Source organism: Pteronotus mesoamericanus, unplaced genomic scaffold (assembly GCF_021234165.1).
Source record: "Pteronotus mesoamericanus isolate MK-2021 breed Mesoamerican mustached bat unplaced genomic scaffold, CSHL_Meso_final contig_168, whole genome shotgun sequence".
Taxonomy (NCBI): domain Eukaryota; kingdom Metazoa; phylum Chordata; class Mammalia; order Chiroptera; family Mormoopidae; genus Pteronotus; species Pteronotus mesoamericanus.
In genome coordinates, this window is record NW_026555067.1 from 38,392 (window position 1) to 110,480 (window position 72,089).

Below are 72,089 nucleotides of genomic sequence, written 5' to 3' on the forward strand. Positions count from 1 at the left end.
CTATGAGTCTGTCCCCATTTTCCTTGTCAGTTCAGTTTGTTCATTAGATTCCACATATGAGTGAAATCATACGGTATTTGTCTTCCTCTGAAAGGCTTATTTCACTTAGCATAATGTTCTCCAGGTCCATCCATTCTGTTACAAAGGGTAAAACTTTCTTCTTCTTTACAGCCGAGGATTATTCCATTCTGTAAATATCCCATAGTTGTTTTATCCACTCATTTACTGATGGATACTTGGGCTGCTTCCATGTCTTGGTGATTGTAAATAAGGCTGCAATAAACATAGGGGTGTCTATATTCTTTCAAATTAGTGTTTAGAGTTCCTTCGGATAGATTCCCAGAAGTGGGATCACTGGGTCAAAAGGCGGATGCATTTTTAATTTTTCTTTTTTAAAGAGATTTTATTTAATTATTTTTAGACAGGAGAAGAGAGCGAGAAAGAGAGGGACAGAGACATCAACGTGTGGTTGCCTCTCACGCGCCCCCAAACGGGGACCTGGCCTGCAACCCAGGCAATGTGCCCTGACTGGGAATGGAATTGGGGGCCCTTCGGTTCGCAGGCTGGCACTCAATCCACTGAGCCGCATCAGCTAGGACTCTGTATGGGCTCTTTTGGTGCAGGTTATGCCTTATGAAACATGGGAGACCTCAAACTCGACGGAAACAATCGACCAGATGGAAGTATTAAATTATTACAATGTCTCAAAAATTAAATAGTTACCACGTAAAGCAGCAATTTCACTCCCCAGTACAGGTACAAGACAACTCAAGCCCTATGTCCCCACAAGCAATCGCACACGAATATTCATGGCACCGTTATTCATAAAAGCCTCTTTGTAGAGGAAAGAACACGTATGTCCATCCATTGATTATTGGATAAACGAAGTGGTATATCTGTGCAATGGGAGAGTATTTAGCCATATAAAAGGATGAAGTAGTGATGCGTTCTACGCCAAGGATGGACTGTGAAGACATTTCGCTACCCAAAAGAAGCCGGTCACAAAGTGCTATACGCTGTGAGACCCCATGTTTAGGAAAAGCAGGGACTAGGCAAACCCATAGAGCGAAAACTGAGATTGGCGGTTGCCAAGGCTGCTCATGCTGGGGATAATGATGATGATTGCTGATGGGTATCTTCTTTTTTTTTTTGCCTGGGGGGGGAATGATGAAAAGTTTCTGGAATGTGTGGTGATGTTGTTTGCAGATGAATATACTTTATGAATACACTGAAAACAATTTTTTTTTACCTTTTAGAGGGTAATATTCATGGTATTTTAATTTTGTCTCTAAATGAATGGACAGAGTACCCTCAATCTTAATTGACCTTGTTTCAAAAAGTATCTCTGGTATTTCAACATATCCTGCTTTTTAATTTTTTAAATTTATTTTTCATTTAAGTATAGTTGGTACGATCTTACATCGGTTATATGAGTTTGAGGGGCACACAGTATAGATAGTCAACATGTTTATACCTTGCAATGTGACCACCCCACTAATTCTAGTAATCATCCGTCACTGTGTAAACTTATCACAATCGTATTGGCTGTACTCCCCTTCTCCTGTCACCTGTTCCCCCATCCCTGCCCTTCCCGTTAACCGTCCTTTTGGTCTGTGTTTCTATGAGTTTGGTTTTGTTTGTTTAGATTCCACATAAGGTATTGGTCTTTCTCTGCCTGAATTATTTCACTTAGCGTAAAACACTCTAGGTCCACCTATGCTGTTGCAAATGACAGGATTTCATCCTTTTTTATTGATGCATAATATTCCTCTGTGTGCGTGCGTGCGTGCATGCGTGCATGTGTGTGACATCTTCTTTATCCATTCATCTACTGATGGAAACCTACGGTGCTTCCATGCCTTGGCTATTGTAAATAATGCTGCAATGAACACAGATTTTTGAGGAATCTCCGTACTGTTTTCCAAACAGGCTGAACCAGTATGCAGTCCCACCAACAGCATGCCAGTGTTCCCTTTTCTTCACACCCTCTCCAACAGGTTATTTGTTGACTTTTTGATGACAGCCATTCCGACCGGTGTGAGGCGGTATCTCGTTGCGGTTTTCAATGGCATTTTCTTGGTGATTAGTCATGTTGAGCAGCTTTACCTATGTCTGTTGGCCACCTGCATATCCTCTCTGGAGGTATGTATTTTCATGTCCTCTGACCAGTGTTGCATTGGATTGTTCTTTTTGTTTTGGTCATTGAGTTGTATGAGTCTCTTATATATTTTGAATACCAACCCCTTATCAGATATATCATCAGTGAAAATATCCTCCCACTCAGTGAGTCATTTTTCTCTCTTGTTGAAGGTTTTCTCCACAGGGCAGAAGCCTCTCAGTTTGATGAAGTCCCATTTATTTATTTTTCCTTCTGTTTTTCATACTCAAGGGACTTATCAAATGAGATACTAACTCAGAGTGCCCTGACTGGTGTGGCTGGTTGGTTGGGCGTAAACGGTTGCCGGTTCGATCCCCGGTCAGGGCACATGCCTGGGTTTCAGGTTCGGTCCCTCTCTTTCTCCCTCCCTTCCCCTCCTGCGGAAAATAAATAAATAAAATCTTTTTTTAAAAAAAGATAGTACTCAAACTGATGTCAAGGAGTTTACATCCTACGTTTTCTTCTAGGAGTGTTATGTTTCCAGGGTTCACATTTAAGTCTTTAGCCCAATTGGAGCTCATTTTTGTATATAGAATAAGAGGTTTGTCCAGTTTCTTTTTTTGCATGTAGCTGTCCAGTTTTCCCAGCACCACTTGTTGAAGAGACTGTCATTAATCCAGTGTATATTTTTACCTCCTTTGTCATAGATTAGTTGACCAAATAAGCTAGGGCTTATTTCTGGGCTCTCTATTCTGTTCCATTGATCTTGGGTCTGCTTTTGTGCCAGTGCCATGTGTTTGGATTATTGTAGCTTTGTACTATAGTTTGAGGTCAGAGAGTGTGATACCTCCAACTTTATTCTTCTTTGTCAAGATCGCTTTGGCCAGTCAGGGTCTTTTTTGGTTCCATATGAATTTTAGGATTATTTGGTTTAGGCCTGAGAAGAATGACATTGGTATTTCGATAGGAATTTCCTCGAATCTATAAATTATTGTGGGTAATATGGTCATTTCAACAATATTAACACTTCCAATCCATGAGCACAGTATATCCTTCCATTTACTCATGTCCACTTTAATTTCTTTCTTCAGTGTCTTATAGCTTTTAGAGTACAGGTCTTTCACCTCCTCGGTTAAGTTTATTCCCAGGTATTTCACTCTTTTTGATGCAATCGTCAGCACATCCTGCTTTAACTGAAAAATTCCCCCTTCCTCCTGGTCATCTGACAGTATCTTATAGGTGCTTTAGACCCTTCTCAGAAGACTTGCCTGGCCTGTTAATAGGAAGTCTGCAGCTCCAGGAGCCCGCAGCTTTCTGCGTGTAACTTTTGTTACGCGGTCCCATCGTTGCTGCGCATGTTTGTTTGTCGCAGACACCAGCGATTGACTGTGAGCCAGCTACCTTCAGGGTCCCGGCAGTGTCCGTTGGTCCTGGAGAGAGCCCAGGACGTATCTTTCTGGTTCAACCGGAGAATTTCACACTTCTGCTACTTGTGCTCTCGGTACCCTTAGGGGTTCATCCCTTTTCAGGAAATATATTGGGCTGGGTGTTATTGTACCACCGAGGTCCAGTGAACTCGGTATTGAAGCTACTGGGGGAAACAAAAACAAAAACAAAGAAGATCGTATCCTCGAGGAAACAAAAAACGCATGTGCTTACTGAACAGTTGATGAATTCACCCAACCAGAACTCATGGAAACCTTGATTCCTAGGCAGTCACTCACGGGGCTTTTGCCCATCCAGGCATCAGAACTTTATAACTGACCTGTAAGAGTGGTCAGCATGGCCCATTCTGAGAGTCAGATATCAGCAGAAAAAATGACATCCATAGTTCATGACTAATAAAATAGTGTTCCTCTCCCAGGGAGAGAACATGGTCTAACGGTGATAGAAAAATGGCTGAGGAACTTGACTTACCTGGGTTTGAATTCTTGCTCTGGTCAAGGGGCTCAATCTACTAAACTCAGGTTTCTGACTGCAATGTGGGGATGATAACCTTTTGCTTGTAGGAGAACCACAGAGGTGTGAGGAAGAGAATGACTACCATGCAAACAGTGCCTGGCATAAGCATTCATGAAAGAGTGGTTGTTATGTTAAACAACATATATAAGTGTTTTAGAGCCATGCTGGTCGGGTGGTTTGGGGAAGGAACTGATGCATGGGGACAGGTAGGTGAGTTGTGCTAGGCGATTTAGTACCCTTCAGCTGCATGCTGTAAACTACCTGTAGGTGAAAGGTCTGGATTGTTTCCTGACTGCATCTGTGGCATCCATTTAAGATGTGGTCTGGATTCAACCTGGCTACTGGAATTCTGGTAGTTAAAGTGAAATGATCAACGCTCTTCAGCACAGAGCATGGCTACACAAAACGAGTTTAAGAAAAGCCCTCTTAACTATGTGAAACTAAAAACTTTTTGTTCAACAAAGAACACAAGAAACAAAATGAAAACACAACCTACTGAATGGGAGTAGATATGCACCAATGATGTATCTGATAAGCAGTTAATATGTAAAATCTATTTAACCCTGGCTGATGTGGCTCAGTGGATTCAGCAATGGCCTGTCAACTGAAGGATTACTGGTTTGATTTCTGGTTGGGGCACATGCCTTGGTTTTGGGCCATGTCCCCAGTTGGGGGGCCTGAGAGAGGTAACTGATCACTGTTTCTCCCACAAGTCATGTTTCTCCCCCTCTCTTTCTCTCTCCTTTCCCCTCTCTCTAAAAAATTAAATAAAATCTTTTTAAAAATCTATGTAAAGAAAAAAACTTAATACAATTTAACACCAAAAAAATTTCCAATTTAAAAATGGGCAGATGACCTGAATAGACACTTTTCCAAAGGGGATATACAGATGGCTATCATCATTTCAACTATCAATATATGCAAACCTGGCTTTTGAAGTCATATGAATTTTATTGATTGTATTGTCATTATTTTCAAATATAAAAAGTAAATATAAACAATGTAAACAGTATATGATAATCATTTCACAATATATGTTTGTATCAAATCGTCACATTATATATCTTAAACGTACACAATCATATATGTGTATTATTTGTCAGTTAAGCTAGGGGAAAAAGAATGAGGAAAGAAGCGATAGAAGGGGAGAGAGAAAGGCAAAGAGGAGAGAGGGTGGGAGGGAGGAAGGAAAAGAGATAAAAAATGAATCCTCTGGAGGAGATCAAAATCTTATACTTCTATTTCACAAAAACTTAGCCATAACAGAGAGGCTTATGGTAAGTATTGAACCTAGGGAAATCACACCACAAGGAAACCACCACCTTTGCTGTCTTGAGCAGCAGAAGAAAAAAAAAACAGAGTTATTGTTCTTGCCTCTAATTCCCTCTTCACCTCTTGCGAATTATACCCAGCTCCTGTCCCTACTCCAAGCTTTCAATATGCATTTCTGACCTTAGCAATTTACTTTTGGTCATAAAGCTTAATAGTTTTTGTGTGGCTTCCCCTCCCTTTTTCCTCTGTTGTTTGGATTCCCTATTGTCCATGGAGAGTGTTATCTCACTTTTAGGTGGGGATATATGTGTTACTTCTTTACAAAATATAACTCCTCTATCACTTCTGTGGACTCTGGGGAGATAGAGGATTTTTTTCCCCATGTAAGATTGTCATGTTGTTATGTACTGACTTTTTCTTTCCTTTTCTAAAAAAAAAGAATCAATTAATAAAGTTTTATTGTAGAAACAACAGAAATTACAGAAAGATTCAAACAAATTTTTTGAGTCCCAAGTATCTCCTGTGAAGCAATTAAGGTCTATATTTGACATTGAGGAGAAATGGCTCCTGAGACCTTTACAAATGCAAGCTTTGTGAAATTCCTGCTAGCATAAATCTCATAAAATGCAGAATATAGAGTTGAGACTGGGTAAACGGTCATGGCATTCATTGAGATAGACACCACAGAAAGAAAAGAGAGTTTCATGGATGAAGAAGATGTGTGAAGTTCTGGGCTGAAACAGTTGGTGTTGAAATCTGAGATTCTTCTTTTTTAAAGTATATTTTATTGATTATGCTATTACAGTTGTCTAATTATTTTCTCCCCTTTACCCCCTCCATCCTACACCTCCCTTCCCGCCAGCATTCCCTTAGTTCATGTCCATGGGTCATACATGTAAGTTCTTTGGCTTCTCCATTTCCTATACTACTCTTAACCTCCCCCTGTCTATTTTGTACATACCAATTATGCTTCGTATTCCCTGTACCTTTTCCCCATTCTCCCCACTCCTGCTCTCCACTGATAGCCCTCCATGTGATCTCCATTTCTGTGATTCTGTTCCTGTTCTGGTTTGCTTAGTTTGTTTTTGTTTTTGTTTTTTTAGGTTCAGTTGTTGATAGTTGGGAGTTTGCTGTCATTTTACTGTTCATAGTTTTGATCTTCTTTTTCTTAGATAAGTCCTTTTAACATTTCCTATAATAGGGCTTGGTGATGATGAACTCCTTTAACCTTACCTTGCTTGGGAAGCACTTTATCTGACCTTCCATTCTAAATGACAGCTTTTCTGGATAGAGTAATCTTGGATGTAGGTCCTTGCCTTTCATGACTTTGAATACTTCTTTCCAGCCCCTTCTTGCCTGTAAGGTTTCTTTTGTGAAATCAGCTGACAGTCTTATGGGAACTCCTTTGTAGGTAACTGTCTCCTTTTCTCTTGCCGCTTTTAATATTCTCTCCTTTTCTTTAATCTTGGGTAATTTAATTATGATGTGTCTTGGTGTGTTCCTCCTTGGGTCCAACTTCTTTGGGATTCTCTGAGCTTCCTGGACTTGCACGTCTATTTCCTTGGCCAGATTGGGGAAGTTCTCCTTCATTATTTTTTTCAAATAAGTTTTCAGTTTCTTGCTCTTCCTCTTCTCCTTCTGGCACCCCTATGATTCAGATGTTGGAACCTTTGAAGTTGTCCTGGAAGTTCCTAAGCCTCTCCTCATTTTTTTGAATTCTTGTTTCTTCACTCTGTTCCAGTTGAATGTTTATTTCTTCTTTCTGCTCCAAATCATTGACCTGAGTCCCAGTTTCCTTTCCTTCGCTGTTGGTTCCCTGTATATTTTTTCTTTATTTCACTTTGTATAGCCTTCACTTCTGCCTTTATTTTGCATCTGTACCCAACCATTTCCGTGACCATCCTGATTACCCGTGTTTTGAACTCTGCATCTGATAGGTTGTCTATCTCCTCGGTGCTTAGTTCTTTTTCTGGAGTTTTGATCTGTTCTTTCATTTGGGCCACATTTCTTTGTCGCAGCACACCCGTTATGTTGCAAGGGGCAGAGCCTTAAGTATTCACCAGGGTGGGGGAACCCACGTCTCTGCGTTGTGATGCTGTGTGCGGGGGAGGGGTCCGAGAGGGAACAATGCCACTTGCTTGCCTCTCAGATGGCTTTCAGGCACTTTCCCCGCTACCCACAAGCAAATTGGGCCCTTCTGGTGCTGATTCTTGGGTGGGTGCGTTTCTGTACATTCTAGGACCCCATGGGTCCCTCCAACGGGCTCTCCTGTGGGACTGGGACTTTCTCCCACCCTCACAACCCCCACAGATTTTTACAGCCAGAGGTTTTGAGGCTTTCATTTCCCACACTGGAACCCTGGGTTGCGTGGTCTGTCTTGCTCCCTAGTTGTTCCTCCCAGTTTATCCTCATGTGAATGTGGGACCTCCCAATCCGCCAGTTGCTGCCTCGCCCACCCGGTCTGTCAGGTACTGCCTTGCCGCACGTCCTCTCTGCCCTGCTGCCCATCTCTGCCCTCCTACCAGTCTGGATGAATATTTCTTCTTTAACTCCTTGGTTGTCGGACTTCCATACAGTTCGATTTTATGGCACTTCTGGTTGGGTTTTGTTCTTAAATTTGTTGTTGTCCTTTTTTTGGATGTCCAAGGAGGCAAAGTGTATCTACCTATGCCTCCAACTTGCCTGGAAGAGAGCTGCACTTTTTCTTTCCTCATGTAACATATTTGAAATTGGAATTTGTATTATGATTGGTGACATTTTAGAAAAAAATGTAGGATAGAATTGTACAGTTTGTTAATATTTGACACTATTTTTTGTAATGGTTTTATTCATCTACTTTTAGAGAGAGGGAAAGGGAGGGGGAAAGAAACATCAGTGTGTGAGAGACACACTGATCGGTTGCCTCTTGTATCTCCCTAACTGGGGACCTGGCCCATAACCCAGGTATGTGCTCTTACTGGGAATCAAACCAGTGACCTTTTGGTTTTCATGCCAGCACTCAATCCACTGAGCCACACCAGCCAGGACTGATTTACACTATTATATGAAAAAATTATTGGCCAGATTTATAACATTCTATCTATGATCTCTTGGTTTTGTTCTGCTTCAAAGGCAGGGAAGTCAAAATTCTTTAACAGAACATTGATCTGATGATACAAAGGTTGGATGTATAGAGGAGTTTCAAGGGCAAAAATATTTGGTTACCATCATTTCAAGTATATGCATACCTGGTTTTAGTAGGGATAAACACTGGGTTTTGACAGCAGGATACAAAGTCAACATTCAGAAATCAAAGGCGTTTTTGTACACCAGCAATGCAATAGAAGAAGAAGAAATCAGGAAAAATATACCATTCGATATAGCACGAAAAAAGATAAAGTACCTAGGGATAAATTTAACCAAAGACACAAAAGACCTGTATGCAGAAAACTATACAACATTGAAAAAAGAAATTAAGGAAGACACAAATAAATGGAAGCATATACCGTGCACATGGATTGGAAGAATTAATATCCTTAAAATGTCCATACTACCAAAAGCAATTTATAGATTCAGCGCAATCCCTATTAAGATACCAATGACGTATTTCACAGAAATAGAACAGACATTTCAAAAATTTATATGGAACCATAAACGACCTCGAATAGCCGCAGCAATTCTGAGAAAGAAACACAAAGTAGGAGGGATCACAATACCGGACATCAAACTCTACTACAAAGCCACTATACTCAAAACAATCTGGTACTGGCACAAGAACAGACCCATAGACCAGTGGAACAGAATAGAAAGCCCAGAAATAAGCCCAGGTCTCTATGGACATCTAATATTCGACAAAGGGGGCAGAAGCATAAAATGGAGCAATAACAGCCTCTTCAACAAATGGTGTTGGGAGAGCTGGATGGCTACATGCAAAAAATTGAAATTGGATCATCAGCTGACACCATACACAAAAATAAACTCAAGATGGATAAAAGACTTAAATATAAGTCGCAACACCATCAAAGTCCTAGAGGAGAACATTGGCAGGAAACTCTCAGATATCCCATGCAGCGATTTTTTCACTGATATGTCTCCTAAAGCAAGGGACATAAAGGAAAGAATAAACAAGTGGGACCTCATCAAAATAAGAAGCTTCTGCACGGCAAAAGAAAACATCAGCCAACTGAAAAGGGAGCCAACCATTTGGGAAAATATATTTGCTAATGATACATCAGATAGAGGTTTGATCTCCAAGATATACAAAGAACTCACTCGACTTTACTCCAAGAAGACAAACAATCCAATCAAAAAATGGGCAAAGGACCTGGGCAGATGCTTTTCTAAGGAGGAGATACAGAGGGCCCAGAGGCATTTGAAAGGATGCTCTGCATCACTAGCCATCAGAGAAATGCAGATCAAAACCACCATGAGGTACCACCTCACACCGGTCAGAATGGCCATCATAAACACATCCACAAACAACAGGTGCTGGCGAGGCTGTTGAGAAAAAGGAACCCTAGTCCACTGTTGGTGGTAATGCAGACTGGTGCAGCCACTATGGAAAGCAGTGTGGAATTTCCTCAGAAAGCTGAAAATGGAACTGCCTTTTGATCCAGCGATTCCCCTGCTGGGACTATACCCTGAGAACACCAAAACGCCAATACAAAAGAACCTATGCACCCCAATGTTGGAAGAATTAATATCCTTAAAATGTCCATACTACCAAAAGCAATTTATAGATTCAGCGCAATCCCTATTAAGATACCAATGACGTATTTCACAGAAATAGAACAGACATTTCAAAAATTTATATGGAACCATAAACGACCTCGAATAGCACAATTTACAATAGCCAAGTGTTGGAAGCAACCTAAATGCCCATCAGTAGATGACTGGATCAAAAAATTATGGTACATATACACAGTGGAATACTACGCAGCAGAAAGAAAAAAAGAAGTACTAAACTTTGCGACAGCATGGATGGAACTGGAGAGCATCACGCTAAGCGAAATAAGCCAGGGGGCGAAAGACAAATACCATATGATCTCACCTATAAGCGGAACCTAACCAACAATGCAAAGAAGCAAGGAAAATATGACCAGCAACACTGAAAGGAAAAGAAATCAACAGAGACAAGAGGGAAGGGGGGGCAGGGAAAGGGAAGGGAAGGGGAAAGTCAAGGAACATATAGCAAGGACTCATGGACAAAACCAAAGGGGAAGAGCTGAGGGAGGGAAGGTGGGAAGGGGCAAGGGAAAGAGGTGGGGGGAAGGCAGAGACAAATGTATTTAAAAAGTAAATAAATTAATTAAAAAAAACCCACTGGGTTTTGAATTTAATTGATTGTATTGTCATTATTTTCAAATACATAAATCAGAGAGTAAATGTAAAATAAGAAAAAAAAATATACCTTAGTCTCTGCCCTCAGTTCCTGGCACAGAGCTCCTAAAACCCCTATAATGGCCTTTAAAAATAGGTGTCCATTAGGAGCATCTTTTTTTCTAATATTTGGTCTTTGACCCCAGTTTTTGACATGGAGTTTCTAAATCTTTTGGAATTTCCTGGTAATACGAGTGTCTTTTGTTCTATTGAGGTGATTCTTTGTGGCCTCCTCAATAGCTTCAGGATGGGAGCTGATTACCAGAAAGACCAAGCCATAGTTAGAAGCTTGGAACATTCAGCTTCACCCCCCACTCTCTGTGGAGAGAGGGGCTGGAAATGAACTGAATGATCAATCATGCCTACGTGATAAAGCCTCCATATTAATGAGGTCCTTACACTCCTGTCCCTGACAGTTAAATGGGGTACAAGGTGATGCAAAACCAGAATAATTCCCTTCAGGGAAGCTGAGGGTCTCCCTAAGGGAGGCTTGGAGATAGGCAAATACATGGCTACCACCTGAAAAGAACTCTCTCAGGCCTGAGATCTTATGCTACCAAGGTTGTCTTCTTCTGAGGTATCTGCAGCCCTTGTGGTGGAGCCAGTTCCTTTTTGCCACTGTAAGTCTTACTCAGACAAATGTAGCCTGAGAGGTGAAGAAGAAATCTTTCTTGGCATTTCCTAGGTCTTCTTTTCTACTTCATCCCTAAATCCCAGCCCTAGAGCAGAACTGCTTCCCAAAGCTGGTCTGGCCACCTTCCCTCCCTCTTCTGTCTGGGCTGTCCAGATCTGAAGGTGATAGGGCACTCACCACTAATCCGCTTAACCTTGGCTATTGCACTCTCCCCTCATATTCATGATTGCTGATCTTCGGGAGTTCCCCTCCCTCCTTGTTGCTTCTTCCATAGCTGTGTTCCTTGCCTGAATCCACATGGTAATATGGAACCAGCAGCACAAAAGAAGAGGAATGAGAATAGAAAATAGAAGAATGAGAATAGAAGGGCTTAGCAGCAACTGTGTAAAGCTGTTGAGCCAAAGACAATACTTTTGTAGGGGGTACCCACCTTTAAATTGGAAACAGCCCCCCCCACAGCCATTCTGTTATTGTGTCTATTCCTTTGGGAAGAGCGGAACACAGTAACTTTTACTAGGTCACATACCTGGGCACCTCTCCCATACTATGGGAATGGAATTGGCAAAATGTCAGGAGCAGAGCTGGCCTGTGACAGGGAGAGTAAGACGGTGAAAAGAAACCTGAACAGGATTTTGGTTAGAAGCCATCCTTGTTTGCTGGGAAGAATGCAAAGACCTGGTGTCACTAACATGCTCTTGTGCCTCAGCCACAGCAGGCAGCAGCTCTCTGCTTGCTGAGCCCATGACTTCCAACCCCAGGCCTTACAAATGCAGACCTGAGTGGAAAAGGACTGCTGTCATCTGCTCCCTCGGCTCCTTTCTCATCCTCTTTACCCAATCTTTTCCCTGGTGTCCTTCACTTCCTTAAGACAGGAGCACAAGACACTGGGATGTGAACCTGCACCTCTCACACCTGGTTCAGGTCAGCTTGTTCCCTGTGGAATCTGAAGTTGGAACATTCTGGAACTTCATTCTGTCCCCTGAAGAAATAATCAGCCTGCTTCTCCAGTCCCTGAGCTTTCATACGCTGTCTTCCTGTTGTGTCTTCAGAAAGGCAGTGGAAAGGCAGCGGAGTTCCCCTCTCTTAGCCAAATACTATGGAGGTAGTGGGGAAGTAAAAAGCAGAGTAACACCTCTCTCCTTTATTCCACTCTGCCATTTTTTTCCTTAGTGTCCAATGTGTGTTTTTGAGATTGTGAGGGCTGATACAAGTGGTTAGAATGCATGGGAAATGATGCCCAAGGCTGTCAGAGAAGCAAAAGGGAAAAATATGTACTGATGTGTCAGCCAGGAGCTTCCAGTTTCTAAATGCTATTCACACCATGGGAACAAGTGTCCTTTCTTACTGGAGCTTTTGTTGCCAAAGGACAGTAGGATTTGACCTTGGAATCAGGAATCAATTCTCTTCCTGTTTCTGCCCATTCATGTCTAAAGGCCTTCCTGACACCTTAAATAAGTGATCTCTAAAATAGGACCCATATTCTGTTTTGACCTCTCCTGGAAATATATGAGAACTTGCAAAATGAGCTTTCAAGCTAACAGGTGTTGTTAGAGGGATTGGCAACTATGTGAAAATGGAGTGCCTTTTTGCTGACCTGTTGTCAGGAACTTTCCTGAATCTCATGAGTGGGTAGTAACTGCTGGCTCCATTGATGCAGTACTTCCTCCCACTTTTGAGTCAATCTCTTCTTTATAAATGTTACATGAATGGTGATAATAGTAGCAGCTATTTAGGGTACTATTATAAATGGAGTCCTGCAGAGAGTACCCTGTGTAGGAAGTTTTTATTTTCCCTTAGTTCTAAGGGTACAATCTTATTAAGTTCTAGAAAGGATGGCGGGGCAGCCAGTCTCCAAACTTTAGGACTATAATGGGGTCCCTTCCTTCCAGGCCACTTCCTCCTCCAGGCTTAGCTCTTTCATTATTTTTAGTGACCATTCTACACTCACCTTTTCCCTCTTTCATTAGTTTGAAGACACATCTAATAGTGCAAATACTATCCACAAAAATTCTAACCCAGCCATCCCCTACCCTCCTTTTTCAGGCATCTAGTATATTTACAGGTTCTGTTACTGATTAACAGTTGTATCTAGCTGAATAGGGACATTGGCTTATTGTTTAGCAATGATGAGAGAGAAGCAACTCAGAAAAGAATGTCATACCAGAAGGCTACCATTCAGACCATCATGAAGATGCTTAAAAGCCAGCTGGAAATGATGAAAACACAATTAGGGATGCTTAAAATCAAAACAAGCAGATAAAGCTGATATAGAAAAACTAGCTGAGAGATGAAGAATGTTCCAAATGTTTATAGAACATGTATGTGGCTCATGTTAGGCATGCTGACATGTCTCATTTAATCCTCACAGCAGCCTGAGAGGAATGAATTATCTATACTTTACAAAACTGAAAAAAAAAAAGGCTTGGAGAAGTTTCTTGATGAAAAAAAATGAAGATATCTATTTTAAAATAAGTTAACAATTGCCATTGCTAAGTAATTTGGTAACAATGTTTTGTTTAATGTTCAAATTTCATATGAAAGAACATGCCATTTTCATAAAAAGTAAAATTTCATGAATCAATATATAGCTTTGGTCAACATCTTAAACTAGGATCAACTTCCCTTGACATCACATTGCTTCTCAGTAGATGATCACTAAAGCCAATGGGGAAGGAAGAAAAACTATCAACATTAAGTTTCCATCTGACCAAGCTCTTCGTGGGGCCATCATTCTAAGCCACAGACCTTACTTTGATCTGACACTTCTGGACGTTCTCTCCTAATATCTATTGTGCATTGAGGCTATGAGGTCACAGGGCTCTCCTTGCCATTCACAGTAAATTAGTTTAGAAAATCTCCGGGCCTTCTTGCAGAGCATCCAGGTGTATGGGGTTGTGTTGAATAGGTATAATAATGTGCCTCCTTTTAGGGCCTGGAACAGTGTGGCACCAATTTGAAAGCCTCCAGTCCACATAGTTACAAGTCAAAAAAGGCCATTTACCACTGCTCTGTGCTTTCTACAGAGACAGATATCTGAATGAGGGCCCAGACTGCCTCCTTCACCATTTCATTTTACACACACACACACACACACACACACACACACACCCCTCAATGCTAAGAAACAACACACACACACACACACACACACACACACACGCCCCCCCCCCAATGCTAAGAAACAACAGGAAGAGAGATATATCAAGTGCTTGCAAGGTCTGTGTTGACATTCAGGCCTTCACTTGTGGCCTGGAACTCCTTGACAGAAAATTTTGCAGTAGTGGGTGTTTAGGGGAGAGGCAACTAGATTGGGATACTTCACCCATGGCAAACAGTGAATCCTCTCACTGTTGTTCCAGAATAAAGTTCCCTGAACTGTTCATCCAGAGTAATAACCATAGAAACTCTCTGACCTCCCTTTAGAGAACCCAAATACCGTTATTTTCCATCTCTCCTGAGAAAGAATGAGAGTAGGACTAATGTCCACCATACATTAGCTGAGCATCTGATACCTACCTGAAGAATTTAGATCACAGAGGGCTGGGAAGTTAAATAGACAGATATATAGATAGATAACCATAGATATAGGATGGCTGTATTTTCATTCCTTTATTTATGAAGTATTCATTATGTATCAGTCTTGTGCTAGGCACTGAAGATACAACGCTGAGTAAGGAAGATCGCTTAGATTCCTTTATGTGAAGCATGACATGTCCCCCTCCCAAATTTTCTGTTGATGACAGAATCCTATCATTAGGTGACTCAAAATTTTGTATTCTTGTATCACCTCTAGGGTCAAGCTCCATATGGTGACTTTCTTCAGACTGGAGACTCTGGACATGATTCCCTTCTCCTGTGAAGCTTCTGGTGTCTAAGAAGGCTTGACCGTCTGCTGAAGTTTCTCCTGCATATGCTACAGGAATAAGGCTGCTCACCTGTGTGGGTTCTTTGATGTTTAATAAGGTGAGAGTTCTGAATGAATCTTTTTCCACATTCATGACATTTAAAGGGCTTCTCTCCTGTGTGAATTCTTAGGTGTGTGTGTAGATTTGTGTTATGACTGAAGCTTTTCCCACACCATGAACATCTATATGGTTTTATTCCTTGGTGTGCCATTAAGTGCTTATTTAAATCTGAACTCCATCTAAACCGCTTATCACATTGTTGACATTTATAGGGTTTCTCTTCAGTGTGAATTCTCTGGTGCTTAATAAGATCAGAGCTGACTCTGAAGCCTTTCCCACATTCCTGACATTTAAAAGGTTTCTCCCCTGCATGTCCTTTTCCATGAAGATCCAGACATTTTGGAAGCTCTTGTTTACAAGTTGAAAGTTTCTTTCTCTTCTTCCCTAGAAAAGCTCGAGGTCGTTTCCGTACCCTGTGTGTACCACCATGATTTTCTTTGCCTGTTTTCTCGGCAACTTTCATCCTGGCCTTTCTTAATACTTTGCATCCTGATGTTTGTATTTCTAATGCAGAAGTAGATACAGGGGGGTCATTTCCAGTGTCATTTTTGAGCTTTAACCCTGTTGGTAGAAACAGAAGAATCAGCCATCTGTGTCCCAGAACAAGAAAACTAGAATGGAGAGAAAAAAAAATCAATGATGACTGCTTTTAAAAAATACCAGAACAAGTGATTTCTGGTCCAATCTGGACAAAACTGCATAGACCCAATTCTCCCTGATCCTCCCTGCTAGGTCCAACAACAAACCCAACATATAACAAACAGAATTTTAAAAAGTGGTAAAAAGAAGGCAAAAAAATTTGGGACCCCAGGAGTAGGAGAATAACATAAAGCGTAGTACATTCCCACAACCAAGAGAAGAAAGCAACCCAGATTTAGTGTTTTCTAACTCTCAACCTAGCAACAGAGGCTTCCTGCACAGGCTTATTTCTTACCAGTATGAATGGGAAACATTCTGACAACAGAAATTCTAACAAGACAACGAGAAGGCAGGCGGAACAAGCAAGAGGTACCTAGGAACAACAAATGGACTAGCCCAGGGAGCCTATTTATCCCTGTGGGTCTGAGACTCCCCATTCCCATTGAGAGACACTCTGGCCTAAGTAAATAACTTCCTTACCCTGAGGGAGCACCAGCAGGGATGACACATCGGCACCCTAGCAGTACCACATAAACCAAGGCAATACCAAAAAGTCTCTGAAAATTAAACTGTTATTGGAAGCATACCCCCATCAGAGTAGGAAAGAATCTATGTACTAAACTAAAACATTGTGGCTTCCCATTAAATTAAAATGTTTAAATGAGACCCAGATTCTCCTAACATAACAGACAAAGTGATCAGGACACAGTTACAAAAAAACAAACAAACAAAAAAAGCCATCATACTGAGAACCCCAACTCCTGCCAAAATCACAACTTGAGTGAGAAAAGGCAACCTGAAAAAAATGAAACCACACTAGAATTCAAAAAACAGAAAAATCTAAAACAGGAAAATCTAGAAATACATGAAATGAAACAACACTTCTAAATAATCCCTGGTTTAAAGAGAAAGTCTCAAAAGAAATTTAAAACTACATCATTGAGCTCTGTCCAGTGTGGCTCAGTTGGTTGAGCATTGAGCATCATCCTGCAAACCAAAAGGTCACTGGTTTGATTCCCAGTCAGGGCACATGCCTGGGTTGCAGGTTCAGTCTCCAGTAGGGTCACATGCAGATGTTACTCTCTCACACTGATGCTTCTTTCCCTTTCTTTCTCCCTCCCTTCCTCTCTGTCTAGAATAAATACAAAATCTTGTTTAAAAACTCCAGTTATTTAAAAAAATAGAGTTGAATGAAAATGAAATTACACAGAGAAAGACAAATACCGTAAGATCTCACTTATATGTGAAATATAAGAAACAAAATAAACTGATGAACAAAATAGAACCAAAGGCATGCATACATAGAACAAACAGACAGATCTCAGAGGGGAGGGGAGTGTGGAGAACTGGATAAAAGAAGGTGAAGAGATTAACCAAAGAACATGTATGTGTAGCCCATGGACACAGACAATAGTGTGGTGAAGGCTAGGGGAAGGGGGAATGGAGGATGGGTGGAATTGGACAAAGTAGGAGAAATGGGAGAAATCTGTAATAGTGTCAACAATAAAAAAGTGAACCCTAAAAAAATAAAATGAAGTTACAATGTATCAAAATATGTGGAATGGAGCTAAGGAAGTACTCAGAGGAAAATGTATAGCCCAGAATACTTATAATAGAAAAGGGGAAAAGTCTAAGATAAATAATCTAAGTTTCTACCTCAAGAAACTAGAAAAAAGCAAAATAAACCCAAAGCAAGTTGAAGAAAGCAAATAACATATACCAGACCAGAAATCACCATGAAACAAAAAATCGGTAAGCCTTTATCGTGACTGACAAAAATAAAAGGAAAAAAGACACAAATCACCAATATCAGAAAGGAAATTAGGTATATCACTACACATTCTGCAGCAATTAAAAAGATAATAAGGAAGTACTATAAACAACTTTATGTTCATAAATTTAAAAAGAGGAAAAATGGACCAATCCTCAACAACTATAAACTATCAGAATTCAACCAATATGAAATAGATAATCTGAACAGCACTATTACCATTAAAGAAATTGAATTCATAATTTAAAAGCTTCCAGAAAAACAAAATCTCCAGGTCCATTTGGCACTACTGGAAGATTCTACCAAATATTTAAAGAATTAAAACAATTTTATGCAATCTCTTCCAGAAAAGAGAATACTACCAAACTCATTTTAAAAGGCCAGTATTATCCTGATAGCAAAATCATACAAAGACAGTACTCTAAAACAGACAACTACAGACTAACATCTCCCATGAACTTAAATGCAAAGATCCTCAACAAAATATTGATAAACTGAATGTAACAACACATATGAATTATATGTCAGGAATCAAGATGGTGGAAGAGTGAGTGGAAGTCACACTGACCTCCTCCCAAGACCAATCTGGAATTACAACGAAACTGTGGAGAAATCACCTGCAACAAACAACTGAACAATAGCAAGAGAGGAGCCTTATAACCTCAGACAGACAGATGAATCAGCTTTAGCACAACCTAACTAGTAAGGAGTGCAGTAGAGATTCGAGAAGGCTGGTGGGGTGCCCATGAGCGGCAGCGCCAGAGGGATATTGAAACGGTCATCTGGATCCCCCTGAGAAGAATGGGGCCTAAACCACGAGTGGGGATATTCACCCTACAGCACCAGAGCCCAAAAAGTACACAGATAATACTCAGCTGTGAAGAGTAGCAGGGTTGCTCTGTGCCAGAGATGGGTGGCTGGAGATACAAAGGGCCTTTTAAAAAACAACACATAAGTTTTTATTTAAAGCCACTTACTTTGGTCTCCAGCAAAGGTGGGGGCAGAGTGAGCTAGAAACACCTGAGAGACTGGGGAAGGAGGCTTTGGTGAGAGAACTGAGAGAGTAGCTGGCGGGATCCCAGTGCTGATTCATTCCTCATACGGCAGCAGCCATCTGGCTCAGGTAGACCACTCCCCTGAATGGCAACAGCTTGAGAGGACACAATAACCCCACCCCCAGGAGGGACGCTGCCCTGTTGGGAAATGCCCTGTCTGGTTTCAGGAACTGTAACCCCACCAACAGGCAGGAGGTCCCCCAAGGCTGGAAATAATCAGGGAGGCCTTGGAGAAACAGGCTCCTGAGGAGACATAACCTGTCCCCTCAGGCTACATCCCTGCCTCTCTGCTTGGCCCTGTGATGGTCCCTTGTTGACGGGTTACACCCCTCGATGGAAGGGCAACCTAAGCCAGACATCGACCAGTATGAGAAGCAGACAATAAATTGGGGGATATGAAGAAAGGGCAACAAGGCCTGAACCCCTTGGTTTGGCTTGGACATGATCAGAGTCCTCATTCTATCTGAAAGAAGTCTCCTTGTCTCTTGGTGGCTGGTTCCCAATGCCTGGCTCAGGCTCGAAACAATATTGGAGAGAGTCCTAGACCAGACCTGGCAGTTCCCAGGGAAATCAGACCTAAAAGTAAATTCTTTAAAGTATGTTTTGTTTTTCCCTCAGAAGTTATAGCCAGCTCATGCTGGGAAGGAAATTTACATTATTCACAGACCCTAACCCTATAACTTTAGGCACTCTTGTGTTTACTACGCTCTCATGTTTAGTCATCTTTCTTGTTTACTAGTCTCCTCTCAGATCCATGTAAATCGGTGTGTTCCTGCCATTTGTGTTCTTCAAAACATCACCTATTCTCTGTAAACATTAACATACTGATGTAATGAGATAACCTGTGCATTCCTGTTACCTAGCCCCACTGATAACCTTTTCAATAAAAGTCTCTGAACAAAGGGGCTCTGGGCCTTCCCCACTAGGGGGATGTGCCACATCCCCTCTCCTGGCAAACAGGTGTTTGCAATGACTCGTGTTTATTCCCCCTAATCCATGACACCTCGGGACAGGCTCCCGATAGGATTCAGAGTCCCCAATCCTATCTCAGCTGGCCTCGGATAACCCTCAGATCCTGGAGCATCACACTCCCCGCAACCCGCTCCATCCCCTGATGCATCAGTTGCTACTCAGACCCAGGACAAGCGGCGACCTGCAGCGGCACTCCCCCACACACCACATGCAATACTGCCCGGCCCTGTGGTGTCTAAGCCTGACTGCTGAGTGCAGAGTGACTAGATTAACAGCTGAAGGAGACAGCCACTTACAGAAGATTCCTGGAAGTCTCGAACAAACTGCCTAAGGTCAGACAGGGTCAACATCTGACATCATCAGAGGCAGATCCAGAAACAAAAAACAGTGGTCTCCTACCATAGAAGTGCACACCACAAAGTCAGGAAATCTAGACAGATCAATTTAAGAATCAAAAACAAAAAAGAAGAGTCTCACTAACAATGAGAAGACAAAAAAACACCCTCCAATTGAAGTGAAATGTGCAATCCCCAGAAAGAGAACTAAATAGAGACAAGTAAACTATCAGATACCAAGTTCAAAACAATGGTTCTAGGGAAGCTCAATGAGCTCAGTGAGCTCAGAGAGAATTGCAAAAAAACTACAAACTATGAGGAACTTACTGCAAACTATATAAGCATGAAAAAGGACATAGCAACTACCAATAAGGGACAAGAAGAAATGGAAGAATACAATTTCTGAATTGAAGAACACAGTGGAAGGAATTCAAAGCAGGCTCAATAAAGCAGAGGATCGAATCAGTGAGCTGGAGGACAAGGTAGAACAAAGCTCCCAGAAAGAGCAAGAAAATGAAAAAAAGACTCAAAAAGAATGAAGAGGCATTGAGGGAAATGCAGGAGAACATGAAATGTAATAATATCCACATAATGGGGATACCAGAAGGAGAAGAGGAGCAAGGCATAGAGAACCTGTTTGAAAAAGTTATGATGGAAAACTTCCCTCATTTGAGGAGAGAAAAAGCCATAAAAGTCAAGGAAACACAGAGGGTTCCATTCAAGAGGAACCCAATGAGGCCCACTCCAAGACATATCATAATGAAAATGCCAAGTATCAAAGACAAAGAGGGAATCCTAAAGGCAGCGAGGCTGAAAGAGGTAGAAACATACAAGGGAGCCCCGATATGGCTAGCAGCTGACTTCTCAACAGAAACACCACAAGCCAGAAGGGAATGGCAAGAAATTTTCCAAGGAATGAAAAGCAAGGGCCTGCAACCAAGATTGCTCTACCCAGCAAGACTCTCAATTAAAATGGAAGGCGAAATAAGGAGTTTCCCAGACAAAAGAAGGCTAAAAGAATATCCTCCACCCAACCAGCATTGCAAGATATGCTAAAGGGACTGCTTTAAGATGAAGAAAAAGAGTCTATGAATATCTAGTTCCTTTCACAGTCACTAATACTTGATATTACCAATATTTTTAATACTTATTCATCTGATTGTGACAATGATGTGTTATTTTAATTGTTACTTATTTGTTGAAACTAAACCTGTTTTTGTATATATTTCTTGCCTATTTCTATTATCTTTAAAAAGATTTAAATGACTTTTTGGTATTCTTTATCCATTTTTTGAGAATCTTTTCCCTAAAAAAACAAAACTATTCATCCTTTTTTAGTTGTGTTGCACATACTTTCCTATTCTATTACTTGTCCTTTAACTTTTTTTATATGTAATTTCAGTAGTCTTAAATGTTTAATATAGTCATATTATCAACATTTCATTTTATACTTTCTGGGTTTAAATATTTCACTTCAAGGTAAAAAAATATTATTTTATATTTTCCCCTAAAACTCAGATTTTACATATTGATTTTTAACTCACCTGAATATTTATTGTAAAATGTGTGAAATAGGGCTCTATATTTGTTTTATTTCATGTAATAGTGGTCCATGTACTTTTTTCAATAAGCTTTATTTTCCCCATTGATTTGAAATATCAATTTAATTATATATTACATTGTTAGACAGATATATACATTTGTTTCTAGAATGGTCATTTTATTTCATTGATCTACTTGATTATTTCTGTGCTGTTGTCATGTTTTAATTGCTGAGACTTTGTAATGGTTTTAAATTTTTTAAATATTTTATAATTAACTTTGACATCTAAAAAGTAAATAAAATCAATCTGCATTAAAAAAAAGAGAGAGAACTCCTACCTTTTGCAACAACATGGATGGAACAGGAAAATAGTATGCTAATAATAAGCCAGTCGGTGAAAGACAAATACCGTAAGATCTCACCCATAATGGAATCTATTCAACAAAATAAACTAATGCACAAAATAAACCACAGGCATGGAAACATGGAGCAGACTGAAAGTGACCAGAGGGGATAGGGAAGGAGGACAATGGTGGAAAGAAGGGGAAGGGACTAGAGAAAGAACATGTATGAATGACCCATGGACATGGACAACAGAGTGGGAATTGACTGTGGGAGTGGGGCGGTGGGATGGGTGGAGGAGAACAAAGGGGAGAAAACTGACACTACTGTAATAGAATATGCATGATTAAAATAAAAAATAAATAAAAAAGAATTATATATCATGATCACGTAGGATGTATTGTAGGTAAGCTGGTTCAGCATTTGAAATCAATCGACATAACTACTATATCAATAACCTTTGATAGATCATAATCTGATCCACTGACATGGAAAAGTATTTTACAAATCTCACATCTACTCATGATAAAAACACTAAGAAACTTAGGAATTACATAGACCGATAGACTAGCAATGAAAAACCCTGTACTAACATCATAGGTAATGGTGAAAGACAATGTTTTCATGAAAAGTGGAAACAAGGCAAGTATGTGTATTCTAATTACTCTTATTCAATATAGTACTGGAAGTTGTGGTATTGGAATAAGGTAAGACAAAAAAACAAATGGCAACTTCTGGGCAAGATGGCAGTGTAAGTAAATGTGTTACTAGCCTCCTCCCACAATCATTATCAAGATCACAACTAAACTACAGAACAAATATCATTCATAACTGCATGAAATCTAGCTGAACAGAAGTCCTACAACTAGGGAATTAAGAAGCAGCTACCTGAGACTGGTAGGAGGGGTGGAAACAAGAAATGGACTGGTCCCACACTCATGTGTGGCAGATAAAAACTGGGAGGGGTATCTTGGCTGCAGATGTCCCCCCTTAGGAGCCAGGGGTCCCAGCTTCTCACTAGACCACCCAGCCCAGGGTCCCAGTGCCAGGAAGATAAGTCCCCATAACTTCTGGCTGTAAATACCAGTGTGGATTGAGGCTGTCGAAGACGGACACTGCTGGACTCCCAGACAGTTCCTCTTAAAATGTCCATGCACAGACTTACTCAGACTCACTCCCTCTGAGCTCCAGCACCAGGGCAACTGGCTGAAAGGCACAAGACATATATGGGAAGGAAATGAATTATCCATCATCAGAAAGAGCACTGGGTGAGCAGTTTTCTCCCAGGCAGAAGTGCTGGCAGAGGCCACTATTTTTTGATGAGTCTCCTACCCCACACAGAGCTGGCAGGCAGGTGCCATATCTGAGACTCCATCTATCTAGCTCATTCTGTTTGCCCCACACTGGTGATTCCCTGAGGCCTGCCCCACCCAACTTTTAGGCCCACCCAAGCTGTTTCCAATGGCTTTTCCATATGAATAGCCTGTCTTAGTTCAGGCTTTAGTTTCCTAAAATCTCAAACAAGCAGCATCTGGCCTCAATGTGTCCTGTATCTCTCACTAAGTGGCCTCAAGCTTGCCACTACCAGCAGCTGGCCTTGGTTAGCAGCTTGGCCTCAACTGGGCACCTCTAAACCCATCACAAGTAGTGGCCATCTGAAAATTGCTTTGTAACTCAGGCCAGGTAGCCCCAGGGAGAACAAAGGTGGCAGTTGAGCTTGGCCTGCCCTTAATGGGAGGCCCCAGAGCCAGTGCACCCAGTGGGTAGCTTCAGACCAGGTTGAAGCATCATATCCAACCACCTCCAAAAGCAAAACTCTCAAGGGATAGACTCAGTGGGCAGCAGAGCTCCACTGAAGTAAACCCTGCTCTTTGGGGTGAGCTCCTACACAGCTGATCCTCCACTGTGGTCAGTGGTTGGTGGGTAGTGTTCTCAGCCAGTCCTCGAAGCTGATCAGCTTGTGAGTTAATTCCTCCCACTGACATGCCAACAGCTGTCAAGGCTCAACTAAAAGAGGAGGATATGCACACAAACCACATAGGGGAGGCATTTCAAGTGCCCAACTTGGGTGACTGGGGAGGCTATCCCTCTGGACCCTACAGAACACCTACTATATCATGCCATTCTACCAAGTATGGGAGATGTAGCAGCTCTACCTAATAGAAACAAATACAGGGAGGCTGCCAAAATGAAGAGACAAAGAAACATGGACCAAATGAAAGAATGGAACAAAACTCCTGAAAAAGAACTAAATAAAATTGAGACAAGCAATCTACTAGATGCAGAGTGAAAAACACTGGTTATAAGGATGCTCAATGAACATAGTAAGAACCTCAACAACATAAAAAAGAACCAGTCAGAAATGAAGGACACACTAACTTAAATGAAGAATAATTTACAGGAAAACAACGGTGGAGTAGATGATGCCAAGAATCAAATCAGCAATTTGGAATGTAAGAAAGCAAAAAATATCCTATCAGAATAGCCGGGGCAGGGAGGGGACAGACAGACAGACCAAAAAAATGATGACAGCATAAAGAGCCTCTGGGGCAATCTCAAGCATACCATAGGGGTGCTAAAAGAAGAAGACAGAGCAAGAAATTGGAAACCTATTTGAAAAAATAATGACAGAAAACTTCCCTAACCTGGTGAAGGAAACAGACACGCAAGTCCAAGAAATGCAGGGTCCCAAACAAGAACGTAAAGAGGCCCACATCAAGACATATCATAATTAAAACGCCAAAAATTAAGGACCAAGAGAGAATCTTAAAAGCAGCAGCAGAAAAGCAGTTAGTTACCTACAGGGAGCTCCCATAAGATACCAGCTGTTTTCTCAACAGAAACTTTGCAGGCCAGAAGGGATTGGAAAGAAATATTCAAAGTGATGAAAAGCAAGGACATACAATTGAGATTACCTAGCAAAACTATCATTTAGAATCAAAGGACACATAAAGCATTTCCCACACAAGAAACATCTAAAGGAGTTCATCACCAGTATTATATGAAATGTTAAAGGGTGTTCTTTAAGGGGAAAAAAAGATAAACAATAAAATGGCAATACATACATATCTATCAACAACTGACTCTAAAAAGAGAAAGTAAATGAACAAGCGGAACAGAAACAGACTCAGAAATACAAAGAATATTTTGATGAAATGGGGGCTGAGTTGCACAGTGGTTAGGACCTAACCCTGAAGTTAGAGAATATTTTGATGGTTTCCAGATGGGAGGGGGTGTCAGGCGGATGGGTGAAAAAGGTGAAGAGATTAAAAAGTACAAGTTGGTTGTTACAGGATAGTCATGGAGAGGTAAAATACAGCATAGGGAACACAGTCAATAACATTCTAATAACTATATATATGGTGTTAGAAGGATGAGGGATTTATCAGGATGATCTCTTAGTAAGTTATGTAATGTCTAATCACTGGGATATACATCTGAAACTAAAATAATGATGTATGTCAACTATAATTGAAAAATAGAAATGATTTAAAAACTGAAAAGAGGAAAATGGTATAAAAGGCATTGCAGATTATGAAACTGTCTATATGGAAAATCTCAAGGAATCTACAAAAAAACTTAGAACTAATAAGTTTTAAGACAGAGGATACAAGATCAAAACAAAATCAATAGCATTACTATAAAAAAACAGTGAACATGCTGAAACCAAAATTAAAAATAACAGAATTTACAATTGTTCCAATGACTATTAAATGCTTTGTCATACACTTAACAAAACATGTAGAGAATTTTTACAGTGAAAATGACAAAAAATTGATGAAATTAAAAAAGACCTAAATAAAAAGACATACTGTGTTCACTGACTTGAAAATTCAACATAGTAAAGATATTCACCCTCTTCAAACTAATAAGTTTAAAATAATTTCTATCAACATCCCAACATAGTTCCTTATAGACATTGATAAGCTTACTCTAAAACTTACATGAAAAGGCAAATGTCCTAAAGTAGCTAAAATCAAATTTTATCTTGACAAAAAACATGAAGTGGGAAGAATCACTCTACCTGACAGCTTACTGTATTATATAGCTACAGTAATCAAGATAGTGTGATATTGGCAGAGGGATAGACACATAGCTTGATGGAACAGAGCAGATGTATACAAATATGCCCAACTGATCTTTGACAAAAGTACAAAAACAATTCAACAGGGGAAGGACAGATTTTTCAAATGGGGCTGAAGCAATTAGACCTCCATAGGCAAAAAAGAAAAAGAAAAAAAAGTCTTGACCTAAATGTCACACTTTATGTAATAATTGAAAATGGATCATTGACTTAAATGTAAAATTGTAAAACTTTTATGAAAAAACATAGGAGAAAATTTTAGGGTACTAGGGCTAGTCAGAGTTCTACACTTGACACCAAAATACAATCTATAAAAGGAAAATGAAAAATTGGTTCTCATCAAAATTAAAAACTTTCTATCTGGGGAAACCAATGGGAAGAGAATAAAAGGCAATATACAGACATGAGAAACTATTTGCCAACCATATTATCTGACACAGCCCTAGAATCTAGAACGTTAAGAACTCTCAAAACTGAACAGTTAAAAAACAGTTCAATTAATAAACAGGCAAAAGACATTTCCCTGAAGAAAATATAGAGATGCCAAATTAGCACATGTAAACAGCTATAAAACATCATTAGCCGTTAAAGAAATACAAATGCAAACCACAAGGAGGTAATACTGCATACCTACCAGAATGGCAAAAAAAAAAAGAAAAAAAGAAAAAAAAGAAAAAAAAAAGACAATACTAAACACCAGTGAGGAGGTCAGGAAACTGAATTACTCACTCACTGTTGGTGGGAATGTAAAATGGTGCAGCCACTATGAGAAACAATTTGGTAGGTTCTTATAAAATTAAACAAGGAATTACCATGTAAAGAAGCAAATGCACTGTTAAGACATTTATCCCAGAGAAATGAAAACTTATCTCTATATAAAACTGTGTACATAAATGTTAATGGAAACTTTATTCATGATAGCCAAAACTGAAGACAGCCAAAATACCTTTCGATAGATGAATGGTTAAACAAACTGTGCTATATCAAAACTATGAAATGCTATTCAGCAGTAAAAAGTAGTAAACTACTGATACATGCAACAACTTGATGGATTTTCTGGAAATAATTCTGAATGAAAAAGTTAATCCCAAAAGGTTACTTACTTTATATTCCATTCATATAACATTATTGCAATGGCAAAATTTTAGAAATGTACAACAGGTTAGAGGTTGGCATAGGTTGGTGATAGGGTAGAGCGTGGGAGGAAATTGTGTATGGTTATAATTATAGAAGGGCAACAGAAGGAATCCTTGTGGTAATGAAATTGTTTAGTATCTTGACTGTGGTTGTAAGTACTTAAACCTACCCATGAGATAACCTTTGAAAAACTAAATACACATACATATAAACAAATATAAATAAAATGGGAAATATGAATGTTAGTGGATGGTATCAGCATCAATATCATAGTGGTGATATCATACGATACTTTTGCAAAAGGTATCATTGAGGGAAACTGGGTAAAGTGTATGTGGATTTTCTTTGTGTTACACTTTAAATCTGCAAGTGAATCGGTAATTATCTCAATTTAAAAATCCATAAAAAAATACAGGAGCAGAATCTTAAAAATGTTAAGCTTCTGTAAAGGTTCCTATTAAGGAACATTTCTCCTCTTCCCATGTATATACTTACCTGTAAGAGACTCCAAGATTGTTCTGGATCTACTGGGACCTTGGATCTATGGATCTTCCAACTTGTTCTAACAGATCACTTTAGATTTAGGATGCGACAATGCTTTGAGAATAAAGCCAGGTCATGGACTGCCATCTTAATTCTATTTTCAGGAAGAGTGAAGGACTCTTTTATACTTTTATTTACTCCAAAAGTTTAAATGGGAAGAATCTTAGATTTAATGTCTGCTTTATACTCTATGGTGGTTGTGGGTGAATATGCAAATGAGGAAGCTAAGAACTAAAACTAAGGAGGATCTATCAAAACAACAGGGGGAATGAGAATCCAGTGCAATTGAAGTAGACTTGGTTAGAGATGGTAGCTTAGACCAGGATGATAAGAGTAGAAGCAGGTTGCACTTCCCGTTAAGGTGGTGGCACAGGTAAACACAGCTTGCTTCCTTGCACAACCATATCAAAATTACAACTAAAATATAGCACAACCATCACTCAGAACTGTCAGAAATCAAGTTGAATGTAAGTCTGACAACTACAGAATTAAAGAAACCACATCCATCCAGACTGGTAGGAGACGTGGAACAGGCTGGTCCCACATCCACATGTGGTTCATAAAAATTCGGGAGGAACATCTCAGGAGCGAGGAGTCCCAGCCCCATACCAGGCCTCCCAGTCTAGGGTTCCAGTGCCAGTAAGATAAGTCCTCATAACTTCTCACTGCAAAAACCAGCGGGGATTTAGTCAGTGGAATAAACTGATGGAGTCCCAAGCAATTCCCCTTAAAGAACCCACACATGGACTTACTCAGGCTCACTCCCTCTGAGCTCCAGCAGTGGTGTAGCAGTTTGAAAGGCACCAGTGGCATACAGAAAGAAACTAAAGTGTCTGGCATTAAGGCAGGAGCTGGGGGACAGCTTTCTCCCAGACACAGAAAGACAGTCAGAGGCCATTGTCTGTTTCCTGAATCCTCCCTCCCTCAGAGCCACAGAGCTGGCAGGTGGGTGCCATATCTGAGACTCTATCAAACTGGCTAACACTGTTTACCCCACTCTAGATATCCCTTAAGAGTGCCTCCAACCCAGCTTATGGGCTCACCCTAGCTGCTTTTCCATATGCATGGCTGGTCTTGGCTCAAGCTTCACATCTCCTTCCCACCCAACTTATGGGCCTACCCAACCTGCTCTTCCATATGAATGGCTGGTCTTGCTCATGCTTCATCACTTCCTAAATACTCTCAAACAAGCAACAACCAGCCTCAGTGAGCCCCTGGCATATGTACCTCTTTCTAAGTGGCCCCAGGCCCGCCTGGCGCTAGCAGCAATCAGCCTAGATTCGTAACTTGGTTTCACCTGGGAATCTCCAGGCCTAGCACAAGTAGCAGCCATCTCAGATTACTTTATAGCTCAGGCAGGGTAGCCCCAGGCAAAACAAAGGTGGGGGCTGACCTTGGCCTACAACACCTAGGAAACATCAAGGCCAGCACACTCACTAGACAGCCTCAGACCACATCAGAGCACCAATACCCTACCTCCACATAGCTGATCCTCCATGGAGTGGGGAGGCTGGTGGTCAGTGGTCACAAAGAGACTTTGCAGCTGACTGGCCTGGGTAAATCCCTCCCATTGACCTGCCAACAGCAATCAAGGCTCACCTATAAGAGGAGGGTGTATTCAGCCCACATAAAGAATGCACCTGAGTACACAGTTTGGGTAATAGGAGAGGCTGTGCCACTGGATCTTACAGGACACCTACTACAATAGGCCATGCTACCAAGACAGGAAGCCATGGTAGCTCTACCTAACACATAGAAGCAAACACGAGGAGGCAGCCAAAATAAGCAGACAAAGAAACATGGACCAAATGAAAGAACAGATCAAAACTCCTGAAAAAGAACTAAACATAATGGAGATAAGCAACCTACCAGATGCAGAGTTCAAAACATTTGTTATAAGGATGCTCAATGAACTTAGTGAGAACCTCGACAGCATAAAAAAGATCCAGTCAGAAACAAAGGATACACTAATTGAAATAAAGAACAATTTACAAGGAAACAACAGTAGAGTGGATAAAGCCGAGAATCAAAACAATGATTTGGAATATAAGGAAGAAAAAAAACAAACCCACAATCAGAACAAGAAGAAAAAAAATTTAAAAACACCCCCGAGAATATTATAATCAGCCTCTGGATCAACTTCAAGTGGTCCAACATTTGCAATATAGAGGTGCCAGAAAGCAAAGAGAAAGAGCAAAAAATTGGAAATCTATTTGAAAAAATAATAAAAGAGAAAACTTATCAAATTTGGTGAAGGAAATAGACGTGCAAGTCCAGGAAGCACAGGGTTCCAAACAAGATGGATGCAAAGAGGCCCACTCCAAGACACATCATAATTAAAATGCTAAAGGTTAAAGATAAAGAATCTTAAAAGCAGCAAGACAAAAGCAGTTAGTTACCTACAGGGGAGTTCCCGTAGGACTATCAGCTGATTTCTCAAAAGAAACTTCACAGGCTAGAAGGGGTTAGCAAGAAATATTCAAAGTCATGAAAAGCAGGGTGCTCTACCCATCAAAGCTATCATTCAGAATTGAATGGCAGATAAAGAGCTTCCCAGACAAGAAAAAACAAAAGAAATTCATCATCACTAAACCATTATTATATGAAATGTTAAAGGGACTTATTTAAGAAAAGGAAGATCAGAACTATGAACAATAAACGGCAATAAGTACATATCTATCAACAGTTGAATCTAAAAAACAAGCTAAGCAAACAAGAACACAGACAGAATCATGGATACGGAGAGCATTTTGATGGTTGCCAGATGGTAGGTGCGTATTGGGGAATGGGTGGAGAGGTGAGTGGATTAAGGAGTACAAATAGGTAGTTACAGATTAGTCGTGGGGATGTAAAATACAGTATAGGAAATGGAGTAGCCAAAGAACCTATGCATGACCCATGGACATGAACAATGGTGTTTTGATTGCCTGAGGGAGTGGGGGTGCTGGGTGGTGGGGAGCAAAGGGGAAAACTTGGGAAAACTGTAATAGCATAATCAATAAATTACTATTAAAAAGGTGTGGAAGAAGGCTGAGAATATTACGCTAAGTGAAATAAGTCATCAGAAAAAGCTATGAACCATATGATTTTACTTATGTGTGGAATATAAAAGTGAAACTCGACAACAGTATGGTGGTTACCAGAGGGAAGGGAGTGGTATGTAGTAAAGGGTAAATGGGGACAAATATATGGTCACAGAAGATGATTTGACTTTGGATGGTGGGCACACAATGCAACATACGTATCACGTATCATAGAAATGTACACTTGAAACCTATAGGATCTTGTTGACTGATGTCACCCCAATAAATTTAATAATAAAAAAAGAGTGGAAGATGTTGAGGCAGGATCATATTCAGGATGTGTGTTGAAGACTTGTTGATGGATCCGTTGTTGGGATTCACAAAAAAAAGTGGAATAAAGACTTAGAGGTTTTTTGCCAGAGCAATTGGTTAAATCACCGTGCCTTTTACTGTGATGAAAAGGATATAAGAAGAGCAGGTTTGCTGGATGGGGCAGGGAGTATGATATGATGGATTCAGAGTTCTAAAGAGGTAGAACTTGTAAAAAGCTGCCTAGGTCAGCAATATTCAACTTGTGAGCAGCAAGAGGCACACTGGTGTGCTGCAAGAATTTTTTTTTTTTTAAGAGAGAGGGCAAGGGAGGGAGAATGAGAGGGAATGAAACATCAATCTGAGAAAGAAACATTGATCAGTTGCCTCTTCCATGTCCCCGGTTGGGGACTGAACCTACAATCTAAATGTGTCCTTACCAGGAATTGAGTTGATGACCTTTTGCTTTGAGGGACAATACCCAACCAACTGAGCCACACCTGTCAGGCTGTGCATCAAGAATTTTTAAAAGACTTTTGGCCAAGACAGAGGTGTAGGTAGATACGCTTTGCTTCCTCACACAACCAAAAGAAAGACAACCACCAATTTTTTAAAAATACTGTTTATTTATTTTTAGAGGGGGAAGAGAGGGAAAGAAACATCAATGTCTGGTTACATTTCACATGGCCCCTGCTGGGCAACTGGCCTGCGACCCAGGCATGTTGCCTACACTGGGAATCGAACTGGCGACCTTTTGGTTCGCAGGCCAGTGCTCAATCCATCGAGCCACACCAGCTAGGGAACCAATTTAAGAACAAAACCCAACCAGAAGTGCCATAAAATCGAACTGTATGGAAGTCCGACAACCAAGGAGTTAAAGAAGAAATATTCATCCAGACTGGTAGGAGGGCAGAGATGGGCAGCAGGGCAGAGAGGACGTGCGGCAAGGCAGTACCTGACAGACCGGGTGGGCGAGGCAGCAACTGGCGGATTGGGAGGTCCCACATTCACATGAGGATAAACTGGGAGGAACAACTAGGGAGCAAGACAGACCACGCAACCCAGGGTTCCAGTGTGGGAAATGAAAGCCTCAAAACCTCTGGCTGTAAAAATCTGTGGGGGTTGTGAGGGTGGGAGAAAGTCCCAGTCCCACAGGAGAGCCCGTTGGAGGGACCCATGGGGTCCTAGAATGTACAGAAACGCACCCACCCAAGAATCAGCACCAGAAGGGCCCAATTTGCTTGTGGGTAGCGGGGAAAGTGCCTGAAAGCCATCTGAGAGGCAAGCAAGTGGCATTGTTCCCTCTCGGACCCCTCCCCCGCACACAGCATCACAACGCAGAGACGTGGGTTCCCCCACCCTGGTGAATACTTAAGGCTCTGCCCCTTGCAACATAACGGGTGTGCTGCGACAAAGAAATGTGGCCCAAATGAAAGAACAGATCAAAACTCCAGAAAAAGAACTAAGCACCGAGGAGATAGACAACCTATCAGATGCAGAGTTCAAAACACGGGTAATCAGGATGGTCACGGAAATGGTTGGGTACAGATGCAAAATAAAGGCAGAAGTGAAGGCTATACAAAGTGAAATAAAGAAAAAATATACAGGGAACCAACAGCGAAGGAAAGGAAACTGGGACTCAGGTCAATGATTTGGAGCAGAAAGAAGAAATAAACATTCAACTGGAACAGAGTGAAGAAACAAGAATTCAAAAAAATGAGGAGAGGCTTAGGAACTTCCAGGACAACTTCAAAGGTTCCAACATCTGAATCATAGGGGTGCCAGAAGGAGAAGAGGAAGAGCAAGAAACTGAAAACTTATTTGAAAAAAATAATGAAGGAGAACTTCCCCAATCTGGCCAAGGAAATAGACGTGCAAGTCCAGGAAGCTCAGAGAATCCCAAAGAAGTTGGACCCAAGGAGGAACACACCAAGACACATCATAATTAAATTACCCAAGATTAAAGAAAAGGAGAGAATATTAAAAGCGGCAAGAGAAAAGGAGACAGTTACCTACAAAGGAGTTCCCATAAGACTGTCAGCTGATTTCACAAAAGAAACCTTACAGGCAAGAAGGGGCTGGAAAGAAGTATTCAAAGTCATGAAAGGCAAGGACCTACATCCAAGATTACTCTATCCAGAAAAGCTGTCATTTAGAATGGAAGGTCAGATAAAGTGCTTCCCAAGCAAGGTAAGGTTAAAGGAGTTCATCATCACCAAGCCCTATTATAGGAAATGTTAAAAGGACTTATCTAAGAAAAAGAAGATCAAAACTATGAACAGTAAAATGACAGCAAACTCCCAACTATCAACAACTGAACCTAAAAAAACAAAAACAAAAACAAACTAAGCAAACCAGAACAGGAACAGAATCACAGAAATGGAGATCACATGGAGGGCTATCAGTGGAGAGCAGGAGTGGGGAGAATGGGGAAAAGGTACAGGGAATACGAAGCATAATTGGTATGTACAAAATAGACAGGGGGGAGGTTAAGAGTAGTATAGGAAATGGAGAAGCCAAAGAACTTACATGTATGACCCATGGACATGAACTAAGGGAATGCTGGCGGGAAGGGAGGTGTAGGATGGAGGGGGTAAAGGGGAGAAAATAATTAGACAACTGTAATAGCATAATCAATAAAATATACTTTAAAAAAGAGGTAATAAAAGAATTTTTGAAACATGTAATACCTGACTGATTAGTCAGGGGCACTGACCTATTTTCCTTTAGATTGTGAAATTAAAAATGACAATAGCCAGCACAATAGCCATCTGGTGAGAAGGAAGCAAAATTATACCTTTTTTTTGTGTGTCAGATTGGTAAAAAATATATCTTTTGGTGTGCCACAGAATTTTAGTTATTAGTTTATGTGTGCCATAAGATGAGAAAAGTTGAAAACTGAAGCTCTAGGTGATCTGGATATGCTTTTTTTTTACCCCACACCATCAGGTTGAGAACCAACAAGCTACTGGAACACAGGGACTCTCACATAAGAGCATTTTCCATAAAATAAGGACATAACAGATTATTCAACTTCTATACAAAGAAAAGAAGAATCTTTACCTAGAGAGATGACAGTCTCATAGTTTTCCTGCATGACATCATTGTAGAGCATCTTCTGAGTAGGTGCCAGTAATTCCCATTCTTCCTCAGAAAAAGACAGGGCCACATCTTCAAATGTCAACAAACTCTAAAGAGGAGGCTGGGTTTTAGTTCAGTACTTGCCACTACAAAAGCTGTACTATCACTCATTTCTGAATTACATGGTAGGCCAGTCACTGAGGTTAAGTGTATAAAGTTTAGGGAAAAAGAGTGAGTCGAAGCAAAGAAAGGAAGCAATGAGATCAGTAAACAAGCCTGGGAGGTGCCCAATTCCCACTGTGCCAAACGTAGCTGCCTAGAGCCATTTATGGCAAACTTGGATCAGAGTACCTGCTGGGCACTGTGGGTTTTGGGCAGCAGAGAAAAGCACAGAAAGGTCACATTCAGGCTGTCTGAAAAATTTGGAATGTACAGCTCACCTGGGATTCAGGCAAGATGAGCTCAGATGCCATCTTCCAGTTTGGGGTGCTTTTCTGCTCAGAAAAGCCTAGAATCTGTTGAGTAGGCACAGCTGTGGGTGGAAAAGAGCCAGAAAATTTCTCTTTTCTGTTTATGAATACTCTGAGCTGATTTCTAAAATATAAAACATCAGGACTCCTTAAATAAAGATGGTTCACCTTCACAACTGTGTGTGTCTATAATGCCCCAAGTGGCCTGTTCATGGTAAATAAGAACCAAATAGCCACCACTCCATAGAACCAGTTCCCCAATTGACTGTTGCCCCAGATTTCATAAGAAATTAATAACAGAAAATCCACTATTTTTCCTGGGCAAGAATTAAAGGTGTTTGAAAATGAAAGACTCAAGTCCTCCAATATATGGCAGGACATGTGGAACATTTCTGGGTTTTTTTTTCCTGGTGCAAAATTCTCTTCCTATTTTCCACTGACAGCCCATTTCTGATCCAACTTTTACTCCTGTCCCTGTTCCATATTCTCTCAAATTTCTAAGGAGCAAGGTCCATGATATATATGCCAGAGTTCTGTGGTTTGGATATTTCTGTACCCCAGACTGACCCTCACCTTCACCCACATTGACTTTTATACTCCCACATGAGAGACATTCTAACTGCTAACATGGCTGGGCACCTGGAAAATTCCCATGATATTCTAGCTGAACCAGTTACTATTACAGCCCCCAGAATAGATTATGAAGCTCCTCACCTCTTTCATATACACACTGGGTTTCTTTGTGAGTTTTCCAGCCCGGCTGTTCTTGTAGTACCCGGTATGTATTCCAACATTCTTTCTGGAACATACCCATTGCTTGGGGCTCTGCTGGCTTCCACTTAAAGCCTGGGATTACTGGTGTTCCTCCCAAGAGTACTGCCTCCTTTCCCAGGTCATGGGCTGTGACCTAGAAATAACCCCCATCCTCATTAGCACAGAATTTACGTGTGATTTAAGGGTGGTGGTAGAGGGATAAACAAGAATAGAGTCCAAGAATAGAGTTCAGATTTGGGGAGTGTGTGACATTAAAGAAAGGAATAAAAAACTGAAAAGGTATTGTACCACCCTTTTCTCACAAAGAATTATATGTGTCACCTGGAGAAATGAGGATAAAATGAAAAAGCTGTGACATACAGCCACAGGTCAGGCCACTAGCAGAATGGGGACAGGCTGCCTGCTATGCTTCACTGGCTTGCTTCCTTGACTTAAGACCCTTGCCTGAGTGGATTTTTATCTTTTAGTTTTCTCTAAAATATAAGGCATTGAATAAAAAAGGTTTTCCTCTTTGTCATATGTTCTAATCCCCTCATGACTGGGGAAGGATTTCATAGAGAAAGGGGATGCAATGGGGGAAAAAGGGGGGAAAGTTGAACTCTAACCTCCCTCCACATGGTTCAGTTGTAGCAGGGCACAAAAATATGTCTGGTGGGCTCCAGAGGAAAGGAAGTGTGCTGCCATCTCCCCAGGGCATACCTCAGTTCCGCACTAACCAGCAAAGCCAAGGACAAGACCATTAAGGGAGGGCAATGGAGGCTTTTTCCTAGCCCAGAGACATATATTCCCACTTCTGAGGGCTCTACCCCTCGGCATCTTCATTCTCTTCACTTCTGTTGGCATTTTTCTTCTTTCCGTATCTTTGTTTCCTGTATTTTCTATTTCTTCTTCACCTCTGCAGTCTCCCCAGAGTTGTCTGATGTATATTTCTATTTGCTACCCTCTCTCTCCTTTGATCTCTAAGTGCTGTCTTTTTCCCAGATTTTTCTCCCCTTTCTCAAATCTTTCTTGCCTTTTATTCCTGTTTCTAAGAAACCAAGTCCTGTCTCCTTGGCCATGCCAGACGAGGCCCACCACCTTCAATGTGCACTGGCCCTAAAATGGGCAAAATGCATTGTCTTTTTCTAATACCAGGAAAGACTTCCAGGAGTTCTGAAACCTATGTAGACTACTGCTGCATATCTGTGATTTCAGATCCTACCTAATTTCCCTAAAGAAACAACCGAAGAGTGACCTAACTCATCTTATTCCTTAATTAACCGCTTCCCAACATATCCACCTTTATCCTATTTAATTGTATGTGTAAGGAATAATTTTTTCTTACCTCATTACTTATTCCACCAGGTTCTCTCTGAAAATGTTCCACTAGGGCCACAGCCTCTCTGATGCTCTGTGGATGATACTTCTGCACCCAGTTCTGAGTATCCTTGGGCAAAATGGTCAGGAACTGCTCTAGCACCAGCAGTTCCAAGATCTGCTCTTTTGAGTGGATCTCTGGCCTTAGCCACTGATGGCATAATTCCTGAAGTTGGCTGACAGCCTCAAGCGGTCCAGCTGCTTCATGGTAACAAAAGCTCCGGAAGTGCTGGTGAGCGCTCTCAGGACCAAGACTGTCCACCTGTGGGCTGGATTTCTTACTCTGACTGGAGCTCTCTTTAACAGACCCCTTAGTCTCCCACAAAACCTCCAAGTGTGGGTATAAGCATTTGTTCACCTTCAGATGTCTCATCATAATTTGCTCTAGGAACAGTTTTTCTCCTATGTGTGACATTTTCCTGGTGCCACCTTTGATAATTGAGGCCTTCAATGGATCTTCTGCCCAAGGGCACTGAGGGAAAGAAAGAAAAAGTACATGTCGAGATGAAAGGCACATGATACATATTTACTTGCTATTTATAATTATCAGAGAAGAATGAACAGAAAAGTTCCTGTTCCGTTTCCTCCTTAATATCAACTGACAAGTATTAGGACACTCATGATGATAGATTACTTCAGAACATATGTTTCTCTCCTCTTCTGTTACTCAACTTTGAAACAAAGAACAGCTCAGCGAATACAGATGTCAACTGATAACTTTTTGCTAAACGAATGAGGAAAAATTGGTAGGTGAAAAAAAGCTGACACCCATTTGCTAAAAGGAGCTTTGAGACTATCCAATACTTAACTTGTGTGCTTCCTGCCCCATCTTCACAAACAGGGAATATTTAAGATTCTCTGAATTTTAACATATCATTCCAATCTTTTGTCTTTAGTCAGGTGGAAAATAACTTCTAAGCCCCTTCATTCTCTTATGAAGACTGAAACCTTTACTTCATGGAACATTTGATAGTCTCCTTTCCATTGCATTAACTCTGGCAGGAGAACTGAGACAGGAAGATCAGAAAAGAAGTAATCAGGGAAAAAGTAACCTTATTCCTCACAGAAAATATCCCTTGAGAAAGCAATCAGATGTCCACAATTTTTGTTGTTGGTACTTTTAGAGAAGACTTATAAAGGGCACTGTACAAATTCATACCTTTGTATTAAATTTCTTGCTTACTTTACTGGAAAAACTTACATTTGTTTATAAGATATCCAAATGGCAGATTGTAAAAAAGGAAAGAAACAGTGATGGCTAAAATTCTTGAGACAGCAAGGGTTTACTAAAGGTACCCCTTTCCCTGGCTTTCCTCAGGGTCATAACAGATATTTAAAGCAAGGCTGAGGATAGCCTTGAAAGTCTGATTTTCCCTCAGGTGATCCAGCAAAAAGAGCAACAATTTTTTTTTTTTGAGGATGCCACTGGTATTCAAAGAAATGGTTGGCTCTTTGGTGCTTATCCAGTCTCAGGAGGTACAGGGACACCGCCTGTAATTTTATATCCGCAGAAGCTGTAATGACCCTCTCTCCAGCGATATGATCATAAGAGCGGAAACTGGAAAATTTCGCTGGATGCAGAAAGTTTCGCTGGGTGCGGTGGAAGACAGCACTGCCCCATCCCCAACCACACATTTGCTACACCTTCTGGATCGACCACAAGGGTGTCCATAAGCCCTGTGCACGCCGGCCGCCTCCGAGTGTGCTTCAGCAGCATCCCTGAGTGATATTTGCACATAGAGTACAAAGAAATTTCTTCCGGAGGTTAGAGGTGGAAATAGGAGCCTTAATACCGGCCTTGATGAGAAAAGGTCCCGCCTGCTCTCAGGCTGACTGCAGCCGCCTGGCAATGATGCCACCACGAACTGGGGAAGGCTGCGTCCTTCGTACCCCCACGCTCCCACCGCCTCGCAGACTGCAACCAGCACGTACGGCAGGCAACTCTCGGGCTCGCCAGACCAAATACAAAGGGAAAATCGGGATTCTCGATTACCTTCACGCAGCTCTGGCCTCCGTGGACGCCACTTCCCTCTTCCTCGGTAGACTCTGAGTAGCCACGCCTCCAGGCTATTCTAGGGAGGAAGCTCTAGGTGCTTGCGCCACAGCGGAGGCGGTGTCGGGAGCAAACGATGACAGTCGAGAGAAGCGGCAAGTCTCGGGAGCGCAGGGACCTTGGAAGATCAGTCTGCCACCCGATCCCTCTATCTCCCGGAGACTGTACCCCGGCTCGCCATTTTGGGGTCGCGGACTGTAGACTGGGCCCCAACCGGAAAAGGAAGATGTGTTTCCGGTGGCTTAGGGACAGCCACGCCCAGCCATCTATCTTCCTTCCTCCACCAGTGCAGTTTCAGCCAAACCAGCCGGAAACTGACCCGCGGGTCCTTTCCATCCCGGAGGAACTGGCCTTCTACTTCAGTTCAGCCCCTGATGCAAAAAAGAGTTAATATCATCGAGTCTCTAAGCCCGCTGGAGTCTCAGAGGAACCCTGAAAGCCACTCTTCGCCTGGGAGTAATGTAACCTACCGGCAATGGGTGCCACGATCTCGATCTCCTAGCCCCGACTTGAGCGAAGTGTTTCGCGTTCAGATTATTCCTGCGTTGATTTCCGGCAGCCGGTGGCCCTTTCTACAGAGAACCTCGCCTCACTAGGCTTGTCTGGAGCCTCCTGGAGTAGAGGCAGTTTTGTCCCCGTCAGGTCCCTGGCTGTATCAGGGACCTTATGTTTTTAAAACCGTTTCCTGATTCGTTGGCACATCCTTGTTAGGCAGGTTTTACTCTCGAAATATAGGATCCATATATAGTCCTCTTTGGCATATAAAGAATGTATATGAGATGTAGGACATGACTTCCTGAGAGTTACGTTGATTACCAGCGACATATTTTAGACAGGAGTTTAGGTCTCTTGTCATATCCTGTGCTGTTTATACTACATTATGATTCCCTCGAGAACAGGGTCCTTCTTTCATCTTACATCTCTTGTAATGTTTAACATTGTCCTCTGGATAAGTTATCTTTCTGAGAACTAGAGTATATCTGGTTGGCAGTGCCTCCAAATTATCAGTGTTCACCTACTGTTGAGCCATTTGGTCAAAAATTGTCCATATTGTGTATAAGTTTAATATGATTTCTAACTCATTTATGACTTAAGTAGTTTTAATCCGCTTGTTAATGACAAGAAAAAAAGTTGCTTTCCTATAGCATGAAATTATGCCAGGATGTCATCATTTTATACCTGTTGTTGAGAAGTAGTTAGCAGCCCCAGCAGCTGAGGGGCCCTGCTGGGGCTCATCAGTAAGAACATGTGGAGCAGCTAGGGAACATTTAGACTATAAATATTAACAATTTGTGAGGACTATTAGAGAGTTCTTGTTTGGGCAGTGACTCTTTGCTAACCTAAAAACTCTTCTAGAATCCCAGCAATTTATTTAGCACAAGTGCACTGTGGGAATTTCACAAGCCAATAACAATCAGGATATTTCTTAACAAGACAAATAAAGAAATGACATACTCCAAACAAATGACAGATTAATCACACTATTGTCTTTGGGAAGACTCTAAAGATACTAATAAAGAATAGTATGTATAAGAGAATTCAGATGAACAGGTACCTTGAAATTGCCAGGAGTAAAAAACTTAGAGCAGGCACAGTACCCTGGGATGCTCTGTATGTGTGTGCGCGCACGCATGTGCGCGCATGCACGCGCACCTGGGGTGGGGGAGTTAGTCACTGGACTTTACTTGTTTGGTGCTAGGAAGTCCACCATGGTGCAGCCTCCTTTCCTGATGCTCTGGCAGCTGAGACTTGAGTCCAAGACTACTGTGCCATTTGGGAAACATTGAACTGATCATATGCAAGGGGAGGCTCCAGGGGTGCCTCCCATGGAGGCTTCTTGGCAAAATTCAGAGCTTATGCTAGAAAAGTGAGTGTCTAAGGGACAGGTTATGGTCAGAAATGGCACAGTCTTCTACTTGGAAAAAAAGTTCTTACCCAACCAAGTCCACATTCCCATTAGTCCCATGTCTCATGTCCCATGTCCCTGGAAAGGACCCTCTTGATAAGATCCTGATGTCCCATGACTCCTGGTAGTTGTATATGCCTGGTCTATTAATTTTGGGAAAGTTGTCTCTTTAGAGATCACTTACTTTAATTTTTGAGAGTTTTAGTTTCTTAGTTTCAGGTCACCAGATTATGTGTAGTTCCAGTCAGGGTTTGGTGCCTTCTTTAGATGTGACAGGGATTTAGCATGAATTCCTACTCCCTGGAGTTTAGCAGCACAGGGTTAGTCAATAGCACCTGAGAAAGGCCCTTCCAGCAAAGCTGGATGGAGTATTTTAGAGGTATCTTTTCCAGTAAACAAAATCTCCAGGTTACAAAGTGTGGTGTTTGGGGTTTTCATTTCCTTGGAGGGCACTGTCAAAAAATTGCTCTACAAAAGCATGGTCATTTTCAATAGAATCAATTAGGCATTAACAATATTGAGGTATGTCTCCCTTTTTCAACTGTGGATTGAAAGGAGCAGGAGCCAGACACACTGGGAATCCTGTAATTATCTCAAAAGGTGAGAGTGTATGAGCTCCAAAGGCAGTGGCTTTGAGTTTTAAAAGAACAAATGGCAATACATTTGGCCAAGGTATTTGGAGGGTTTCTACAAATTTTGCCAATTGAATCTTAACAACGCCATTAGTACATTTGAGTAAAGCCAAGGATTGAGGGTGATAAATGCAGTGAAAATGTAAAACCGGCCAAACAGCACAGACTTATTGAAGCATTTGACCAGTAACATGGGTCCCTGGATCACTATGGACTTTAAGCAGAGTTCCCCAGGTAGGGACTTTAACCACAGAAGAGGCTTGTCTACAATGGAAATCTTCAGTCCAGTGATGGGGCATTCCCTTCCTTTCTATACACAAAAAAAGAAAAAGAAAAAGGGAACCTGATCATTGGGATGTCTAAGAGCAGGTGAGTTTATTAAACTCTCTTTTAAGGCTTTAAAGGCTATGGCATGACATTCTTCCCAAACTTTGGGTCAGGACTGTCATTCTTTGGTAAAATATTCAGAGGTTTTGCCATGAGAGAGAGAGATTTGGGATATGATTTCAGCAATAGCCAACCAGCCCAAGAATTTCTCACAATTGATGCTTAGTTTGGGGCTTTAGGAATGTTAGGACACCAGTTAGGAAGCCTATCTGGATCTAAGTGTAATTCTGGTTCCCATATCAGATCTTTCAAACATAGAACCTGAGTTTGGACAAACTTATTTTTCAAGAGGCCTTATGTCCCTTTAATGCCAAACATTCTAACAAGTAGATTATGTCTCCCTGAGAGGAGACCTGAGAAGAAAAACAAAGCAGTAAATCATCTACATATTGCAACAAAGTAGAACCTTTAAGGAAAGTTATATCATCCAAATCAGTCCTCAGGACTTATAGGAAATAAGAAGGGCATTCAGTAAAACCCTAAGGCATTACACTTCAGGTAAATCTTTTCCCTTTTCAAGTGAAGGCACAAAGATATTGGCTAGCTTCATCCACTGGAATGCAGAAGAATGGACTGTGTAATTCAATTACAGTAAAGAACTTACTTCCAGTTGAGATAGATACTAACATCATATGAGGGTTAGAAACAACAAGGTGTCAAGGAATAATAATGTTATCTATTGCTCTGAAGTCCTGAACAAACATTTATTTTGGTGCCTTAGGCTTTCTCACAGGTAAGATGGGAGTGTTACAGGAACTAGAGGTCATAAGTTATGTAATCTTCTATTATGGGCTTTATACCTTGAAGAGCTTCTTTATTTAAGGAGTATTGATTAATTTTCAGAAGAGGTTTTCAAGGATATATTTGAATTTTAATAGGAGGTTCACTGTGGACTCTGCAAATATCAGTAGAAGATTTTGCCCATAAAAAGGATGGTGGTTGATCCACCAGGGACAATTGATAATGATCCCAGATTCAGCTGTACTGCAATCAGAAAAAATAAAAAGTGGAAAAATAAAAGATGTTGAAAATTATTTAAGAGGGATTTAAGATGGCAGAGAAGGCTACACTAACCTTCTCCCCAGAACAATCTAGAATTACAACTACATTGTAGAGAAATCATCTGGAATAACCAACTGAACACTAACTGGAGAGAATACTTATAACCAAGGACAGATAGAAGAAACCACTTCACCACAACAAGACTGGTAGGCAGTGTGGAGTAGCCTCAAGAGGAATAACTGGGCTCCCACAGGCACCATCTGAAGATCTGGAGGGATATTTCAGCAGCTGCGGGGTTCCCCCTGAGAAGTGTGGGGTTTGAACCCCAAGCAGGACTCCCTAGCCTATAGCACCAGAACCAGAAGGAACCCAGAAAACATCCAGCTGTGAAAAGAAGCAGGGTTTCTGTCTGCCAGTGAGAAACAGTTGGAGATGTAGAGAGCCTTCTAAAGGGCTAATGCACAAAATTTCATTTGCAGCCACTTATCCTGGGACCCAGCAGAGGGAGGGGAGAGTGGACTAGAGATTATTGAGGAGTGTCTGGGTTGGTGGTTCTGGGGAGAAAACTGAAGGAACAGCCACTAGGATCCCTGTGCTGAGTCATTCATTATACTACAGGAGCCATCAGTCTCAGGCAGAGCACTCCTCTCCAAGTGGCATCAGCCTGAGAGGAAGCAATAGCCATACCCACAGGAATTACTCTGCCCCACACTGTGGTGCTTAGGCCAGGTTGCTGATTATAGCCTGAGGCTGTATCACTGATCAGTTTAACAACTAAGGCATAAAATATAAAGAAGCAGCCAAAATGGGAAGACAAAGAAACAGGCCTCAAATGAAAGAACAAAAGAATTCTCCAGAAGAAGAACTAGATGAAATGGAGGCAGTTTATGAGATGAGAGTTTAGAGTAATGATTATAAGGATACTCGACAGCATGAAAAAAGACATAGAAACCATAAGAAAGGACCAGAGATAAAGAATGCAATATCTGAAATGAATAATACACTGGAAGGAATAAACAGTAGGTTAGATGACGCACAGGATTAAAACTGTGATTTGGAAGACAAGGTAGAAAAAACACCCAGGCAGAGCAGCAAAAAGAAAAAAGAATTAAAAAAAATGAGGACTCAACAAATTCAAGAAAATTGAAATCATAACAAGCATTTTCTCAGACCACAAGGGCTTGAAACTACAAACCAACCTCAAAGAAAAGACTCAAACATTCAAACTCATGGAGACTGAATAGCTCTCTATTAAACAATGAATGGGTCAATAATGAGATAAGAGAAGAAATCAAAAAGTTTCTGGAAACAAATGAAAATAGACACACAACAGTTCAAAACCTATGGGACACAGCAAAGGCAGTCCTGAGAGGGAAGTTCATAGCAATACCAGCCTACCTAAAAAATATAGAAACATTTCAAATAAACTACCTGACCATACAGCTTCAAGAACTGGAGAAACAACAACAAACAAAGTCCAGAGCGAGTAGAAGAAAGGAAATAATCAAGATCAGAGCAGAATTGAATGACATAGAGACTAAAAGAAAAATTCAAAGGATCAATAAATCCAGGAGCTGGTTCTTTGAAAAGATAAACAAAATCAACAAGCCTTTAAGCAGGCTCATTAAGAAAAAAAGGGAGAGGACCCAAATAAATAATATCAGAAATGAAAGAGGAGAAATGACAACTGATACCACAGAAATACAAAGGATTGTAAGAAATTACTATGAACAATTATATGCCAAGAAATTTGAAAACCTGGGTGAAATGGACAAATTTCTAGAAAAATATAACCTCCCAACACTGAATGAAGAAGCAGAAAGCCTGAACAGACCGATATCAGCTGGTGGAATTGAAGCAGTCATCAAAAAACCCCTGGCACACAAAAGCCCTGGACTGGATGGTTTAACAGGAGAATTTTACAAAACATTTCAGGAAGTGCTAACCCCTGTCCTTCTCAGACTATTCCAAAAAATCCAAGAAGAGGGATGACTCCCAAACTCTTTTTGTGAGGCCAGCATCGTCCTAATCCCAAAACCAGATAAAGACACAACAAAGAAAGAAAACTACAGGCGAATATCAATGATGAACATAGACTCTAAAACCCTCAAGAAAATATTGACAAACTGCAGTCAGCAATACATTAAAAAGATCATACACCATGATCAAGTGGGATTCATCCCAGGGTTGCAGGATGGTTCAATATTAACAAATCAATAAATATAATACATCACATAAACAAAAGGAAAGACAAAAACCACATGACCATATCAATAGATGCATGAAAGGCATTTGATAAGGTACAGCACCCATTTTTGATAAAAACACTCAGCACAGTAGGAATAAAGGGGGCATACCTCAACATCATAAGGCCATATAAGAAAAACCTACAGCCAACAACATACTCAATGGGTGAAAACTAACAGCTTTCCCACTAAGATGGGGAATAAGACAAGGATATCCACTTTCACCACTTCTATTGAACATAGTAATGGAAGCCCTAGCCACAGTGATCAGACAAGAAAAAGAAATAAAAGGTATCCAAATTGGAAAGGAGGAAGTAAAACTGTCATTGTTTGCAGGTGACATGGCAGTGTACATAGAAAACCCTACAGACTCCACAAAAAAAATACTTGACCTAATAAGTGAATTTGGCAAAATAGTGGGATACAAAGTGAATATTCAGAAATTGAAGACATCTTTGTATACCAACAATGAAATATCAGAAATCAGGAACAAATCCCATTTGCTATAGCAACAAGAAATTACAGTACCTACAAATAAACCTAACTAAGGAGGTAAAAGACCTGCACTCAGAAAACTACACAACACTGAAGAAAGAAATTAAGGGAGACACAAATAAATGGAAACACATACCAAGTTCATGGGTTGGGATAATTAACATCATCAAAATGTCCATACTACCCAAAGCAATTTATAGATTCAACGCAATCCCTATTAAACTACCAATGACGTATTTCACAGACATAGAACAAACATTTAAAAACTTTATATGGAGCCATCAATGACCCCAAATGGCTGCAGAAATTTTGAGAAAGAACAAAATAGGAGGAATCACAATACCTGACACCAAAATACATTACAAGACCACTGTAATCAAAACATTCTGGCACTGGCATAAGAATAGACACATAGCTCAATGGAACAGAATAGGGAGCCCAGAGATAAACCCATGTTTATATGGTCAATTAATATTCAACAAAGGGAACAGGAGCATAAATTGGAGTGAAAAATAACCACTTCAACAAATATTTAAAGAGATCTGAACAGCTATACGCAAAAAAAAAGTAACTCGACTACCAACTTACACCATACACAAAAATAAACTCAAGATGGATAAGACTTAAATATAAGTCGCAACACCATACAAGTCCTAGAGGGGAACATAGGCAGAAAAATTTCAGATCTCTCACGCAGCAATATTTTCACTTATATGTCCCTTAGAGCAAGGGACATAAGAGAAAGAATAAACAAATGGGACTTCATCAAAATAAAGTACAGCACCAATATTTGATAAAAACACTCAGCACAGTAGGAATAAAGGGGGCATACCTCAACATCATAAGGTCATATAAGAAAAACCTACAGCCAACATCATACTCAATGGGTGAAAACTAACAGCTTTCCCACTAAGGTGGGGAATAAGGATACTAGACAGCATGGGGAATAAGGATACTCGAGAGTTCCACATGGCTAAAGAAAACAGCAGGAAAATGAAAAGGGAACCAACCATCTGGGAAAATATATTTGCCAATGATACCTCAGACAAGGGTTTGATCTCCAAAATATATAAAGAACTCACACGACTCCACTCCAGGAAGACAAACAATCCAATTATAAAATGGGCAAAAGACCTGAACAGACACTTCTCCAAGGAGGACATACAAAGGGACCATAGACATATGAAAGGATGCCCATCATCATTAGCCATCAGAGAAATGCAAATTAAAACCACAATAAGATACCACTTCACATCAGTTAGAATGGCCATCATAAATCAACAAACAACAAGTGCTGGCAAGGCTGTGGAGAAAAGGGAACCCTAGTACACTGTTGGTGGGAATACAGACTGGTGCAGCCACTGTGGAAAACAGTTTGGAATTTCCTCAAAAAGCTAAAAATGGAACTGCCTTTTGACCCAGCAATTCCATGCTGGGATTATACCCTGAGAATCCTGAAACACCAATTCAAAAGAACCTATGCACCCCAGTGTTCATAGCTACACAATTTACAATAGCCAAGTATTGGAAGCAACCTAAGTGTCCATCAGTAAATGAGTGGATCAAAAGACTATGGTACAGTTCAAAATGGAATACTGCACAACAGAAAGAAAGAAGGAACTCCTTCCCTTCTTGACAACATAGATGGAACTGGAGAGCATTATGCTAAGTGAATTAAGCCAGGCGGTGAAAGACAAATACCATATGATATCACCTATAAGTGGAACCTAATCAACAAAACAATCAAGCAAGAAAAATATAACTGGCAACACTGAAAGAAAAAAACAAAGCAACAGTAATGAGAGGGGAGGAGGGAATGGGGTAACAGGGAAAAGAAAGGGAAGGGTCACGTCAAGGAATATGTATAAAGGATCCATGGACAAAGCCAAAGTGGGGAAGGATTGAGGATGGAAGGTGGGGGTGGGTGGGGCAGGGAAAAATGATGGCTGGAAAATGGAGACAACTGTACTTGAACAATAAAAAAAATTAAAAAATTAAAATAAAATGAGAAGAGCTTAAGAAACATTTTGGACAACATGAAGTGTAACATCTGCATTATGGGAATGTTAGAAGGAGAACAGAGGAAGCAAGTAATCAAGAATCTATTTCAAGAAATAACGATTGAAAATTTCCTTAATATGGTGAAGGAAAAAGACACACAAGTCCAGGAAGCTCAGAAAGTTCCAAACAAGTTGGACCCAAAGAGGCCTACACAGAGACACATCATAATTAAAATGACAAGGCTTAAAGATAAGGAGGGAATCCTAAAAGTTGCAACAGAAAAGCAGGTAGTTACATACAAGGGAGCACCAATTATACTGTCATCTGATTTCTCAACAGAAACTTTTCAGGCCAGAAGGGATTGGCGTGAAATATTCAAGGTAATGAAAAGCAAAGACCTACAACCAAGGCTACTTTATCCACAAGGCTATCAGGGTTTTTTGTTTTGTTTTTGTTTTGGCAATTTTTTACTTATTCATTTTTAGAGCCAGGGGAAGGGAGGGAGAAAGAGAGGGAGAGAAATACCGGCGTGTGAGATATATCAATGTTGCTTCTCACACACCACCAAGCAGGGATCAGACCTGCAACCCAGGCATGTGCCCTGACTGGGAGTCGAACTGGCAACCTTTTGGCTTGCTGGCTGACACTCAATCCACTGAGCCACACCAGCCAAGGAAAGACTGCTGTTTAAAATCTAAGGAGAAATAAGGAGCCTCCCAGACAAGAAAAAGCTAGAAGAGTTTGTTAACACCAAACCAGTACTGCAACAAATGTTAAACAGCATGTTTAAGAAGGAAAAAAAGAGGAAAATAGTTTAACAATAAAATGTCACTAAATAGATTTTCCATTCCGGTGGGGGTTGGGGGGAGGGGGGAGGGGAAAAAGGTGTAGAGGGGGAGGTGGCCGGGGAAGGGGGTGGGGCCAGGCGGGGGCATCCGGCGGAGTCGGGGTATCCGACATCCGCCCGGAGGAAGGGAGACTGCGCTTGCTCCGGGAGTCGGAAGGGACGGGACCAGTGGGCGGGCAGACTCACCCTCTTGGTGACTGCACCATCTGGGCCCATCCTGCCTGGCCGTAGGTGCCCCTGGATGAGGCTGCCCAGCGCGCCCCGATCGATCTTAAAATCAATGGATAAAGTGGGGAAAATGTGGAATAATTTCAAATACAGGTCAGAATCTCTTCAATCATGAGGGAGGAAGCCGTACTGAAAATGTGGACATGAACTCCAACAGATGTTCATCTATCAAAGAGAGAAACGTCAGTGTAGGAGACTCAGCTCCTCAGCAACAAAGCAGTCCCTTAAGAGAAAATGTTGCCTTACAGCTGGGATTAAGCCCTTCAAAGAATTCTTCAAGAAGAAACCCAAATTATGCCACTGAAATTCCTCAGATTGCTGAAATAAGCATTGAAAAGGGTAATGATTCGTGTGTCACCCCAGGAACGAGACTGGCAAGAAGAGATTCCTACTCTCGACATGTTCCATGGGGTGGGAAGAAGAAACATTTCTGCTCTACAAAGACTCAAAGTTCATTAGATACTGATAAAAAGTTTGGTAGAACTCAAAGTGGACTTCAAAGGAGAGAGAGGAGATACGGCGTAAGCTCTGTGCATGATATGGACAGCGTTTCCAGCAGAACTGTAGGAAGTCGCTCTCTGAGACAAAGGTTGCAGGATACTGTGGGCCTGTGTTTTCCAATGAGAACTTACAGCAAGCAGTCAAAGCCTCTTCTTTCTAATAAAAGAAAAATACACCTGTCTGAACTAATGCTTGAGAAATGCCCTTTTCCTGCTGGCACAGATTTAGCCCAAAAGTGGCATTTGATTAAACAGCATACAGCCCCTGTGAGCCCACATTCAACATTTTTTGATACGTTTGATCCATCCTTGGTTTCTACAGAAGATGAAGAAGATAAACTTAGAGAGAGAAGGCGTCTTAGTATTGAAGAAGGGGTTGACCCCCCTCTCGATGCACAAATACATACATTTGAAGCCACTGCACAGGTTAATCTGTTATATAAACTGGGACCAAAGTTAGCTCCTGGAATGACTGAAATAAGTGGGGACAATTCTTCAATTCCACAAGCTAATTGTAACTCAGAAGAGGACACAACCACATTGTGTTTGCAGTCACGTAGGCAGAAGCAACGTCAGGTCTCTGGAGACAGCCATGCCCATGTTAGCAGACAGGGAGCTTGGAAAGTCCACACACAGATTGATTACATACACTGCCTCGTGCCCGATTTGCTTCAGATTACAGGTAATCCCTGTTACTGGAGAGTGATGGACCATTATGAAGCAGAAGCCCTTCTTGAAGGGAAACCTGAAGGCACATTTTTGCTCAGGAACTCTGCGCAAGAGGACTACCTCTTCTCTGTGAGCTTCCGTTGCTACAACAGATCCCTGCATGCCCAAATTGAACAGTGGAATCACAACTTTAGTTTTGATGCTCATGACCCATGTGTATTTCACTCCTCCACTGTAACAGGACTTTTGGAACATTATAAAGATCCCAGTTCTTGCATGTTTTTTGAACCATTGCTTACTATCTCACTAAATAGGACTTTTCCTGTTAGTTTGCAATATATCTTAGTGCAGTAATCTGCAGATGCACTACATATGATGGAATTGATGGCCTTCCTTTACCATCAATGTTACAGGATTTTTAAAAAGAGTATCATTATAAACAAAAAGTTAGAGTTCGCTGGTTAGAACGAGAACCAGTCAAGGCAAAGTAAATTCTGCTGTCCTAGATCTGCTTTTATGTGCATCAGACAGTACACCGATAGCAAGCACATGTATCAGTGTTAGGTTTTTTTTCAGTACGGTATGTAAGCTTAGTGTTAGTGTCTGTCAGATGCTCTCTGATGTTACTTGCTCATAAAAATATGGTGCCTATTGATACAACAAAGGATAGGACTACAGTTGTTCAGTAAGGCTACAAAAACATTTTGTCAAATAGCTGTTTGGTTTTTAGGGGCTGAAGTAATTGAGTGAGGCAATTCTGGGGCATTTGCTATGAAGAATTCTATTTCTTACTGAAGAACAAATTGTTAACATTGGATGAGTATTTCAATGGTGTGACTAATGTTTGAAATTATTTTTCCTAAGAATTTTTCTGTAACCTTCCAAAAGTAGTGATGTTTGTAGTTACTATAAATCAAGCTTTGCAAGTCCAAAAAATGAAGACTGTCTTCCTTTTAGAAAAAAATAAATGCAATTTTCTGGCCACAAGGGCATAATGCAGTTCACTTAAGTGTTGATCTAGTTCATAGTCAGTCTCCTTTTCTCTTCTGCAAAAGGTACTGTTAAGTAAACCAGTTTTTCTAAATAGTAGCTCTTAAAATTTCAGACTTCTGAAGTTGGTAGGAGAATTTTATTTAAAGCCTTAGGCATTAATTTTTTTAATGAGTGCTTTAACTTAAAACACATTGGGAATAGCTGCTGCAATGTAGTCCTATGTGTGACTTTTAAAGTTGACATGTGCAGTCTACTTGTTGATTTGTTAATGTTGGATCTTTTCCTATGCCCACAACGACTATGTGAACCATGAAGAAAATGAGACTAGAAGATGCCCAAACAAGTCAGAAATAAAAACTACAGTGGTTGCTGATGTTCATATTATTGTTAAACTGTAATAATTTGGATGGCAGTATTTATTGCTTTGTTGTAAATGCTCATAGCTGAATTGCTTAAGTACAATTTATAGAATTTCAGTGCAGTTAATTTTTAATGGAAAATCTGAAACCTAAATTGCAGATTTAAAAGATACTGTACAAAGTAAATAACTTTACTTAGCAACTTTTTGTCATTTAGAATAGTATGCAATACTACTTGAGTGAGCTATTTTGGAAGTAATACCAAGTTCTAGTGTTTGCTTCTTAGTATTGAACTGAATTTATAGTTCTATCCTAGACATTTTGCACTAAAGTAGTCGAATCCATTCTTGTGTCTTTTTGTTAATGTGCTCTGTACCACTGGTGAGTGCTCCTTAGTTTCCTTACCTGCTGCTACAGAAAGTTATTTTACATCCTGATGGCTATTGCCAAGGCTACAAAAAAGAAAAGTTATATTTGTGTGCAAGACTAACCCTTTGACTGCTAATGTGTGTTTCTGCTTGCTGTGCCTTGTTATGGCTGCTTTTTGTGCTAATAAAGCACAATTACAAGTGTTCTCCTTGTAAAAAAATTAAAAAATTAGGAGGACAAAGATGGCGGAGGAGTGAAAAGGAGTCACGCTGACCTCCTCCAAAAACCAAACTGGAATTGCAACTAAATAATGGAGTAATCACCTGGAAAGCAGTGGAGCAATAGTGGGAGAGGAGCCTTGGTGCCGCGGACAGCGGATTCGACTCTCACACATCCCAACGGGTGAGAATTGCGGTGGAGGCTCGAGAGGGTGGGCTGGGTGCGCACGGGCACTGGCACCAGAGGGACATTGAAACGGCCAGTTAGCGTCCCCCCGGGAAGAACGGGGTCTGAATCATAAACAGGAACCCCTAAACTACAGCCACTAAAGCCGAGAAAATACAGACAAAACACAACCCCAAAAAGCTTAGGGGCACTCTCTGCCAGAGACAAGTGGCTGGGGATGCAAAAAGACATTTAAAGGGCAAACGCAAAAGTTGCAGCGGCAGCCACCCTCCTTGATCGCTGGGTACAGGCGGCAGCAGGGTGGGCTGGTGCCTGGGAAAAGACTGGTGAGGAAAACTTTGTGAAGAGAACTGACTCTGCGGCCGGTGGAGCCCGGGTGATAACGCACTTCCCACTCTGCAGCTACCATCTCGCTCAGGCATAAGGGAATCAATTAACCTGCCTTTTGTGCGCTCCGCACACAGCTTGTGCGCTTGTGACCTGCGGGGCGGAGTGCAGACTGTCTGGGAGAGCCTTGAGGAGAGACTGGAGACAGTGGCGTTGGGGAAAGAACGGGAGGAGGGACCGGGGAGTCCACTCCCTCCTGCACCCAAAGACCAACCCATTGAAACTCCTCTCGGAGTCCTGACTCCTTCTCCTTGCCGAAGTCTCCATTGCGCGGGAAGAGGCCACACCCCTAAAGAGCCAAAAGCCGAAAAGCAAACATAGACACCCCCAAAACACCCAGAGCAGGCGCGCACACTTGCGCCGAGTGACTGGCGAGGGTTGGCGAGCGTGTGTGTGACCCACGCGGGCTGGCAAACGCTTGCACCTGCCGGCAAGGCCTCACACAGACTGGCACCCATACGGCCTGCGAGGGATTGCACAGAGGGGCAAGGGCAGGCGTAAATTGACCCGCCCGCCGCGATTGCGGAGCAGCCCACAAAATAAGTAGAGCTGCCCAGAGTCCCTGGAGGAGAGACCAGAAACAGGATTAACCGGAGAGCTGATTTCCTCCCATTTCCGTAGTCCCCATTTGGCGAGGGCAAGCAACGCACCCAAAGAGCCAAAAGCGGGGAAAACACACAATAGAAGACTCTAAACTGACCAGTGCCGCGAAGCTCGCGTGCCAGGGAGGTCAGATGAGCACGGGAGGTCGCGAATAAGCCCCCTGGTCTGGGGCAAACACATGCGAGCCCAGGCAGGTGGGGGACCCTGCCGCGCTGGGAACGCGCTCAAGGAGCTCTCGTGAGAGCGCAGAGAGATCCCAAAAAATAGCCCAGCCCTGACCGAAGGGGTCACAGAGCTGTTCCAAGCAGGAGTCAGACACAGGCATTAGACTCCTGAAAGGCTCAAACAAACAACCCAAGGCCCTATAGGGTCAACAACTGACATCATCAGAGGCAAGCCCAGAAAGAAAAGTAAAGGACAAAAATACTTAACAGACTCTCACAAAAATGGGAAGAAAAAGAAGTTCTCCCCAAATGAGTGGAAAAGGGGACTCCCCACAGAGAGAGCTCAATGAAATAGAGGCAAGGGAACTATCAGATATGGAATTTAAAACACTGGTTCTAAGGAAGCTCAATGAGCTCAGCCAGCTCAAAGAGAACTATGAGAAACTGCAGAGAAACTATCAGGATCTTACAGAAAACTATATCAGCCTGGAAAAGGACATAGAAACTATCAAGAAGACACAAGAGGATATGAAGAATACCATTTCTGAATTGAAGAACACAGTAGAAGGAATCCAAAGCAGGCTGGATGAAGCTGAGGATTGAATCAGTGAGATGGAGGATAAGGTAGAAAAAAGCTCCCAGAAAGAGCAAGAAATGGAAAAACGGCTCAAAAAGAATGAAGAAGCATTTAGGGAAATGCAGGACAACCTGAAACACAATAATATCCGTATAATAGGGATACCAGAAGGAGAAGAAGAGGAGCAAGGAATAGAGAACCTCCTCGAAAAAGTAATGATGGAAAATTTCCCTAATTTGAGGAGAGAAAGGCTCTCATGGATCCAGGAGGCACAGAGGACCCCACTCAAGAAGGACCCAAGGAGGTCCACTCCAAGACACATCATCATTAAAATGGCAAATGTCAAAGACAAAGAGAGAATCCTCAAGGCAGCAAGGGAGAAGGAGAAAGTAACATACAAGGGGGCCCCGATACGCCTAGGAGCTGACTTCTCAACAGAAACACTACAAGACAGAAGGGAATGGCAACAAATATTCCAAGCCATGAAAAGCAAGGGCCTACAGCCAAGGCTGCTCTACCCAGCTAGGCTCTCCATTAAAATAGAAGGAGAAATACGGAGTTTCCCAGACAAAAGAAAGCTAAAAGAATACATCTCTACCAAACCAGCATTCCAAGATATGCTAAGGGGACTGGTTTAAGCAGATGAAGGAAAAGAATGAGACAGAGAGGAACACAAGTACAAAGAGAAAAGATGAGTAAGTTTCTATCAGTAATATCTCTCAATGTGAATGGATTAAATGCCCCAATCAAAAGACACAGGGTAGCTGAATGGATAAGAAAACATGACCCACACATATGCTGCCTACAAGAGACCCACCTCAGAGCAAAAGACCTACACAGATTGAAAGTAAAGGGATGGAAAATAATATTCCAAGCAAATGGACATGAGAAAAAGGCTGGCGTTGCCATACTTGTATCAGACAAAGTCGATTTCAAAGCAAAGGCCATAAAGAGAGACCCAGAGGGGCACTTTATCATACTTAAAGGAAGAATCTATCAAGAAGACATCAACATTGTAAACTTATATGCTCCCAATATAGGAGCCCCCAAGTTTATAAGGAAATTGTTGGATGACTTCAAAAAAGATATAGATAGCAACACACTGATAGTAGGGGATTTCAACACCCCACTGTCCAAAATGGACAGATCTTCCAAACAAAACATTAATAAACATATCGTGGCACTGAATGAAACACTGAATCAAAGAGACTTAACTGACATATATAGAATCTTACATCCCAAAGAAGAAAAATACACATTCTTTTCAAATGCTCACGGCAGTTTTTCAAAGATAGACCACATGATAGGACACAAAGCAAGCCTCAGTAAATTCAGGAAAATTGAAATAATACCAAACTTTTTCTCAGACCACAAGGCCTTGAAACTCGAAATCAAACTCAAAGAGAAACTTCAAAAACTTGGAAACTCATGGAGACTGAACAGTACACTTTTAAACAATGAATGGGTCAATAATGAGATAAGAGAAGAAATAAAAAAATTTCTGGAAACAAATGAAAATGAACAGACAACTGTCCAAAACCTATGGGACACAGCAAAGGCGGTCCTGAGAGGGAAGTTCATAGCAATACAGGCTTACCTTAAAAAGATAGAAACATTTCAAATAAAAGACCTAACACTACAACTTCAAGAACTGGAGAAACAACAACAAATAAATCCCAGAGCAAGTAGAAGGAAGGAAATAGTCAAGATTAGAGCAGAACTGAATGACATAGAGACAAAAAGAACAATTCAGAGGATCAACCAATCCAGAAGCTGGTTCTTTGAAAAGATTCATAAAGTGGACAAACCTTTGAGCAGACTCATCAAGAAAAAAGGGAGAGGACCCAAATTAATAATATCAGAAATGAAAGAGGAGAAATAACAACTGATACCACAGAAATACAAATGATCATCAGAAACTATTATGAACAATTATATGCCAAGAGATTTGAAAATCTGGATGAAATGGACAAATTTTTAGAAAAGTATAATCTTCCAACACTGAAGGAGGAAGAAACAGAAAGCTTGAACAGACCGATAACTGCTGGGGAAAATGAAGCAGTCCTCAAGAAACTCCCAGCACACAAAAGTCCAGGGCCAGACGGTTTCCCAGGAGAATTTTACAAAACATTTAAGGAAGAGCTAACCCCTGTCCTTCTCAGACTATTCCAAAAAATCCAAGAGGAGGGAAGACTGCCAGACTCCTTCTATGAGGCCAGCATCACCCTGATCCCAAAACCAGATAAAGACCCTACAAAGAAAGAAAACTACAGGCCAATTTCGCTGATGAACATAGATGCTAAAATCCTCAACAAAATATTGGCAAACCGCATCCAGCAATACATTCAAAAGATTATCCATCACGATCAAGTGGGATTCATCCCAGGGATGCAGGGATGGTTCAATATACGCAAATCAGTAAACGTGATACACCACATAAATCAAAGAAAAGACAAAAACCACATGATCATCTCGATAGATGCAGAAAAAGCATTTGACAAGGTACAGCACCCATTTATGATCAAAACACTCAGCAAAATGGGAATCAATGGGGCATTCCTCAACGTAATAAAGGCCATATATGAAAAACCTACAGCCAATATCATACTCAACGGGCAAAAACTGAAAGCTTTCCCACTAAGATCGGGAACACGACAAGGATGTCCACTCTCACCGCTTCTTTTCAACATCGTATTGGAAGTCCTAGCCACAGCGGTCAGACAAGAGAAAGAGATAAAAGGCATCCAAATAGGAAAGGAGGAAGTAAAACTATCATTGTTTGCAGATGACATGATAGTGTACATAGAGAACCCTGTAGACTCTACCAAAAAACTCCTCAACCTAATAAGTGAATTTGGCAAAACAGCAGGATACAAAGTCAACATTCAGAAATCAAAGGCGTTTTTGTACACCAGCAATGCAATAGAAGAAGAAGAAATCAGGAAAAATATACCATTCGATATAGCACGAAAAAAGATAAAGTACCTAGGGATAAATTTAACCAAAGACACAAAAGACCTGTATGCAGAAAACTATACAACATTGAAAAAAGAAATTAAGGAAGACACAAATAAATGGAAGCATATACCATGCACATGGATTGGAAGAATTAATATCCTTAAAATGTCCATACTACCAAAAGCAATTTATAGATTCAACGCAATCCCTATTAAGATACCAATGACGTATTTCACAGAAATAGAACAGACATTTCAAAAATTTATATGGAACCATAGACGACCTCGAATAGCTGCAGCAATTTTGAGAAAGAAACACAAAGTAGGAGGGATCACAATACCGGACATCAAACTCTACTACAAAGCCACTATACTCAAAACAATCTGGTACTGGCACAAGAACAGACCCATAGACCAGTGGAACAGAATAGAAAGCCCAGAAATAAGCCCAGGTCTCTATGGACATCTAATATTTGACAAAGGGGGCAGAAGCATAAAATGGAGCAATAACAGCCTCTTCAACAAATGGTGTTGGGAGAGCTGGATGGCTACATGCAAAAAATTGAAATTGGATCATCAGCTGACACCATACACAAAAATAAACTCAAGATGGATAAAAGACTTAAATATAAGTCGCAACACCATCAAAGTCCTAGAGGAGAACATTGGCAGGAAACTCTCAGATATCCCACGCAGCAATTTTTTCACTGATATGTCTCCTAAAGCAAGGGACATAAAGGAAAGAATAAACAAGTGGGACCTCATCAAAATAAGAAGCTTCTGCACGGCTAAAGAAAACATCAGCAAAATGAAAAGGGAGCCAACCATTTGGGAAAATATATTTGCTAATGATACATCAGATAGAGGTTTGATCTCCAAGATATACAAAGAACTCACTCGACTTTACTCCAAGAAGACAAACGATCCAATCAAAAAGTGGGCAAAGGACCTGGGCAGATGCTTTTCTAAGGAGGAGATACAGAGGGCCCAGAGGCATTTGAAAGGATGCTCTGCATCACTAGCCATCAGAGAAATGCAGATCAAAACCACCATGAGGTACCACCTCACACCGGTCAGAATGGCCATCATAAACACATCCACAAACAACAGGTGCTGGCGAGGCTGTGGAGAAAAGGGAACTCTAGTCCACTGTTGGTGGGAATGCAGACTGGTGCAGCCACTGTGGAAAGCAGTGTGGAATTTCCTCAGAAAGCTGAAAATGGAACTGCCTTTTGATCCAGCGATTCCCCTGCTGGGACTATACCCTGAGAACACCAAAACGCCAATACAAAAGAACCTATGCACCCCCATGTTCATAGCAGCACAATTTACAATAGCCAAGTGTTGGAAGCAACCTAAATGCCCATCAGTAGATGATTGGATCAAAAAATTATGGTACATATACACAATGGAATACTATGCAGCAGAAAGAAAAAAAGAAGTACTAAACTTCGCAACAGCATGGATGGAACTGGAGAGCATCATGCTAAGTGAAATAAGCCAGGGGGCGAAAGACAAATACCATATGATCTCACCTATAAGCGGAACCTAACCAACAATGCAAAGAAGCAAGGCAAATATGACCAGCAACACTGAAAGGAAAAGAAATCAACAGAGACAAGAGGGAAGGGGGGGGGCAGGGAAAGGGAAGGGAAGGGGAAAGTCAAGGAACATATAGCAAGGACTCATGGACAAAACCAAAGGGGAAGAGCTGAGGGAGGGAAGGTGGGAGGGGGCAAGGGAAAGAGGGGGGGGGAAGGCAGAGACAAATGTATTTAAAAAGTAAATAAATTAATTAAAAAAAAATTAAAAAATTAAAAAAATAAAATGTCACTAAATATGTATCTATCAACATTCACCTTAAGTGTAAATGGCTTAAATATCCAACAAAAAGACACAGGGTAGCTAAATGGATATGAAAAAAAAGATCCATATACATGCTGCCTCCAAGAGACTTATATCAAAAGATACACACACACTAAAAGTAAAGGGATGGGAAAATAGATTTCATGCAAATGGAAAAGGAAAAAACCTGGAGTAGCAGTACTTATATTTGACAAAATAGACTTTAAAACCAAGGCTATATTAAGAGACAAAGAAGGACACTACATAATGGAAAAGGCAACAATCCAACAGGAGGATATAACCCATGTAAACATTTATGCACCCAACATAGGAGCACCTAAATATGTGAAGCAAATCTTGATGGACATAAAGGGAGAGCTCAACAGAAATACAGTCATAGTCCACTATTTTAACACTGCATTTACTTCAATGGATAGATCTTCCAGACAGGAAATCAACAAGGAGACAGCAGCCTTAAATGACACATTAGATCAAATTGATTTAATTGATATCTTCAGAGCATTTCATCCCAAAGCAGCAGAATATACATACTTTTCAAGAGCACATGCAATGTTTTCTAGGATGGACCATATGTTAGGACACAAAACAAGTCTCAATAAATTTAAGAAGATTGAAATCATATCAAGCATCTTCTCTGATCACAATGCTATGAAACTAGAAGTTAATCACAAGAAGAACACTCAAAGACATGAAGCTAAATAACATGTTATTAAACAATGAATGGATCAACAATGAGATCAAGGAAGAAATCAAAAGGTACCTTGAAACAAATGAAAATGAGAACACAACAATCCAAAATCTGTGGGACAGTGGAGTGCTGGACTGCAAAGCAAAGGATCACTGGTTCGATTCCCGGTCAGGGCACATACTTGGGTTGCAGGCCAGCCTCCCAGTAGGGAGCACACGAGTTTGAAACCACACATTGATGTTTCTCTCCCTCTCTCCTTCCTTTCCACTCTCTCTAAAAATAAATAAATAAAATCCCCCCAAAAATGGAAAAACAAAACAAAATCTGTGGGACAATGGGAAAGTGATCTTAGAGGGAAATTAATAGCATTACAGGCCTATCTCAAAAAATAAAAATAAAAAAAGAAAAGAAAGAAAGAAAAAGAAAAATCTCAAGTAAACAATCTAACTTCACACTTAAAGGAACTTGAAAAAGAACAACCAACAAAGCCCAAAGTGAGTAGAATGAAGGAAATAATAAAGATTCAGAGCAGAAATAAATGAAATAGTGTCTTAAAAAATGATAGAAAAGATCAGTGAATGCAAGAGCTGGTTCTTTGAAAAGATAAGCTAGATCAACAAACCGTTAACCAGACTCATTGAGAAAAAAAGAGAAAGGCCCTAAATAAATTAAATCAGAAATGAAAGAGGAGAAATAACAACTGACACCAAAGAAATACATAGGATTGTAAGAAGATATTATGAACAAATATATGCCAACAACTGTATAACATGAACAAAATTGGTAAATTCCTAGAAACATACAATCTTCCAAAACTAAATCAAGAAGAATCAGAGAATCTGAATAGACAGCTTATACCTAATGAAATTGAAGCAGTAATAAAAAAAAAAAATCCCAATTAAAAAAACCCTGGACTGGAAGGCTTCACAAGTGAATTTTACCAAACATTCTGAGAAAAACTAACACTTTTCCTCCTGAAACTATTTCATAAAATTCAAGAGGTAGGAAGGCTCCCAAACTCATTTTACAAGCCCAGCATTATCCTAATTCCAAACCCAAATAAAGATCCTGCAGAGAAAGAAAATTATAGGTCAATATCCCTGATGAAGATGGACATTAAAATCTTCAAAAAATATTAGCAAATTGAATGCAGCAATTCATCAAAAAGATCATACACCATGATCAAGTGGGATTCATTCTGGGAAAGCAAAGTTGTTACAACTTTTGCAAATCAACAACTCTCCTACACCACATAAACAAAATGAAGGATAAAAACCACATAATCATATCAATAGATGTAGAAAAAGCATTTAGTAAAATCCAACGCCCATTTATGATAAAAACTCTCAGCAAAGTGAGATTAGAGGGAACATACCTAAACATAATAAAGTCCATATGTCACAAACCCACTACCAGCATCATACTCAATGGGCAAAAACTACAAGAGTTCCCCTTAAGATCGGGAACAAGACAGGGATGTCTGCTTTCACCTCTCTTATTTAACATAGTACTGGAAGTCCTAACCACAGCAATCAGACAAGAAGAAATAAAAGGCATATGTATTGGAAAGGAAGAAGTAGAACTGTCATTGTTTGCAGATTACATGATATTGTACATAGAGAATCCTAAAGATTCTGCATAAAAACTACAAAAATTGATCAATGAATTCAGCAAAGTAGCAGGATTCAAAATTAATATCCAGAAATCAGTTGCATATTTATATGCCAATAACGAACTAACAAAAAGGGAAATTAAGAAAACAATCCCATTCACAATTTCTACAAAGAGAAAGAAATGCCTAGGAATTAACCTACCCAAGGATGTAAAAGACCTGTACTCAGAAAATAGAAGATGCTGAAGAAAGAAATTGAAGAAGATACAAATGAATGGAAGCACATGCCTTGTTCATACATAGGAAAAATTAACATCATTAAAATGTTCATACTACCCAAAGCAATCTATAGATTTCATGCAATACCTATCAAGGTTCCAATGATGCATTTCACAGAACTAGAACAAATATTTCAAAAATTTATATGGAAGTGCAAAAGGCTCCAAATAGCAACAGCAATCCTGAGAAAGAAGAACATAGGTGGAGGAATCACACTACCTAACATCAACCTACACTATAAGGTCATAGTAATCAAAACAGCATGGTACTGGCATAAAAACAGACACATACATCAATGGAACAGAATAGGGAGCCCGGAAATGAATCCACACCTTTAAACTCAATTAATATTCAACAGCAGAAACAAGCACATACAACGTCTAAAGAGAGTCTATTCAATAAATTGTGTTGGGAAAATAGGACAGATAATGATGCAGATAATGCAGAAAAATGACTAGACTACCTTCTTATAACACACACAAGAACATATTCAAAATGGATCAAAGCCTTAAATGTTAGACCCAAAACCATGAAAATCGTGGAAGAAAACATATGTATCAAAATCTCAGACATTATTTGTAGTAATATTTTAACAGATATATCTCCCCAGGCAAGGGAAACAATAAAAAAATAAAAAAATGGGACTACATTGAACTGAAAAGTTTTAGCACAGCAAAGGAAATCACCAACAAAATAAAAAGACAACCCACAGAATGGGAGACCATATTTGCTGATACATCTGATAAGTGGTTAATATGAAAAATTTACGAAGTACTTACAAAACTCAACACAAAAACACAAACAACCCAATTAAAATATGGGCAAAGGACCGGAATAGACACTTCTCCTTCTCCAAGGAGGACATACAGATTGCTAATAGACATATGAAAAGATGCTCAACATCTCTAATCATCAGAGAAATGCAAATTAAAACCACAATGAGATATCATCTCACACCTGACAGAATTTCTATCAGCAATAAATCAGAAAACAACTGCTGGTGAGGATGTGGACAAAGGGGAACCCTTTTTCCTTGCAGGTGGGAAGGTAGATTGGTAAAGCCACTGTGGAAAGCAGTATGATGATACCTTGAAATTAGACCTCGCTGGTATGGCTCAGTGGATTGAGTGCCAGCCTGCGAACCGAAGGGCCCCCAATTCCATTCCCAGTCAGGGCACATTGCCTGGGTTGCAGGCCAGGTCCCCGTTTGGGGGCGCGTGAGAGGCAACCACACGTTGATGTCTCTGTCCCTCTCTTTCTCGCTCTCTTCTCCTGTCTAAAAATAATTAAATAAAATCTCTTTAAAAAAGAAAAATTAAAAATGCATCCGCCTTTTGACCCAGTGATCCCACTTCTGGGAATCTATCCGAAGGAACTCTAAACACTAATTTGAAAGAATATAGACACCCCTATGTTTATTGCAGCCTTATTTACAATCACCAAGACATGGAAGCAGCCCAAGTATCCATCAGTAAATGAGTGGATAAAACAACTATGGGATATTTACAGAATGGAATAATCCTCGGCTGTAAAGAAGAAGAAAGTTTTACCCTTTGTAACAGAATGGATGGACCTGGAGAACATTATGCTAAGTGAAATAAGCCTTTCAGAGGAAGACAAATACCGTATGATTTCACTCATATGTGGAATCTAATGAACAAACTGAACTGACAAGGAAAATGGGGACAGACTCATAGATGGAGAGCAGGATGGCAGCTAGTGGCGGGGAAGGTTAGGGGGTGGAGGGATTGAGACAAAAGGGGAAAGGGCTCATGGACAAGGACAACAGTGTGGTGGTTGCTGGGGGGAAGGGGGATAGGGGGACTAAATAGTAATGGAAAAGTACAATAAAGTTTAAATGAAAAAAAAGTTATTTAATTCGCCTGATGGGTTGTTTTGATAGCTACTGCCAAATTCTCAGATTATTTCCCCATTTCAGGAAAAAGAATTGATGGCACAATACTTCTCCAGAAAGTCTCAGCTTAATAAACAAATATGGACAGAAGAACTAAGGAGAAAAGTATGTGTATCTCTTAAAGGGCCTAAGCAAAAAGGAATAGGTGCAGAGACAAGAACCTGTTGAGGTTTATTTGAAATTCCCACTACTTGAACAATTTTATTACTCTGAGACAGGTGAGACAGGGACTGTTTTGTATCAGTTGGTGAGAGTGTAGCACCAGTGTCAATAAGGACAGAGGTAGATTCGTTACCAACTTGAAGAAAAGTTTTTCCAAGCTGATTAAGAAGGGGGATCGGGTAAAGTCCCTGTACTTCCTTGAAGCCTCGTCACTGGGGAATGGGAGGACCTTTGGAAGGCTGGTTAGACGGCTGAGAGCACCTGAAGTGCTTAAACTTGCAACAATCCCTTTTCCAACGTCCTGGCTCTTTGCAATAAAAGCAGAAGCTTGGAGTCTTTTGGTTTCCTACAGGGCCTTCATTTGCCAGGGCTGAAAATTAAAAATCTTGGCAATCTTCTAGGCAGCTCATGTAGAGTACAAACAAGCTGACGGGCCAAATTAGCCAAATCTAGGGTGGACGTGGTTTCCCATTCGATCCTGGTCCTTTTAACTAAAACGGCAAGATCTCAGTTCAGCCCATTAACATGCAAAGAGTTAAAGGTCACCCAAGCGGAATCAGCGTCTGAAGGAAGACCAGAATTTTCTTTAAAAATTACCTGAAGTTGATTATAATAGTCATGAACAGATTTGTGAGACTCTTTTGAGCATGTCTGAATTTTGCTCCCATCAACAGACTTCGGGATAGCTACTGTAATTACTCAAAGCTAGTCTTCAAGCTTCTTCCCCAAAATTAGAGGTTTCTCTTTCTAAAGCCCATTTGGGATGTTCCCATCAAGCAACTGTCATCCAATGGTGAGCCTGGCCTTTACCAACTGGCATATGAATTAGCTGCTATAAATCAGAAGACCCAGGCAGAAAGATCTGAATAAAAGTACCGCATTTTCCAGCAAACTCGTGAGGATCCTCAGTTACCTTGGGAGATTCTTTAACAATGGCTCCTAAGTCAGCTTTAGTCCAGGGAACAAATTAAACTTGAGGTCTACTAGGATCCCCTGAGGGCTTAACTTTGAATGGAAAGGTACTGATATGTTCGGAGGAGGAAGGAGTGAGAGAGAATTCAGGGGAGAGAATACCAGAGGCAGATGTACAGATGCCATTCCCATTTATAAAACATTCTTGAGCCCTGGCTGGGTGGCTCAGTTGGTTGGAGCATCTTCCTGTGCACCAAAAGGTTGTGGATTCGATCCCCAGCCAGGGCACACACCTAGGCTGCGGGTTTGGTCCCAGGTTGGGTCACGCATGGGAAGCAACCGATCGATGTTTCTCTCTCACATTGATGATCTCTCTATCTCTCTCCCTCTCTCTCTCTCTCTCTCCCCCCCCTCTCTCTATAAAATCAGTAAGTATATTCTCAGATGGGGATAAAAAACATTCTTGAAATGAGAAAATTAAAAAAAGGGAGAACAGATTAGTGGCTGCCAGGAGTGAGGGATCTGGGAATGGGTAAGAGAGGGGTGGATAGGAAAGACAGGATGTGGGTGAGTCTATAAAAGAGTAATAGGAGGGAGGGTTGTGGTGATGAACTGTTTTGTATCCAGACTGTATTAATGTCAACATCCTGATTCTATATTGTACTATAGCTTTGCAAGATGTTATCATAGGGGAAACGAGGTGAAGGGGTAAAGGAGACCTTTCTATTTCTTTCAACTGCATTGTTATTTAGCAATGTCAAAATTAAAAGTTTAATTTAAAAGAGAGACCGTATTAAGAGATTCCCCCCTCCTCCAGAAAAACCCAAACCACCATTTCTGAGGTCTTTCACTCCACCTTAAGAACCTTGACTTTAGAAATTCTCTCTTGTTAGCAGCTTTGTTCCATCCTGCTGGTGTCAGGGAGGCCATTCCAAAACCTTTCTTTCCTCTCACCTGCCCAAATAACTGTTCCTCACCTGTCTCCTTTACAGCTTGGGGGACTCTTTCGGAGCTGAGTTATAGCAGCTAATGCAGCCTGAGGCCAGGTTCACCCCTCCTCCTGAGTAGCTGGAACTACAGGCACCCACCACCACGCCAGGCCAGCTAACGGCTTTAAGCACCAACTAGGTGCCAGCCTTTTAATCCTCAAAACAATCCCAGAAGCCACTTTACCAAGGGGGAAATTGAGGCCCAAGGAAGAAGAGTAACTTGCCAAAAGTCACACAGCTAGTGGGCAGCCAGCAGAGCCAGGATTTGAACCCCTTTGATCTAAGTCCAGAACTAACACTAACTATTGCAGTAGCCACACTGCCTCCCTGTGGAAACAGGCACCCTTCGCTATTCACTCTGTGTTCTTGGCAGGAAATCTGGGAGATGGGAGTTCCAGACTACACTACAAAAGGTCACTTGGCCATGTAAAGTCTACTCAGGCCAATCAAGACAATCCAAATGGGGAAGTAAGACTCTGATGTCGCAGTCTTTGGAGCCAACCAACCACAGGCGAAACCTCTCTCTCTCACTCACCCATTCCCTCAGTCTCACAAGCTCTCTCTGCCTGTACTCTAAGGGCTGCAGCTTCTTGGCAGCTCTGCACACTGCTGTGGACTCCCTGGGACAGGGTGGTGGGGAACTGTTTCAACACCAGCAGGTCCAGGATCTGCTTCACGGCGTGCATCTCAGGCCAAAGCCACCCACCCATGGCAAAGCTCCAGGAGCCATCAAAGGGTTTCTCCAGGGACCGCTGACCTCCTGGAAGCCGAATCAGAAGCTCTTCTCCTCTGAGAGCTGTCATCGGGCTCCCGGGGCACCTGGTGGGTCTGAAACCCAGCCACATCCACCTGTGATGGCGCTATGGTGCTCTGGCCCTTTGTGAGGATGGGTGGCGTCCACCAGCTGGGGGCCAGCAGCGCCAAGTCCAGACCAAGGATCCCAGCTCTGGCCCAGCACAAACGGCTCAGGTGCTTTGCCTCGGTGGGTCTCAGAGATGAGGTCCACTGCATGGCCATGTGCCTGCGCTGGGCACTGCACCCAGTGAGCTGTGGGCACCAAAATGGCAATTCCCTGAGTGTTGCAAGGGCGTGGAGTCCCTGTGGCTCAGGGAGTGGGGTTCTCGGCTTCCCTTCCAGAAGCAGGACAACTTCACTGGCTTTAGATGGTTCAGGACTTGTCCCCCTTGCTGTTACACTAGTGCCCTGTTTTCATGGCACCCCTTGCCTCTTTCTGCACGGCTCTTTATCCAGGGGCCCTGTGAGGGCACGTTCATTTGTGAGAGTTTGGGGAGAAGCCATCCAGCCCTAAAGGGAAGCGGAGTTTTCATCTGGAAAAGCCAGTGGACGGAACTCCGGAGGGTCAATTCCTTGGGAGACTTGGGAGAAGAGGCCGTCGCGATGAGCCCGTGTGTTGTTTACTCCTTCAGAGCAGGCTAGGACCGTTAGCCCAAAGCCCACTGTTGCCAAACTCAAATTCTCATACATCATACTGATTTAAATACAGCCTCCTCCCATATTTTTTGAAGTCATTTAGAACCTACCTACTTTACATACTCCACAAAAATTTACCCAACGTCTACTAATCACAAATAAGTCAAATTCTGGGGCTACAAAAGACCCTAAACTGCTGCTGCCCCTTGGAGCTAGATGACCCAGAGGCTCCTCACTAAGCCGCTGAATGTTGTCGCCTAGGAACATAAGCCCCCCTCTCTGACTTCCCCTTCTTCCCTGGGAATCATTTTGCCCTGTTCTGCATCTGGGTGGCAGCCCCATGCTTCTGTCTCTGGAAAGTCTCTTGCTGGGGGAGACTCCCCTTCTCATACAAGCACTGCCCAAAGACAGCTAGGGTGCTACTACTGCCTCTCATGGTCCTGTCTCTTCTTTGATGAAACCTCTCCCCTCCCCCCAAAAAACCCTGAACTCACTGCAAGTCCTTATTAAAGATGGACAGGAGAAGCAGAGTGAGTCATAGCAGATATTACTGTGGAAGCAAGAAATCGGAGAGATGCAAGAAGTCATGAACCAAGGAATGCAGGTGGCCGCTGAAGCTAAAAAGGCCAGGAAACAAACAGATTCTTACCTGAAGCCTCCAGCAGGAACACAGCTCTCCTAACAACTTGAGTTTAGACTTTTGACCTTCATAACACTAAGAGAAAAAAAAATATATATATATATATATATATATATTTCTTTTTTTTGTTTTAAGCCACTAAGTTTGTGGTCATTTGTTACAGCAGCAATAGGAAACTAATGAAACATGTACACACACGTATCTAGAAATATTTCTACATCTATACATCTGTGCCTATATTAAGATAAACATGACTTTATACTGGTGTCTCCAACTCTAATCCATTACCACATGAATCACCCTAGCTGCCCCTTCTTGCTTAATTATAATGTCCCTCACCAACAGTGAGAAGAAACCTTGCTCCCACCATCCCACCATCCGTTAATTTATTTATTCAAACACCATGCATATGCATGTAAAGCAGTTTCCAGAAATGTTCCTCTATGCCCCTCTGAGAATTTACCAATGCAAGTACAGTGTTCTGTGTTTACCTTATCCCTCAACTTTTATTTTTAATTCATCCTCCAACTTTTACATTTGAAATACTTTAAACATAGAATTCGCTTCCTTTCCTCCTGGAAAGCTTAGTGTTGTGGATGCTGCCTCTCTCCCTGCTTTACTCCCTCCCACTGGATTTTTGTCCATTTTCCCCTGGCAGAGCTCCTAAGAGATACTTTGCAGGCTTTTGGACCTGCTTGCCTGCCACCCTTGCCCTCTTGCTTCATTCCTCCACCCAAGCTCCTAGCCTGCTCAAATGTGCCTGACTCCGTTCCGGTGGCTCTGTGGTTCCGATCACATGCACCTCAACCACCAGTCTCTCTCAGGAGCTTCTTCCCACTGTATAACTGTATGCAGTGTCACTGGAGGGAAAAAGCAAAGTGTTGAGAGACTTGGAAAGTAAGCAAAGAGTATCAGGATAGGAAACATGAACGGAGATCCAAGAGAGGTTGGGAATCCCAAGGCAGAATGGCACCTGGCCCCGCATTCTATCTGGAGCTGTGGGATGGAGACATACTAGCAGTGCCCCACACAAACAGGAGGAGGAAACATGAGGCCAGAAATGACAGCCTGGCATTTAGGAAAGGCCCTGAGATGGTGCCCTCGGGTTCTCGATGGCTTATTTATAACATGAATGAGTTCCAGCTGAGAGCCTCAAAAAGAGACTATATAGAGGTGATGAAGAAGAGACTTGGTTGACAAAACAGCAGAGTACTATTCCATTGGATATGCGTATGTACCACATCTTTTCTTTCAAATTTTATTTTTCAGTTACAGTTTACATTCAATATTATTTTCTACTATCTTCAGATGTGCAGCATAGTTGTTAGACCATCATATACTCTATTTTAAGTACCCACCTGGCACTGTACATACTTATTACAATATTATTGACTATATTCCCTATGCCGGACTTCACCTTCCCACGGCTGTTTTGTGACTACCAACTTGTACTTGTTAGTCCACTCACCTTTTTCACCCATCCCCCCGACCCCTCTCCCCTTTGGCAACCATCAGTCTGACCTCTGAACCTATGAGTCTGTTTCAATTTTGTTTGTTCATTTATTTTGTTCTATATAGTCCGCATACAAGCGAAATCATATGGTCTTTGCCTTTCTCTGTCTCACTTCTTTCACTTAGCATAATATCCTCTGGGTCCACCGATGGTGTCACAGATGGTAAGATTTCGTTTCTTTTTATGTCCGGGTAATACTCCATTGCATGTATGCACCATAACTTCTCTTTGGTCAATTTTGACAAGTATAATAAGAAATATTATGACTTCAGAATCTTAAGAGCAGATTTTAGAATCTACAAAATACATTATTTCTGCCTATCTCACATTGATTGACCGTTTCAAAACAGGATTTCCTCAATTCTAAGACGACCATCAACTTTAATGCACATCATTAACTTAATAATGGAAATCTAGAGCATGCATGCTTATCATCTTTATTTCATAAATGTTAAAATGTTTAAAAATGAGCATCTTAAAATACAAAAGGACTCATTATAGTCCTTACTTGGTTCTTGTTTTATTGGGAATGCAGGACACTGACATTTGTGTTTGAAAAACCTGATTGGTAAAGGTGTGATTTTTAAAATGAAGGCATGATAGAGTTTTCAAATGTTTCTTCAACAACCTCAAGATTCTCACATTGTTTGTTTGGGTTTTTTTGCCTTTGAATTACGAATATGGAGAAAATATGAATTGGTTTCTTAATGTTGAGCTCTTGTTACTTTGAAGAAGTGATGTGTAATTCTTCTAATGTACTACTGAATTTATTTCCTTATTTTTTATTCAGATTTTTCGGGGGCGGGTATATTCGTAAGTAGAATTGGTCTACAGTTGTCTCTCTTTATGCTTATTTTGTCAGTTTTTGCAATCACTTTTCTTTCAGTTTTATATAAGGAATTGGGAAACTTTCTTTAACTTGTTGTGCTCCTGCACAGTTTAAAATAAGAATAATTGTAGAGCACAGAGGATTTTTTAGGGCTGTGAATCAATTCTTTATGATATTATAATAGTGGATACCTGTCATTGTACTTTTGTCCAAACTCATGGGATTTACGACACCCAGAGTGAACAGAAATGTAAACTAGGGAATCTGAGTGATAATGATGTGTCAATGTAGGTTCTTCAGCTGTAACAAATGTACCACTTGGGCAGGGGGGAGGGGTGTTGACAACAGGGGAGGCTGTGTGTGTGGGGCCAGGGCATACGGAAAATCCGTACCTTGTGCTTAATTTTGCTATGAACCTAAACCTGCTCTAAAAAACAAAGTGCTACCCTGGCTGGTGTGGCTCAGTGGACTGAGTGCCAGTCGGCCGGCAAACTGAAGAGTCGCCCGTTCAATCCCCAGTCGGGGCACATGCCTGGGTTGCGGGCCGGGTCCCCCGGTGGAGGGGCGAGCGAGAGGCAACCACACATTGATGTTTCTCTCCTTCCCTTCTCCTCTCTCTAAAAATAAATAAATAAATAAAATCTTTTTAAAAAGTAATAAAGTGTATTTTTCAAACAACATAAGAATTGTATATTCCATGAAGATTATAAATGACTACAAATCCTTTTTGGCCTGTCTCTCCTTGGAAGGTGGAGTTGGATGGCTTTTCATTTTTTTTTCCCCAGGGCTATTGTTAATTTCTTGGTTTTCATTTCTTTGTTTGTTTGTTTTAACAACAAAACCTGCAAATATATCATATCCACCTGCCATATCCTCCTCCCCTGTCCTTGGAATAAAAGTGGCCTTTTCCTAAGGCCAACCCTTCACACCTGTTTCAGACGCCATTCCCTTTGTTGCTCAGAAAGTTGGGTTTGTTTTTTTTTTTTCCACACTGTTGATTGTCTCGTCTCTTCCTTTGTCTTCAGGTTCTCTTTCTTAAAGGGCTAATATTGATCAGTATTTAAAGTCTCCAAATCTGAGCCCAGAGTAAACAACTCATACCCTGCAAGATTGCTTTTTTCTTCAGTCGCCCTCTTTCCCTTTGCAGGCAGGCATCTGGAAAGAGTTATCTGTCTCCACTGCCTTCTTTTCCAACTGCGTGTCATCTTGCCGACATCTGATTTTCCACCTACCTACCCAACATGAACCCAAAGCTACCCTTGCCCAGGTAGACGGTAAGCACTCGTCAAGAAATGTGAAAGTTGAGCTCCAGGCTTTCCTTGTGTTTATTCCCTTGCAGCTCCCTACTCAGAGGAGCTGTCCTCAGTCTGCTGCTCTTCAGTCCTCATGGATGGCTTCTTCTCTGGTGTCTGAGTGTCTCAAGGTAGAGCTCTTGGATCCAGGCAGGATGTAGTTTTGACATCAGAGTTAGAGTTTAAGGAGTCTAAAAGAGACTGTGTGTTTGAGGTACAGAAGGAGATCTGAGATGCTGGAGCATGGTGAGACAGAGAGAGAGAAGCAGGTGATGAGAACACGAGGGGAGACATTTTGTATAGCCCTGTAGATTAGGGCAGGGAGTTTGGATTTTTCTGAAATGCAGAGAAACGCCCATTAGAAGATTTTAAACAAAAGAGAGAGAAATTTCGTGCATCTTAAAAAAAGATTGGCTGCTATGTGAAGAACGGATGCTGCTGAGAAAAGAGGGAAGGAACCAGGCGAGCTACAAGACTTTTGTCACATTGAAGCTATTAAACGAAAGTGGGTTGGGCTAGAGTGGTGGGACTGAGACAGTGAGACATGCTGGGATTGCAGGTGTGTTTGGAAGGTACTGATAAGATTTTCTGAAGGACTGGATGAGAGATGTGGTGGAAAATTGAGGAGTTAAGCGTTATGCCAGGGGGTTTGGGTTGAGCCACTGGGTGAACAAAGTTGCGATTTTCTGAGATGGAGAACACTGGGGGAAAGAGATGTTTGTGGGAAATTCAGGACATGTTACATTTTAGAAATGTTAGGCTTGAGATACCTATGGGACATCCATGTCTGTAACTCTGTGTATTTATGAAAATGAGAGTTATTGGCATTTATACCAATCCCAGAGCCTTAGGACTGATGTGCCAGTGGATAAGAAGTTCAGGGACTGAGCCATGGAACACTCTAGTGTATAGCCAATGGGGAAAGCTCTCGCAAAGGAGGCTGAGGAGGAGCCTCTCCAGGAGAAGATGGTGATACAGAGGACAAGCAAGAAAGTATTTCAAGAAGCATGGAGCAATTAAAGTGGGTCAAGTGCTAAGAGGTTGGGCGGTGACAGCACATAAAATGGGCCAGTGTATCTGGCGACCTGGTGGTTACTGGTAATCCTAAAAGCCATTTCATGAGGATGGTGTGGTTAAAAGCCTGAGCAGAGAGAATGGGAGATAAGAAAATGAGTGCCAGTGATTCTTTCAACACTTTCTTGTCGGGCTAGCAAGGAAATGAGAATAGAAGAGAGACAGGTCAAGGGAGATTTATTTATCTAGTTATTTTTTAGAAGATTGGAGATCAAGGTGGATGCTTGTATATTGTCTCATTAGAGAGAGAGAGAGAAAAAATTATTGATGTAGGAGGAAGAGAAACAATACCGTAGGAGCAATGTCCTCATGGAGGCAGGAGGGAATGGTAGCATGTGCGCAGAGGAGGAGTCTTGGCCTAGGCCGAAGCCTTGAATGTTCCTC

The 72,089-nt window shown here is 41.3% G+C and overlaps 2 protein-coding genes across 4 annotated transcripts; one reads left to right on the plus strand and one right to left on the minus strand.

Moving 5' to 3' along the window:
- Positions 1-14,920: 14,920 nt before the first annotated feature.
- Positions 14,921-38,980, minus strand: ZNF75D (zinc finger protein 75D). 3 transcript variants are annotated; one of them, XM_054565753.1, is made up of 6 exons: positions 38,717-38,980; positions 36,692-37,195; positions 35,308-35,500; positions 34,564-34,655; positions 34,106-34,232; positions 14,921-15,850 (listed from the first exon to the last, which is right to left on the minus strand). In XM_054565753.1, the coding sequence occupies exons 2-6, from the start codon at positions 37,136-37,138 to the stop codon at positions 15,144-15,146; spliced, it is 1,566 nt and encodes a 521-aa protein (XP_054421728.1). In that variant the 5' UTR covers positions 37,139-37,195; positions 38,717-38,980; the 3' UTR covers positions 14,921-15,143. The 3 variants fall into 3 exon arrangements, with proteins under 3 accessions (XP_054421728.1, XP_054421729.1, XP_054421731.1); XM_054565754.1 differs by lacking the exons at positions 34,564-34,655; positions 35,308-35,500; XM_054565756.1 differs by lacking the exons at positions 35,308-35,500; positions 38,717-38,980 and having other exon boundaries at positions 37,082-37,136.
- Positions 38,981-48,533: 9,553 nt separating this feature from the next.
- LOC129064620 (suppressor of cytokine signaling 5-like) lies at positions 48,534-50,180 on the plus strand. Its single transcript, XM_054565752.1, is given in 3 exon segments — positions 48,534-48,613; positions 48,615-50,029; positions 50,032-50,180. Coding segments are annotated over 3 exon segments (1,644 nt in total).
- The last annotated feature ends 21,909 nt before the right edge of the window (positions 50,181-72,089 follow it).

Coding starts and splice junctions, on each gene's coding strand:
- ZNF75D (XM_054565753.1), bottom strand. CDS start 37,138: ATGTCACACATAGGAGAAAAACTGTTCCTAGAGCAAATTATGATGAGA. Junction 35,501..36,691: donor CTGGTGGAATAAGTAATGAG/GTAAGAAAAAAT, acceptor GGTTATTTCTAG/GTCACAGCCCATGACCTGGG. Junction 34,656..35,307: donor CCAGTGTGTATATGAAAGAG/GTGAGGAGCTTC, acceptor TTCCACCCACAG/CTGTGCCTACTCAACAGATT.